At 52.3% G+C, this 63,427-nt stretch overlaps 1 protein-coding gene across 1 annotated transcript; it reads right to left on the bottom strand.

The window, feature by feature from the left end:
• Positions 1 to 38,199: 38,199 nt before the first annotated feature.
• Positions 38,200 to 45,392, bottom strand: RPL3 (ribosomal protein L3). Its single transcript, XM_079715356.1, has 10 exons — positions 45,377 to 45,392; positions 43,688 to 43,880; positions 42,710 to 42,878; positions 42,000 to 42,135; positions 40,764 to 40,950; positions 40,098 to 40,258; positions 39,456 to 39,557; positions 38,948 to 39,043; positions 38,487 to 38,606; positions 38,200 to 38,298 (listed from the first exon to the last, which is right to left on the bottom strand). Exons 1-10 carry the CDS (start codon positions 45,377 to 45,379, stop codon positions 38,254 to 38,256), a joined length of 1,212 nt encoding a protein of 403 aa, XP_079571482.1. The 5' UTR covers positions 45,380 to 45,392; the 3' UTR covers positions 38,200 to 38,253.
• Between the last annotated feature and the right edge of the window lie 18,035 nt (positions 45,393 to 63,427).

Below are 63,427 nucleotides of genomic sequence, written 5' to 3' on the forward strand. Positions count from 1 at the left end.
GCTATGGCTCCTGTGGAAAGCACTGGACACGTGTTAACCATCGGGTTACTTAGACCATAATTAGGTCTGAGGTCCTTGATCTGCGTCTAACGGGACGTGACAGGTTTGTTGGACACATCTACTATGTGTCAGAGTAGGAGGCTGGGAGTGTCCAGGACTGAGGTTCTGAGGTCTCTCGTGGCACCAAGGATGGGGTGACTGTCACTCCTGGCTGGAAATGTGGTATGCATCACTCATATGTGCGGGCTGTGCATACACAGGCGCTCTTTTTCGTGTACACACTGCCTGCCCGAAAGCAGCCTCTGCCCCCTTCCCTACACCGCTGGACCCTCTGAGGGGTCAAATGTGAAAGCGGGCACTGAGGGAAACTGAGGGTAATCCCATCATGCAGACTGAGCTTCCAGAGACTTGCTGGGACATGTCCCCCCCAAACCACCCATCCTACCGCACACTCTCCCAGGGAATGATGGACCGGAAATGAGGTCGCAGGCCACACATGGGAGGTTCCAGGGACCCCAGCCAGTAAGGGGCTGCCTCTCAGACTCCTGTGTCCCTGCCCCTGAGGGCCAGGGTGAGATGGCCTCATGTGAACAGAGAGAGTTTAGGAATCTTAGTGACCTCTGTGTCCAGAGCCTGTGGCATAGGGGAAGCTGAGGCCACTAAGGCTGAGTGACTTGCCCAAGGTCACACAGCAGTGGGGACAGAGCTGGGATCAGAACCCAGAATTCCAAGCCCCTAGCCTTGCTCCGCCTCCACACACTGATGCATTTCTGGAAATTACCCCAGTTTTACTTTCCAAAATGAGTCAGGAACATCTGTACCTCAGGGGCCAAAAATACTCCCAAGGACTCCCTAACAAAGATGCTCTCATCTTCCTGAGGTGTCTGAAAGCAGAACTGGCCTTCCCAGGTGCTGATAATAACGATGCCATCACGTTCATTTGGCCAGAGTTCCGGAAGTCCTTAGAAAGCCACGTTCTTGTGCTGTTCTTGCTACTGTAAAGTAGGGAACCAGGCCCCATTTGCCAGGGGACACCACTGAAGCCCAAAGGGGTGGAGTGATTTGCCAGGGTCACACAGCCCTGGTTCTGAACTCGGGTTGCCAACCCCAAGCCCAGAACCTTCTCTGACTCCCTGGAGGTGAGTTTGACCTTCCCTCTCAGATATCTCAGCAGATCTTAGACTGCATAGACTCCCACTCCCAAATTCAAATTCTTTTTCATTTTTAATGTCTTTACTATAAAAGCAACAATACATGTTCACTTACGAAAATCTGAAAAATGCACAAAAGTCAAAATAAGGAAGAAAAATCACCACTCACAGCCCCACCACCCAGGACAATCATTGTTAAGGTTTGATGTATTTCCTTCCATAGTTTTTTGTTTGGGACCTTTTTTTAAACCTGGCTGAGATCATACTGTATATTAAAAGAAAAAAAACAAAACGGTGGTATCCTGCCTTTTTGACTTGCCATTATATCACGGGCACTTTTCTGGTTATTTCACTCCCTATAACCACATTTCTTTTTCCTCTTCTCTGAATCTCATTTTTATTGGCTGCCTAATATTTTGTCAAGTGGAAGTTCCATAGTTTATTTAGCCATTCCCTTATTGTCGGACATCTCAGTTATTTCCAGTTTTTCGATGTTATAAATAATATATTTTGGTAGATCATTGTACATAAAGCTTTCCTTTTTCCATATTTAGGGATATCTCCTTGGCTGGAATGGAATTACTGGGTCAGTGAGTCATATAGGTTTCTGGCACACTTGGTCAAATTGCTTTTCAAAGGCCCTGAGCCACGCCCATTCTACAGGTGAGCAAAGAGAGGCCCCAAGAGGTGATGTGAACTGTCCACAGTCACTCAGCCAGTCAGTGATGCCTGCAGTTCTTCCTCAGTACCTCACCTACCTCCTCCTCCATCACACGTTCCTTTAATCATTCACTCATTCATTCATTCATTCAACAGAAAAAGTACACCTGCTTTATGCCAGGCACAGGTCTAGGTCCTGGAGATACTGTAGTGAGCAAAACAGACAAAACCCCTGCCTTCAAGACGTTTCCATCCCAAAGGCACAAAGGGAAGGAGGGAACAGGAAGCCTGCCTTGGCATTTGGCTCTATGCAAATCAAAGTGCTCATTTGCATCTCAGAGTCCAGAGTCGGAACAGAGAAGGCAGAGGGTGACATCTGGCAGCCCTGAGGGCAGAATCCAGCCCAGTTTTCCTTGACCCCAAACTGTTTTTTAAAATTTGGCCTTCCATTAAAAATCGAGAGATTTCTTGGATTTCTGGCACCTGCTGAATACTCTGCAACCCAGACCCTGCCCCCAGCCACGCCAAACCCGGCCACCTCGGCCCACACTGGGCTCGGCTCCTCTGTTGTGCTTCCTGCGCACACTCAGTGCACGGGCCTTTTGTGATGTGAGCTGGGCTGGAGGGACTCGGTCATAAGAACAATAGCATGGGCTTCCCTGGTGGTGCAGTGGTTGAGAGTCTGCCTGCCGATGCAGGGGACACGGGTTCGTGCCCCGGTCCGGGAAGAACCCACATGCCGCGGAGTGGCTGGGCCCGTGAGCCATGGCCGCTGAGCCTGCGCGTCCGGAGCCTGTGCTCCACAACGGGAGAGGCCACAGCAATGAGAGGCCCGCGTACCGCAAAAAAAAAAAAAAAAAAAAAAAAAAAGAACAATAGCAATAGTAACACTGAGACAAGTAACAAGGAGGCAAAGTCACAAGGGCAGGTGACAGAGCTGCAAGTGAGAGGCAAGATTTGAATGGGGCAGTTGGGCTCCTGAGTCCAGACTCTCAACTACATCCAGCTGACAGTTTAGTGCAGAAGCTGTCAGGCACCCGAAGGGCCCCCAGGCGGACAGACAGCCCTGCCTTGGCCAGAGGAAGCTCAGAGGGGTCCCCAGGGCCAAGAAGCAGCGCTGAGAAAATGGGCCTAGGATGGGAACTGAAATGTCAGGTTGGAGATTTCCTATTTCTTTGAACCTGGGGTTCCCTCTGCCCAAAATGACCTTTTCCCCTTTCCTTTGCCTGCTTAATGCTTATTCTTGCTCAGCTGAGATGCCACCTCCTCCAGGAAGCCCTCCCTGACCCAGGGAGGAGTTTGCAGCTGGTTCCTGAACCCTAGGCCAGCCCAAAGCGGGCACAAGGCCTGGCAGGGTGGGAGAGACTGGAGCACCAGCAGCATCCGGGTTCTCAAGTTCCCACAACTCCCCTCCCGCAGCCCCTGCAATTCTCACCCTTCAACTGCCAACCCCTGATCCAGCTCCTCAATACAGGTTAGGAGAGAAAGGAAGAGTGAGCAGTGACTGCAGGACAGTGGGTGTGGCTGGTGGCCTCAGGGTCTGAGTCATGTGTGCATATCCCAGATTTACTCTCCCTGGCTGGTTGACCTTGGGCATTCCTTAATCTCTCTGTGCCTCAGTTTCCTCAATGCTTTTTTTTTTTTTGGCCACCTCGAGCGGTATATGGGATATTAGTTTCCCCACCAGGGATTGAACCCACAGCCCACGGCAGTGAAAGTGCCGAGTCCTAACCACTGGACCGCTAGGGAGTTCCCTCCTCACTTCTAAAACACACTGTAAAGGAGTGCTTAGCTCCCAGTCACTGTGAGACTTAACTGGAAAAGACCTGATGTGGATGCCCCAATAAGTGCTCACTCGTGCTGTTATGAATGAACAGGGAACCTGCACCCACGGAGTCAGAGGCTCACAGAACGCCGGGGGCTTACAGCGCCTCAGTCCCTCTCTCCCATTTTACTGTTGAGGAAACTGAGCTCAGAGAGGGAGGAGGTTAAGCCTTAAACAAGTGCCTCTTACCCCCCACCCCACCCCAGATGCTGTCACCAGCTGCCCTTGCTCCTGGGTCCACCCACCTTGAAAATGTTTCTGATAATGGATTCAGTGACCTGGGGCCCTGCCCTTAAAGGGCCAGTGTGTGTGTCTTCTGCCCTGGGCCCAGCCAGGGCCTGCTCCCTGAGCGTTCACCTCTCTGGGAAGGAACTCTTCCCCCCAGAGACTGCCTCCCCTGGCCATCAAGGGAGGGGGTTGCTTCCTGGCCTGAACAATGGGGCCGGGATGTCCCTCAGCCTCTGGCATGCAGGGGCGTGGGGATATTTAATGAGGATGCCATTCCCATTCAGGGAGCACAGGGAATGTGGAGATGGGGGCAGGAGAGGGGGCTTCAGGCCCCAGTTGGACGCAGCAGCATCTTTGGGAAACACTCCCCAGCCTTGTCCTTGTGACTTGAGCAAGGGGTTCCATCTCACTGGGCCTCAGTTTCCTCACCTGTAAAATGGAGAATGACAAAGGCATCTACCCCATAGGGTAGTTGTGAAATTAACAAAATCCTTAACATAAAGGGCATAACACCACCGACCAGGTGGAGCCAGAATTCACACACAAGGTGAAGTCAGGCAGTGAGGGCAACAGCTACACACACACACACTCAGCTGTCACCTGCCTGGGGGAGAATCCCACTCTGCCCTTCCAGCTGTGTGGCCTTGGGCAAGTTACTTAACCTTTCTGTGCCTTAGGTGCCTCATCTGTAAAATGGGAATACTAATAGTCCCTCTGCAGAGGACTGTTTGAAATTAACTGAGTTAACGTATGTAAAGGACTTCAAGAACGGTGTTGGGCCCTTTCTAAGCGCTTGTCATTCTGGCCATCATCATCACCTCCTTACCTTCTTATGAGCTTCCTGTGGCATCTGTAACAAATGACCACTCACATGGTGACTTAAAACAACACAAATTTTTCATCTTACACTTTTGGAGATCCAGATGTCGGCAGGGCTGTGTTCCCTTCTGGAGGCTCTAGAGGAGAATCCATTTCTTTGCCTTTTCCAGCTTCTAGAGGCCACCCTCATCCCCTGGCTTATGGCCCTTAAGCCAATAACAGCATCTTCTGATCTCTGCTTCTGCTGTCACATCTCCTCTCTGTGACCCACTTCCCTCCCTCTGTTTTTTTAACTTTTTACTTAGAACTCATTTTAGCTTCACAGAGTTGGAAAGATAATACAGTGAGTTCCCACATACCTTCACCCAGATTCCCCTAATGTTAACATTTATCAAAAGGAAGACCTTAATATTGATACATGTTAAATGCATGTATCATACCTGTAAACTGCAGACTTTATTCAGATGTCACCAGCTTTACCACCAGTATCCTTCCCCTGTTCCAGAATCCATCCAGGATCCCATGTGACATTTTTCACCTTCATCCCTACCATCTGTGATGTTCCTCGGTCTTTCCTGACCTTGACACTTTTGAGGAGTGCTGCTTGAGTATTTTGTCCCTCCATTTGTTTTTTTTAAAAACAGCTTTATGGGCTTCCCTGGTGGTGCAGTGGTTGGGAGTCCGCCTGCCGATGCAAGGGACGCAGGTCCATGCCCCGCTCCGGGAAGATCCCACATGCCACGGAGCGGCTGGGCCCATGAGCCATGGCCGCTGGGCCTGTGCGTCCGGAGCCTGTGCTCCGCAACGGGAGAGGCCACAACAGTGAGAGGCCCGTGTACCGCAAAAAAACCAACCAACCAACCAACAAACAAAAAACAGCTTTATTGGGAATTTCCTGGTGGTCCAGGGGTTAGGACTCGGCGCTTTCACTGCCGTGGCCCCAGGTTCAATCCCTGATGGAGAGCAAAGATCCAGCAAGCCGTGCAGCGCGGCCAGAAAATATAAATTAAAAATATAAAGACAAAAACAGCTTTACTGAGATGTAATTCACATACCATACAATTCAACCATTTAAAGTATACAATTCCATGACTTGGGGTTTATTACATTATTTTTTTTAATATTTATTTATTTTTTGGCTGCATCGGGTCTTAGTTACGGCACACGGGATCTTTCGTTGCGGTGCATGGGCTTCTGTCTAGCTGCGGTGTGCAGGCTCAGTAGTTGCAGTGCACGGGCTCCAGAGCGTATAGGCTCTGTAGTTGCAGCACGCAGGCTCTCTAGTTGTGGCGCACGGGCTTAGTTGCCCCGCAGCACGTGGGATCCTAGTTCCCTGACCAGGGATCAAACAGGCATGCCCTGCATTGCAAGGTGGATTCTCAATCACTGGACTACCAGGGAAGTCCCGTAAGCAGTTCAGCTGTTTCCCTCTGATAAAGACCCTTGTGATTACATTGGACCTTGCTGGATGATCCAGGCTAAGCTCCCATCTCAAGATCACATCTGCAAAATCTCTTTTGCCCTGTAAGGCAAATGTCCAGGGATCAGGACTTGGACATCATCATGGGGGTGGGGGGAGAAGCTGTGGCTCTGTCTGCCACGCCTCCCTTGGAGCCATCAGCCACCCCACACAGGCAATTACCTGTCCGCCCCCTGGCCCTGCGCTCTTGCATGCAGGGTCTGGTCGGCCTTGCTCACTGTCATGTCCCCAGGACCTGGAACGAGGCCTGGGAAACCTGAATTGCTACATTCACCAGCACTCACAACAGCCTGAGCAGAGGAAATGGCCATTTTTGTCAAAAATGGTCAAATAGAAATTTCCGTCTGGTCACTCTAGTTTGTGCTGGCAAACTAGGCACAGAGGACCTTGCTTCCACCTCACTGTCTGTGCAGAACGAGGCATTCCCAGACCCATTTTACAGATGATCAGGTGGTACATTAGCCCCCAGGTGTCTCTGCCGCCAGGCTCCTCACCCTGACACTGCAGGCTGGGAGCCACAGGGGACTTCCAGGTTGCTAAAATCCTGAAATACACTCAAATTCACCGGTAACCAGTCTCGACTCCAGGCCTCTAGATGCCCCCACGCAGCTCAGACCTCCATCCCCGCCCACCGAGCCCCAGCACGTCCTCATGAGCTGGTAACTAGTGGGTCTCGCCTGGCCCAGAAGGGTGTCCTCGGACCTGCTCCCCCGGTCACCTGATTAGCCACTGCCTGGGCCGCACTCGGTGTGAACGCTTTTCTATCTCTCCCCTGCTCTGGCACATAGTAGGTGCTCAAGGAGCGTGAAAACCCTCTCAGCCCTTTACTCCCTGCCCAGTGCTCAGTTCACTCAGCCTCACTTCTGGCCCCCTACCATGGCCTCCGTGCTGCTGGGGAGCCCCCCCAGTTCCCAGGGGACCGCTGGGTGTGAGGGGGGCTGAACAAGAGGGCTTTGAGGCAGCCCTATCTCCGGAGGGAAGTCGAGGAGATAACACAGCTTCTCACTTTCCCAGCCTGTCTCAGACCAGAGATAACCCGGGGGAGATGGGGTGCCCAGAGCCCTACTAGCAACGGGGCCACCCACCCGCCCCCTGGGTCTCCCACATTCCCACTATCACAGACTCCGGGCTGAAATCTGAGGAGCCACTCGGAAGAACTGCCTGAGACAGGCAGATGATAAGCCAGCCCGAGCTGGTGGGGAGGGGGACAAGTCTCCAGTGTCCCCTGGAAAATGACCCATAGGCTGCAGCCACCCTTCCCAAAGCCTGGTTCCACCCATACCTCCACCAGAGAGCCAACCCTGACCTGCCACATGCTCTCCAGAGCTGCCCTGAGACACAGCCCGGCCAACGGCCCTGCAAAAGCACCGGATCCAGTCCTCTGGCTGACCAGTGAAGAAGCTGAAACCAGAGAGGTTGGGAGGCTGGCCCGAGTCACACAGTATCTTGACAGTGGAGCAAGGGCTTAAACCCAGATCCCTTAGTTGCTGCAAGTTCCTCTTCAGCACACCAGCCGTGGAAGGCCAGCGCCCAGGGTGGGCTGAATGTCTGATGAATGAATGAATGAATGAATGAATGGGTCAATCTGCTCAGTTTCTTACCAGAGGAGCGCCTCTCAGCCTAGTTTGCTCACCAGCCTGACCCCAGCTCAGCACCCTTTTGAGCTTCCTGACTCACCCACACACCCAGGTGGAAGCAGCAGGTGGACGGCGGAGAGGAGGCGCTCACCCAGGGACAAGTGTGCTGCTTCCCGTACACCAGCAGCCCAGGCACTGCCTGCCTGCTCTCTGCCCATCACCAGGCTGAGCAAGGCTTTCCCTGCAGGACCAGAACCTCCCAGCATTTGGGGCCCAGGAGTGCAGGCTGGCCCAAGACACAGAGCAGAGACCCCGGCCCCCAGCCGGCCCTGGCAGGCCAGTGACTAGAGAGTGAGCCCCCCTGGGGGTCTGGAAGCCCCCCATCTTGCTTTCAATGAATTCACTTATAACACCAAATCTGATGCTCACAGCAGAATAAATGTTAGATGGGAAAACAAATTCAATGAATTCACTTATAGCACCAAATCCGATGCTCACAGCAGAATAAATGTTAGATGGGGAAACTGAGGCCGGAGCAGATATCTTGTCCAAGGTCACAGAATGAGACAGAGGAAGACAGAAATAGGACTCAGGGGTCATTTCTTTGAGCCTGCAGCCCCGGGGGGGCTCCATTTTTTTTCTTTCTTTTATTTGTTTGTTTGTTTATTTATTGGCCGTGCCATGCTACTTGCAGGATCTTAGTTCCTCCACCAGGGACTGAACCTGGGCCCCCAGCAGTGCAAGCGTGGAGTCCTAACAACTGGACCTCCAGGGAATCCCCCAGGGGCTCCTCATGCCTCCTTGTCCCCCCATCGCCTATGCCCTCCACTCCCATAAGTTTGTGATGCACAAGGTCCTCCTCCCCAGATTCTGTGCCCCAGTGTGGTGGGCCGAAGCTCGCCAGCCCTGTCCCCACCATCTCTCATGATGTCCTTTGAACCTCAGTTTTCTCCAAACCTCAATTTTCTCCTCTGCCATCAGGGGAGCTGATAATAGTACAAATTTCACGATGTTTTTGTGAGGATTAAATGAGATGCTGCCATTTGAATAGACATTTCTCCAAAAAATGTATGTGAATAAGCACATGAAAAGATGATCATGATTAGTGGTTAAGGAAATAAAAATTAAAACATCACTCCTACAAGGATGGCTATAATCAAAGGCAGACGGAAAAAAGTGTTGATGAGGCTGTAGAGAAATTGAAGTCTTCCTACATTGCTGGTGGGAATGTAGAATGATTCAGCCACTTTAGAAACAGTTGAACAGTCCCTCAGAATGTTAAGCAGAGTTACCATATGAGCCAACAATTCCCCACCAAGAGAAATGAAAACAGATGTCCACATAAAGACTCGCACAGGAATGTTGGTAGCAGCATTCTTCCTAATAGCAAAAAAGTGGAAACAAACCGAATGTCCATCCATGAATGAATGGATAAACCAAAAGTAACATATCCATGCAATGGAATATTATTCAGCCATAAAAAAGAATGAAGTATTGGGCTTCTCTGGTGGCACAGTGGGTAAGAGTCCGCCTGCCAATGCAGGAGACACGGGTTCGATCCCTGGTCCGGGAAGATCCCACATGCCGCGGAGCAACTGGGCCCATGCGCCACAACTGCTGAGCCTGTGCCCTGGAGCCTTTGAGCCACAACTACTGAAGCCCGCGCGCCTAGAGCCCGTGCTCCGCAACAACAGAAGCCACCGCAATGAGAACCCGCGCACAGCAACGAAGACCCAACGCAGCCATAAATAAATAAATAAATTTATAAAAAAAAAAAAGAAAAAAGAATGAAGTATTGATACATGCTACAACATTACGCTAAGTGAGAGAAGTCAGTCACAAAAGACCACATATTGTGGGCTTCCCTGGTGGCGCAGTGGTTGAGAGTCCGCCTGCCGATGCAGTGGACACGGGTTTGAGCCCCGGTCCGGGAAGATCCCACATGCCACGGAGCGGCTAGGCCCGTGAGCCATGGCCGCTGAGCCTGCGCGTCCGGAGCCTGTGCTCTGCAACAGGAGAGGCCGCAGCAGTGAGAGGCCTGTGTACCGCAGAAAAAAAAAAAAAAAAGACCACATACTGTATGATTCCATTTATGTGAAATGCGCAGAATAGGCAAATCCATAGAGAATAGATGGGTGGTTCCAGAGGTTGGGCCAGGGGTATAGGGAGTGACTGCCGATGGCCATTGGCTTGCTTTATGGGACAATCTAAAATTAGATTACGGTGATGTTTGTGCAACTATGTAAATATACTAAAAACCACTGAACCATACACTTTAAGTGGGTGAACTTTACAGTACGTAAATTATATCTCAATAAAGCTATTTTAACAAATGAGATACTCCAAGCTTGCCTCTCCAGCATCTGGTTAGACTCAGGGGTGGTAGTGGGTAGGATTGGTAGCCTTGTTACTTGCACTATCATCTCTTTTGCTCTTCACAGCCCCGTGAGGTAGGCATTTGGTGGGCATCTGAGAGCAGCGTGCGGGCTAGAGGAGGCAGCCTTTCCAGGGGAGGTGGATTGGGGCACCATTAGCTGCATTTTCATATGCCAGGCTCTGTAGTAGACTTTGGGAGGAGGGAGACAACAAAGGCCCCTAGAGTCTGGCCCTCCCACCCTTCCCCACTCCAGGCCTCTGCTTTCCCATCTGTCAAAAAAGTCTCCATCAGTGGTTTTCAAACTGTGTTCCAAGGCACCCTGTGGCCAAGAAGAGATTTCCACCACCCCTGAGAAAGGATACCCCTGAGGTTCCCCCTGGGACTCCAACCCTGTCCCTGTCTCCCCTTCAGGCCTGGCCCACACCTACAGGATGTGGCTGCCAAACGTAGGTGGGGAAGAGGAAGGCGTGGGGGGTCGTGCGCAGGAATCCACATCCTGGGGACCAGGAGATGGGAACTCCAGGCGCCTGCAGCCTAGCTTCCGGCTCCAACCTAGGGAAAAAGCCTCAGCTGCCGCCTCCCAGGATGCAGCCGCCTGGCTCAGAGCACAAAGCCCATCCCGGACATGGTGCCGGCACTTCCGCTTCCCTTCTGGTAGGGGAGACCCTCTGGAGCCTCTTGTTCAAGGCCCAGGTCCCCAGGCCTGGATTACTCACAGCTCTGGCTACCAAGTCCCAGACAACCCAAGAACCTGGCAAGAGGGTAAAGCTGAGCCTGTGCTGGGCACTGAGGACCATGCCCTTGGGGAATTCACAAAGCCCCCATTATGTTTGCATGACTCTAACCCCAGTGTCAGAGACCCTCGTGTGGATCAGATGGACAGTTAGTGAGCGAAGCAGAATGGCGGGTCCTACGGCTGAGTGGAGCTCCCTTGCCCTGTCCCAAGGGCGCTGCTGCTACTTGGCTGTAGGCAGCTGTTGCCAGCCATTTTGTTTTTTAAGAGAAGCCAGAAATCTGGATTTTGATGTGAAATCTGCAGATTTGGGGAAAATTGGGAGAGCAAAACACATCCATAAACAGAGACAGCCTGTGGCCCACCAGTTAGTGATGCTACCTCATTGACGGAAGCAACCACCACCTTACAGGTGATGAAACTGAGGCTGAGGGAGAGGAAGCAAGACGTGCAAGGCCCCCATGTGGTGCAAAGCAGGGCTCAGGCCAAACCCAGGTCTCCTGTTCCTGACTCGAGGGAGGAGACTTCCATTCCGCTGTACACTTGCTGAAAGAAAGAAGGAAGGAAGGAAGGAAAGAAGAAAGAAAGAAAGAGAGAGAGAGAGAGAGAGAAAGAAAGAGAGAGAGAGAGAGAGAGAAAGAAAGAAAGAAAGAAAGAAAGAAAGAAAGAAAGAAAGAAAGAAAGAAAGAAAGAAAGAAAGAAAGAAAGAAAGAAGAAAGAAGCTTTCATCTGTGGTCTGGTTAAACAAACAAGGGAACACCTGCAGGCCAGCCATAGAAAAGAACGAGGAAGCTCTGCAGGGACTGATAGGGGCCACTCTCCAAGGTGAGAAAGAGAGAGAGAGAGCTCTGCCATTTATGAGTATGTGTTTAAGGTGGAGAAAGAATATAAACATTTCTTTGCGTGTGTCTGCCTAGGCCATCCCTGGGAGAAGACTGGAGAAATGGACTAGGGGATGGGGTCGGAGATTTTCACTCCACACCCTTTGATGTATTTTTCCCCTCTTTGGTGTATTTTGATTGTTGGACCTGTGAGCAACAATCTTCAACAAGTGTATTGTTTTTGGTTTGTTTTCATTGCCCCCTCTTCTTCCCCTCGTGTCAGTCTCTGAGCCTGGGACATGAAGGGGGATTTGCAGGTGTCCTGGGGTCTGGGGCCAGCTCCCTGGGAGCTAGAGAGGGTCGGGGAGGGGAGCTACCCCCATGAGGCCTGCTATGTGCCAAGGTCCTGTGCACTCGAGCCATTCAGTCCTCACAACTCTGGGAGGTGAGGCAGTTATGACCCCATTTTACAGATGAGGAAACCGAACCACATGACCAGACGTTATGGAAGCTGGCTCAGAATTCAGGGCCCAGGTTCCCAGGGTGTCCCTGCTCCTCCCTAGGGCTTTCCCTTTCTCCGCTGAAGATCCACAGCCTGAGGTCTGTCATGGCCCAGCCCAGGCCCCAGGCTCCTTCTTCAGACTCCTTCCTGAGAGAGTTAGTAGGGCAGTTCCTGGCCCCCTAGCCACACCCTCACGCTCCTGCCCTCAAGCTGGGCTCAGAGCAGCTAGTTTCCTTCCGGAATGGCTCAACCCCAGGTCTGGAGACCATCTGGGTTCCAGCCAGAAGCATTTCCACCCCTGAACCTCCGGTCCAGCTGGGGGCTACACGGCCCCCAATGGAGCCTGTGTCTGGGATCCCCCAGTACATCCTGCCCAGGATAGGATTTGCAGGCAGGATACCTCAAGAATTCATGATGTCCCTTAGACAAGACACAGGATTGCCAGGAGATTAGCGCCCCATTGATTCCTCTGATAAAGAGACCAGAGAGGTTAGGCCATTTAGCCTAAAGTCACACAGCACATGGGGACTTTGGGCCAGTCACATCCTAGCCAGGTCTTGGCTTCCTACCCTGTAGAGGAGGATAGAATGACACCTCTGTGATGGGGAAGAAGTGAGGGTCCACATGTGAACACAGAGATGGAAAAGATATGTTTCCCTGCCCTTAGAAGCTCAGGTTCCAGAGACAAATAAACAGGTTTGACTTCGAGAAAGGGAACCTGAGCCCAGAGGACACCCCAGGCCAGCCTGGGAGCCAGCGAGGACTTCCTGAGGAAGGGGCGTATGGAAGGCCCGGGGACAGTGCAGTTAAACTGGGAAGCGTCCTTCTGCGGGGTGGGTGTAAGCCCTCAGGAGGCCAAGAGGATGACCAGACCAGGGCAGGAAGCCCCCAAGTGGGGCTTTCTGGGCGGAAGTGGAGGTGGGGTTCCTCAAGGTGGAGAATGAGGTCAGGGCTTGGCCGGTGCCAGCAGGTGATTCCTTCTGGCCAGTTCCTGCCCTGTCCAGGGAGGCCAGCCCACCCCCAGGGCCTTCCCCACTACCAGCAAGTAGTCAGGCCTGGGCTGCCCCATGCCCCCTGTGCTGACTCATGTCCGTCCAGTTGGCCCTGGCTGGAGGGAGGGGGCGGACCCCACTCCACGCTTGACCTTATCAGGCCTTGCTTGTGTCCAGCCGCCTGGACGTGGGCAGGGCCTCGGCACCTCCCCACCCCCTCCCTGGCCTGGCTGAGCAGGGCCTGCATGAGCTCATGGGAGCCCGAGGCAGGGACGGGCAGGCAGGGCAGTGGCCCAAGAAGGGAGGAGGGCAGTAGACTGGCTAGGGTACCCTGTGGGGCTGCCCGTCAGCCCCCTGCCTGCTGGGACAGGGTTGGGCACGGGCTATTTTTAGTTCCCAAATGAGGAACGGAGAGACCCGGATGTAGCAGCTGCTATAGGGAGGATTGTCACTGCCACAACCTGCCCCGGGAGCACGCGCATGCACGCGCATGCACACACACACGGACACACCCATACACTCAGCACTCATGTAAATCCATGAGCACATGCATACAAACATGCTCATGCACAGAGGTGTGCACACAGGATGCGCTCACACACATGCACAGAGACACACCCACGTAAAACTACAGACATGCGTACACGTATCCTCATGTGCACAGGTCTGCCAAAATGCACAGAGGCCTGCACTCAAGACCCACCCAAGTGCACGCTCGGGGTGCACAGGCTGGCTGAGGCTCACACAGCTGTGCAAGCACCCCCAGGACCCCCACCTGTGTGCACACATACCTTGTCCTCGCTTGGGACACCTCAACCCTTTGCCGGCCCATCTAGGCCATGACCACACAGTGGGACCCACATAGTGGCAGGGGGAAAATAGGGGGCTGTAGGTGCACAAAGGAGGTAGCATCTCAGCCTGGGGTGGTCAGGGAAGGCTTCCTGGAGGAGGAGGCTCCTAAAGGAATGATCAGTGAAGGATCTGCCTGTTTTAATGAAGTCTGGAGAGGGTAATTTTCTAGTGCCTATGCAAATAACAGCAACAGTCAGCAGCCATAGCAGCTGCCAGGTGCCATGGCTCACACTATGCCAGCCCCTCCACCCCTCATCTCATTCCACCCTCTCAGTGCCTCGCGGGACAAGTGCTATTATAACCACTATTTGCAGAGGAAGAAAGAGGCCGAGAGAGGTCTTGGCATATGGCTGGTGGGACTCACCCCAAAGCCCATGTTCAGGCACTGGTGGTGACTTTCTTGGCCATCAGGGTGTCCAGTTATCTATCGCCGTGTAACAAGTGACCCCAAAAGTTGGTGGCTTAAAATAAGAGCAAGCATTTGTTTTGCTCACAGATCTGCAAGTTAAGCAGAGCTCAGCGGGGAAGGCACATCTTTGCTCCAGATGGCATCAGCTGGGGCAACTCGACTGGGGGCTAGAGGACCCATTGGCTCTGTTGGGGTAGAGGCTGGGGGCCTCTGTTCCCCTCAATGTGGCCTTTCCATTGAGCTCTTGGGCTTCCTCACAGCATGGTGCCTGAGTTCTAAGAGTGAGCATCCTGGGAGATGGACTGTGGAAGCTGCTGTTTCTTACAGCCTGGGTCTGACACAGCATCGCTTCCACCATTTTGCCCAAGCATCCACAGAGCCCAGATTCAAGGGAAGGGGACACAGACCTCCACCCCTCTGTAAGAAGACTGTCAAATAGCAGGGGGCAGGAAATATTCTAAAACCACCAAAGTAAAGATGGAGGTGGCCCCAAAGCAGGCAACCTCCGTCTAGCCCAGATGCCCCTGTCCTGCTCCAAACCTCAGCCCTCCAGCCAGGGCTAGCAGATCAGTCCTAGAGCAGGTGGGGCCGTTTCCTCCATCCTCACCCTGCCCTCTCCATTCATGTCTCCTTTCGTGCCATGAACAGAGGGACCATTGTGTGTGGCTACAGAGGCCCAGCTGGCCTGGCACCTTGGCTGGAACGGGGCAGCCTCAGTGGGGCAGAGGAGCTGGATGCCCAGGTTGGGGAGGCGCCTCCCTCCTGCCAGAGCTCCCCCAGGGCCCCGCAGGGTTCCCCCAGTTCTAGCTACTCTGCTTTCTCCTTGCCCACCCCAGGGGGACACAGGGTTTGGGAGTGGTTGCTCCTGGGTCACCCCAAGTGAGACTCCAGTATAGATGTCCTTTCCAAGGACCCCTCTCCCTATGCCCTAAAATTTCATGATTCTGGGGTTGGAAGTATTCAACACTATAAACCCCAAAAGTCTATTTCCATGCTTGTCTCCTTCTCATGAATCTAAGTTTCTAATACATTTCGACTCAGTTTGATAAAACCAATTGAATTGTAAACGAGCTCACACTCTGACCCAGTAATTCTCCTTCTAAGGAATCTTCTGTGCTCCAGAAATCCTCAGGCATATGCAAAAGAGACAGTGCAAAGATGTTCATAGTAGCGTTGCATATCATCGAGAAAAGCTGGAAAATACCTGCACGTCCATCCACGAGAGCCTGTTAAATAAGGGATATAGAGTCACACGGCGGACTACCTGCAACCACTAGAAAGGATGAAGTCGCTGTAGGAGTAAAAACCTGGAGCCCTCTCCCAGCTACAGTGGGCAGGGAGTGATAGCCATTTACAGAACATTACGTGCAGTGCATACCTATTTAAGTTTGAAGGACTTCCCTGGTGGCGCAGTGGTTAAGAATCCACCTGCCAATGCAGGGGATACGGGTGTGAGCCCTGGTCCGGGAAGATTCCACATGCCGCGGAGCAACTAAGCCCGTGCGCCACAACTACTGAGCCTGTGCTCTAGAGCCCGTGAGCCACAACTACTGAGCCCGTGTGCCACAACTACTGAAGCCCGCGCACCTAGAGCCCGTGCTACGCAACAAGAGAAGCCACCACAATGAGAAGCCCGCGCACCGCAACGCAGAGTAGCCCCCGTTCGTCACAACTAGAGAAAGCACGCACGCAGCAACGAAGACCCAACGCAGCCAAAAAGAAAGAAAGAAATAAATTAATTCTTAAAAGTTTGAAAAGCACAGTCTCTTGTATACAAGAGAGTTCTGTGTGGGGGAACAGAGAGAAGCCGTGGAGGGCCGGACAGGGGACTGGGAAGGGCCCTGCAATTGGAGTGTGTGTTGGTTTCCTGGGGCTGCTCTAACAAACAACCACAAACTGGGTGGCTAAAAGCAACAGACATCTATTCTCATAGTTCTGAAGGCCAGAAGTTGGAAGCTAGGTGTCATCAGAGCCAGGCTCCCTCTGAAGGCTTAGGGGAGAACCCTTCTCAGCCTCTTACAGATTCCGGTGGCTCCTGCCACCCTGGGCTTGTGACAGCATCCCTCCTGCCTCTGCTCCGTCTCACTCAGTCTCTCTGCTTCCTGCCTCCGTGTTTCCGTTTTCAAATCCTTCTCCTTTCTCTTATAAGGACATTGTCCTTGGATTTAGGACCCACCCAATTCCAGGATGATCTTATTTAGAAATCCTTATTTTAATTACATCTGCCGAAAGAAAACAAAAAAAACCTTATTCCAAATAAGGTCACAGTTTGAGATTCTGGGTAGACATGAATTTGGGGGACACTATTCAACCCACTCAGGGGGACAGGTGAATGTGCTTTCCTATAATGAAGGTGTGTTTATGGACTTAGATTTTATGTGTGTTATTTCATTTTAATTTAAAAAATTCTAAAATCCCAAAAGACCAGATGTCTTCCAACATCTCCTGTCTCCCAGGGCCAGTATCTCAGGTTTCCTGGGAGGCCCAGTCCCCCCAGCAATGAGGTAAAAATGGTCACCGTGGACAGGACTGTGCTCTCCCACATCGGCCCCGGCTGACCAGGCTGGCAGTCGCCGGGGGTCCTCAGACCTCCAGATCACTAGCCTCCCGTGTTACTGGAGAGATGGCCACTGGTGTTCACAGCCCAGGACCTCCCGAGGGGATGAGCTGAGCACCCAGGGTGTGGTGGTGGCAGGGAGGGGAGTGGTGGGCTGGGGGCTCCACATGGCACAAACGACCCACTCACCCATTAAAAGTCTCCCCAGGGTCATGGGCATTCATTGATCCTAACCCCTCATTTTATACATGGGGAAACTGAGGCTGGAAAAGAAGAAAGGATTTGGCCAAGGTCATCTCCTGAACTAGAAGCCATGTGTCCCGTCCCACTGCTTCTCAGCAAGGACCTGCCCCCAACTCTCCATGCCCACCAGCTGCAGCCCCCAGTGTTTCCACTGGAGATTCATTCTTCCCAGTTGATCCTGTGAGGCAAGCAGGACAGTAAGGTAGGTGAGGGAATCCGAAGCTCAGACCAGTGAGGGGCAGAGGGGGTCAGAACCAGCTGGGCCCGTCCTGTCCGGTCAGCAGACACTGACCACAGGGCCCTTGGAGCCAGCGCGGAGCTGGGCGCCAACGACACCCATCACCCAGTGCGCACCGGGGCTCAAACAGACCCACACAACAGAGGCCGGAAGGAGGCCCCAGCAGCCCTCTTCGCCCTGCCTGGCCTCGTGGTCTGTCCTCCTTCCTCTGACAGACCCTGCCCTGCCCCTTGCCCTGTCCCCTGCCGACTGCAGGCTGTGTGATGGCCAGGGCCCAGGACAGAGCAGGGTTTGCCAACAGTAGCGACAGTAACACCCCTACCTGTGTCTGGGACTCTGGCGGGCCCTGCCTGTGTGTCCCCCTGCTTACACTGGGGGCTGGGGTGCAGGGGCCGAGGAGAGGGCTCCCCAGTCACAGGCTCCCGGTGCGCTTGACCGAGCCCCTCTGAGTCTCGGTAGTTAATTAACCATCAGGCTGTTTAAAAGTTAACGACAGGGCCTCCCTGGTGGCGCAGTGGTTGAGAGTCCGCCTGCCGATGCAGGGGATGCGGGTTCGTGCCCCGGTCTGGGAGGATCCCATGTGCCGCGGAGCGGCTGGGCCCGTGAGCCATGGCTGCTGAGCCTGCGCGTCCGGGGCCTGTGCTCCGCAGCGGGAGAGGCCACAGCGGTGAGAGGCCCGCATACCACAAAAAAAAAAAAAAAAAAAAAAAAAAAAAAAAAAAAAAAAAAAAGTTAACGACAGCAGAACGGGGTTGGGGGGAAAGGCTTAACCCGTGATGGGGGCACGGAGGAGGAGCTCACCCCTTCCCAGGAGACCCCTGGACCCTGTGACGCAGGTGGGGATGTGAAGGAGGCTGGCTCTGTACCCCCACCCCTCCCAGCCTCCCCTGGTCTCTAAGGAAGGTGGGCTGTACTCACATGGAGGGCTGGGGGTGTAAGATGGGGCAAGAGGTTTCCTCCAAGGACAAGAGTTCCGGGCCTAGGGAATTCCCTGGCGGGCCAGTGGTTAAGACTCCGCACTTCCACTGCAGGAGCGTGGGTTCAACCCCTGGTAGGGGAGCTAAGATCCCGCATGCCGCACGGTGCGGCCAAAAAAAAAAAAAAGAATCCCCGGCTTAGGTCAGACCTCCACCCACAAGCACTTACCTGGGCAGTGTGACCTTAGGCAAGTCACCCCCCTGACCAGCCTCAGTTTCCTCATCTGCAAAACGAGGGCACGAACAGCAGGTTGGTTTGCAGATTCTCTGAGATGATGTGTGCCAAGTGGATGTCACGAGCTGGGCGCCTAGTAGGTGCTCACGACGTCCTCCTGGGGACCCAGACACCCTAAGGCCTGGCACTGAGTCTCTCCACCCCCCACGGCAGGGTCACTCTCTTCATAACAGTCAAGTTCGATTCCAGCCCCCAGGGAAGAGAAAGTGTCCCTTCCTCCAGGGCCAGGTGGGGAAGGTGAATCAGATCCCTCACCTGGGCTGATTCACACCTGTGCGGGCAGGGAGGAGACAGGCAGACAGACAGACAGGGACATATTCCTTCCTTCCGCTGGTGCAGCCACATCCACGGTCCTAAACTGACTGGTTCTGGCCTGCCCACGCTGCAAGGGGGAATTCTCGATGACCCCCGCAGAGGGGATGGTGTATTCCCGAGGCCCGGAGAGGGGCAGGGCTGCCTCCCTCACGCAGTACACCGGAGGCAACACCACGGGCAGGGGGCGGCACTCCACCCTCTTTCTTCTATCTCCCCCTGCACTGTTAGGTAACAGAGCCCCGCCCTGCCCGCCAGCCCAGCCAGCCGCCTCCTCTCCCTCCAAAGGTGCCCAGGAGGCCGGTGAGTGAGGTGTGGGTGACTCAGGGGTGGGAAAGGCCCATGAAGTCATCCAGCAGCCCCGGCCACCTGCGGAGTTCAGGAGCCTGTCTGGCCCCTGGACTCACCGGCCAGGGAGTTCCCCTGGGAGGGGGCTGTCTGCACCCCAGCTCTGTCCCGCATCCCAGCTGCAGGATGGAGACGGCCCTGACTACAAGCTTCTTCGCCCACCCAGCCTCTTTTCTTCACAGCCCCGCCAGGGAGAAGAGAGAAAAAGGCTCCTCAAACGGGCCCAGGGCCCGGGGCTGTGCCGGAGAGTCAGGGAACATGACTCCGATTCCTTTTATTACTTGCTGGGCATTCCACCTGAGCATTCTAAGCTTTTAGTACTGTGATCATCGGAAAAGCTAAATAGAGTGTTACCTGGGGCCAAAGTCCCAGACACTGGAGTAAGAGAGATGTGGGTTTAAATCCTGGCATGCCGTGGCCACAAGGCTTGGAGTCATTCATAGACCCTCTCTGGGCCTCAGTTTTCTCATCTGTAAAATGGGAGTCTTGAAGCTACCTGGCCTGGTGGCTGGGAGGATAAAACGAGTGGACGTGTCAGAGTCCTGGCAAGAAACAGACATCAGGGATTTTAGAAGAAATCCTGGGGAAGGAACCACTCTGAGCTGTGGGCTGATGAGGTGTGAAGCACATGGAGAGAGACATCCAAGGAGCTGTGAGCATCCCCAGAGCCGAGGAGGGGCAAGGAGGCATAAGGGTCTGCAAGCCAATGAGAGGGGAGGCAGGGCAGAAGGCCACACACAGAGGAGCTCCGGTGTGGTGGGCCCAGCGGGGACCAAGGAGGGAGCAGGGGACAAATACACCCTCTTCCCTCCTCCCACCCTCCCATCCGCCCATGCCTCCCACTGGATGAAACACACTGGAAGCTGCTGAGAACCCACTGCCCCAAGAACCCACTGGATGGGGCAGCCGACGGGCAAGCCGAGATGAGCAGAGAGAGGGCCTGGGGGCAACAAGTAGAGAATAATCCAAATAATGTGAACATGGCTTCAGTCAGCAAATGTTTACTGAGCACAGCCATGGCCAGGCTTAGTTCTGGGCCTGGGGGACACAGTGGTGACCAAGACAGACCAAGTCCCCACTCCACGGAGGGGAGTGAGGCAGAGTAAGCGAGGTGATTGGACCACAGGAGATGTTTTAACCCAAGGAAGTCCCTACAGGGCAGCCAGAGACCATCAGCACAGATGGGGAAATGAGGCCTGGAGGGAGGCAAGGGCTTGCCCAAGGTCACCCAGCAAGTCAGTGGCACAGGGAAGCTCCCCGCCACGCCCCACCATTCTTCCAAGGCCCAGGAGGTTGCTCCAGGGATTCCCAGGCTGCCAGCGCCTCGCCTGGCCTTCTGCTCCCTCTGGTCATTCTGGGCCCTAAACCGAGTGTAGCAGGGTGGGCACAGCCAGTGAGGGAACCCCCACTGGGGAGTGGGCCGTGTAGGGAGCAACGTGCTTGCATTCCCAGACAGGACAGCACATTCCTGCTAAGGAGCCACTGTGCCACCCACCTTGCCCTGCCTGCTCCCCGGCGCACAGAGCCATTGTCTGCCTGCCACAGACATTTTGAGCAGCCGCTGCCCCTAGCCTCCAACACCGCCCCACGCCCGCCGGTTGCCAGATGAGGCTCCACAAGCCGGAGCACCCCTGTCCTGGTCCCGGGCCCCAAAGGGTAGCCACACAATCTGTCTTGGAACCAAGCAAGGATCAGAGAGGGGAGATGACTTGCCCCAAGTCACAGAGGCCAAAATCCAAATCCCTGGACCCCCAGTTAATGACTCTTCCTTAAGAATTCCTCCCCTGGGACTTCCCTGGTGGCACAGTGGTTAAGAATCCACCTGCCAGTGCAGGGGACACAGGTTCGAGCCCTGGTCCAGGAAGATCCCACATGCCGCGGAGCAACTAAGCCCGTGGACCACAACTACTGAGCCTGTGCTCTAGAGCCCATGAGCCACAACTACTGAGACCACATGCCACAACTACTGAAGCCCACGTGCCTACAGCCCATGCTCCACAACAAGAGAAGCCACTGCAAATGAGAAGCCCCTGCACCGCAATGACACTTGCCACACCTAGAGAAAAGCCCGCGCGCAGCAACAAAGATCCAACGCAGCCAAATAAATAAATAAATTTTTAAAAAAAATGAATTCCTCCCTTTCTTAACCCCTGCACTGCTGGGCTACTGGACAGAGCAGCTCACAGCTCCTCCCATGGGCCAGGCCTGTGCTAGCTCTTGACAACCCCGGCTCACCTCACCCTGCCAGAGTGTGAATATCCCCATTTTATAGTCCAGGAAGCCGACGCAGGGAGGAAGGAGCTTGCCAAGGCCATCCACTGAGGAGTACCCGAGATGAGGTCTAGCCCAGGTCGTGAGTCCCAGCCCACGCTCTCCTCCTGCAGGAATAGCTCCGAGCCCCATCCAGGGGTAAAGTGTTCACACAAATCTTCACGGTGAGAATGTGTGCCTGTTACACAAAGGAAGGGCAGCCTATCAGAGATTGTTCACTCATCTGTCACATGTGTTCCCAGCCCACGTCCCAGGCAAGGCGCAGCTGGGAGCTGGGATGCAGAGTGAGGACTCAGGGCAGTCCTGGCCCTGGGGGAGATGGGAGCCCCTTCGAGAGAAAACAATGGATGCAGGGCTTCCCTGGTGGCGCGGTGGTTAAGAATCCGCCTGCCAATACAGGGGACATGGGTTCGAGCCCTCTTCCGGGAAGATCCCACATGCTGCAGAGCAACTAAGCCCGTGAGCCACAACTACTGAATCTGCTCTCTGGAGCCCACGAGCCACATCTACTGAAGCCTGCGCACCTAGAGCCCGTGCTGCGCAACAAGAGAAGCCGCCGCAACGAGAAGTCCGCGCACCGCGATGAAGAGTAGCCTCCACTCACCGCAACTAGAGAAAGCCTGCGTGCAGCAACGAAGACCCAACGCAGCCAAAAGTAAAAATAAATAAATTTATAAAAAGAAAACAATAGATGCAGATGCGGGGGTCAGATAATAAATGTTCTATGGGCAGTAGGACTACCCTGTCTAAAATATCAACCCCTAGGGACTTCCCTGGTGGTCCAGTGGTTAAGACTCCAAGCTTCCACTGCAGGGGGCACAGGTTCGATCCCTGGTTTGGGAACTAAGATCCTGCATGCCTCACGGCATGGCCAAAAGGAAAAATCAACCCCTAAGATGACAACCTCCAATCCCCCTCCCCTGCTTTCTATTTTTCCTCAGCAGTCACAACGACCTCTTCTAACCCCTGCAGGGTAGATCAGGACACATGTCCTTATTTCCCTCCTAAGAGGCTTTGCATGCGCTATCCTCCCGGGACCCCTCACAGAAGCCTCCAGGCCCCTTTCCTCACTTCCTTCAGGGCTCATCTCCCTGACCCTGCGTCCATGGCTTCCTAGCTCTTCCCTTTCTGATTTATCACACATTTTCTTGTCTTTCTTGTTTAATGGCTGCCCACCCCTGCTAGATTAGAGGGTGTATGAGACTTGGGCTTTTACCTCCCACTGTATGAAGCAAAATCAAAACTGACAATTAGATTTTTTTTTTTTTTTTAATTTACTTTTTTGCAGTACGCAGGCCTCTCACTGTTGTGGCCTCTCCCGCTGCGGAGCACAGGCTCCGGACGCGCAGGCTCAGCGGCCATGGCTCACGGGCCCAGCCGCTCTGCGGCATGTGGGATCCTCCCAGACCGGGGCACGAACCCGTGTCCCCTGCATCGGCAGGTGGACTCTCAACCACTGCGCCACCAGGGAAGCCCGACAATTAGATTTTTGAGCTCAACATACCCTCAAAACCGGCTCCAAGATCAAGACACAGGTCACTTCCGGCCCCCAGAAGCATCCTTCTTCTCCCTCTGGTCAGTATCCAGTCCCTGCCCGAGCGGAACCATCCGCCTGCTCTTGACCTTCGCACACGTGGAGCCACAGCGTGTGCTCCTTCCACGCCCTGGCTTTTTGCCCGCCGACTGAGATTCATCCATATAGCTGTCTGTGGGCAGTAAGGGGGACCGGTGGGTTTTAGCTTAAGCAGCTGGGTGGACAATGGTGCCATTTACTGAGCTGGAGATGGCCGTGGAGGGGCAGGTTTGGGGGTCCCAAGCTCTGTTTCGGGCCATGGGAGTAGAAGAGGCAGCCCGGCATGGGACTGGGTCAGACAACATCGGCTCATCGATGCCGTTAAAGCCTGAGAGGAGGGACTGTGCGAGTTGGCCCTGCTACTGAGGGAATCATCTCTTTCTGCCACACATTCAGGGCCACCTGCTCTGGGTCAGGCCTTCCTAACCGCTCCCCACTGGGAGGCCCCTGAAGGACCCAGTTTGGAAACTAACTCCTATTTCAGGAGAGGATTTGGGGCCCAGCAAGGGAGAGTGGCTCAACCAAGATCACACAGCTGGTTAGGGTTCAGCCGGAACTCCTTGCTCTGCCCTGAAGACCCCTGCCCAACCTTCTACATGTGCCAGATCGACTGGGAGCAGCCCGACTGGCACCCAGGTGAGGGTCTAGCCCACAGTGAGGGTCTGGGTTACCTGGGAGGTATTCAGAGTAGCAGAGTAACCCATGAAGGCTCCCTGTAGGAAGCAGGCCTGGTGCTGGGCCAGAGGAGCCGGGGGCAGTGTAACCCTCACCTGAGGTCATGTCTCCCCAGCACTGACATTGCAGCTCCGGGCCACACAGCTGGAGGACTAGGCAAGCCGAGGCGGAGCCAGGTAGGCGGCTGGAAATAGGTCACCAGCCCCAAGGCCAACCGCCTCCAGCAGCCAAAGGCCCCTGGAAGATGACTGGTTCCCGTGTGCCTTGGATGCCAGAGTGAGAAGCCATCAGGGTGGGGAAGGTGCCCATTGCTGATGGTCCAAGTGCCTCATTTTACAGATAGGGAAACTGAGGCCTGGAGAGGGCAGCACCTCCCCCCAAGCTTACATAGCTGGTGAGGGGCAGATCCTGGGAGGAACCCAGCCCTCCGAGTGTGTTCCCCGGGACACTATGCCCATCCGAGGGCCACGGTCCCCAGTGCCCTGTCGGGTTAGGATGGTAAGGGAGGCATGAGGGATGGAGGAGGGCTGGGTTCAGGAGAGGGACCTGGAGGCTGCAAGGCCAGGCGGTGCAGGCTCCCAGGAACTCACAATCTGCTGGGGGGTGGGGGTTGAGGGAGTACAACTCAGATTGTATCTGCATTTATCATCTGTCCTCACACAGGATGTAAGCCCCCGGTGGGCAGAGTTTCATTCACGGCTGGAGTCCAGCACCTAGTGCAATGCCTGGCACATAGTAGGTGCTCAATAAATACTTGAATCAATGACTGAATCCATAGAAGGGCAGAGCAGGACTCTAAAACTGTCCTCCTCTGTACACATGATGGCATTGAAGACCAGGGATGGGGGAGGTGGTCAGAACCCACTCACCATTCTTCTCCTCCCCGCCATCAGCCTGCCCTGCTTTGGGCGTCCCCAGACCAAGGCCCCTCCCAACTCAGTCCTGACTTCCAGCCTGTTCCTTGCCTCTTCCCACAGCTCTTCCTTCCCCAGGGGCTTTCTGGGAGCAAGAGGGAGGAATTCCTGGCCACAAGTCAGGGGAGGTGCCCCGGCAGGCGGAAGGCAGTGAGCACATGCCAGGGACCGCTCCAAATTCCAGCTCCCACGAGCCTCTGGGAGCGAGCCAAGCGGGGCCACGTGGGGGAGGCAGGGACGCCCTCCCTACAGGAGCCAGGAGGGCACAGGGGAGCCTGGAGAAGGGCCAGGGGGCTGCAGGAGCAGACGGTCAGAGTGAACGTGGTCAGGGTCCCACAGGAGGATAGCTCACAGCCTCCAATACCCTGATGGGAAGACTGAGGCTCCCTGGCATCAAACTCTGAGGTTCTGACCCAGGATGCTCTGGGGCAGGGGGTGGGGGAGATAGTCTATGACCAGACGCCAAGCGTCTGGGGGAGAAGCTGGATAACATGAGACCCTGTGGAAAGATCCGTGGACCGGCAGCAGGAAGTTGTGGGTGAAGGGCTCTTGGACTGCCCCTGTCCTCAGTGGGTCCAGGAAAGCCCTCCCTCCCTGGCTGCGCCCAAAGTCCCCACTTGTTCATGGGGGCGGGGAGGTGCCCTCGGTGGGCCCAGCACTCTCAGCCACTGTGAGTTCCGCGGGCAACGGGGCGTCCCAGGGAGGGAAGGGGGTGGCAGAGTTTGTGGAAGACTCTTAGCCTGGCCTCTTCTGGGTCCCCCTCGCAGTCCCGGGTCAGGGCCAGGTGCCATGAACTCAGACAGTGGCCCCTGCCCATCTGTCAGCACCAGAGCTGCCGCCAACACACACACCAGCACACCCGGCCTGCTACGGCACCACCCCACCCCACCCCCAGTGGCTCCTCCTGGCCCACCCCCGGCTCCTGTGGCATCCTCAACACAAGATGTGGCATCAGACCTACAGGCAACTGGATCCAGACTTCCAGGACCACAGCATCTTGGAACTAGAAAATTCTAGAACCACGGGTTCTTACAATCAGAAAATTCCAGGACCATCAAATATCGGAACATTTTCATTCCACCCCCCCGCCCCCAACAAGGCTCTTAGAACCAAATAATTTCAGAGGTGCAGCGTCTTGCAACCGAAGATCAGAACCACAGAAACTTGGATTTCCATGGTTTGGAGTTCTGGGAGCAAGGGCTCTTAGAAGCAGAAAATTCCCAAACAACAATCTCATTATCCCAGAGGACACGAGCCCTGGGTTCTTCCCACCACCCAGACTAACAGACATCCAGGAACCAGCCAGGCCTTGGTGGGGTCGTTCCACAGTCCCCTGCCTCGGGGAGGTCTCTCTGCTCCCGGAACAGCAAAGGCAGGAAGGGAGATGGGGAAGAGAGGGGGCGCTTCTGAGCAAACCGAAGGAGAGAGGGTCTCTCCTCCAGGCCCTGGGCGGCTTCCTTTGCCGAGAGAAGCAGAAGAGAAAGAAAGCCCTTGATGCCACAGGTTTGGGCGGCGGGTATGTGGTCACAGGGGGTGGCAGGATCTACCCCCTCCCTGGCTGCAGGAGCTTGGAATTTTCTCCTGGCAGGAAGGGCCCACCCTCCTAGGAATGGAAAACAATCCTTGGCATCTGGCCCCCGAGGCATACAAGATTTTTGACAATCAAGCATTATTATCCTCCCTGCCTCACCCCAGCCCAGTGCAGAGGGGAAACCGAGGCAGGTGGGGTCTCTGTCTAAACCAAGAACCTGAATCTGTCCCTGGCAGATTCCACCCGTCCGCTTTCCTGACCGTGGAATGTCAGAGCTGAGACAGCCACGGGGGAGAGGCCTGGGTCAGGCCTGGCAGGGCATGTGGGATCTGAGACCAGAGAGGGCAGCCATTTACCCAAAGTCACCCAACACGGTGCAGCAGAGTCCCTTATTCCTTCCACTAAGGCTCACTTCTAGGGCCTCCTCCTCCAGGAAGTCTTCCCAGATCATGTTCCCCTGGGCCTCTTTGCCCCTGGAGACTTTACTGTTCCACCAAGCAGAGTGCTCTTAATTACTCAGGCTTTGTTTTCTAAGTATTTTGTACAAAAATGTCTCATCTTCCCAACCTATGCTGTGATGGTGTCTCCCCACTGGCCTGGAACCAGAAGCCTTGAGCTGAGGCCTCCATGCCCCCACTCAAACACCTCCATGGCTCCCCACTGCCCAGGGACAAAGTCTAAGGCAGCCTGGCACTCAGTTAGAGCTTTGTGGCTACACTCCAGCCTCATCCCTTGATCCCACCAGGCATGGGTATCACTGAGTTCCAGGCAGCCCCGCCAGGCCATCTCTCTGCAGCCCACTCCCCTCCCCGCTCCGTCCCCAGCCAGAGCATCCTCATCTCTAAGGCTTCAGCAAGGCCACCTGCCTGGGGCCAGTGCCTCCTCTGCGCCACCTTGGGTTTCCCCTCTGCAGCCTCACTGCACTGCCTGTGGCAGCCTCTGCCCAGACACCCACTCCCCGAGGCTGGGGAGGCTGGGCTGGGACTCACCCAGTCTGGGTCTTAGACCGACACCAATAGTGAGTCTTTACTGAGGGCCCGCCGCTGGTCTCGGCCCCTCACATACCTTTGCTCATCAAATCCCAGCAAAAGCCATAGAAATAGATTCTGGTCTGATCATGCCCATTTTTCAGATGATGAGACCAAGGCACAGTGTGCCTGAATTGCTTCCTCAGAGTCACACAGTCAGTGGCAGAGCTGGGATAGGTGCCCTGAAAGCCCAGCTCCAGAGCCCACGTGCTGTCCCGTTAGGTTGCATTGTCCAGGGAGAGGGAAGTACAGAAGTGCTGGGCCCACAACACTGGGGAGTCTCGGGGCATCCTGGAGCCAGAGACCACATAGCTCGACCACCTAAAGCTCCGAGAGGGCATGGCCCTTGTTTCAGGATCCCCTCGGCCCACATAATTATACACAGAGAGACACACACAGATAGTCACACATACTCACACAGACTTGGACGCAAGCCCCCGGCCCCTGGGACCGGCTGCAGGAAGTCCTCAGCTGCCCAAGCCTTTTTCACTTCAGCTTTTCCTAAATTTGCTTTGAGGAAGTTGCTGCTGCCTTGGAGTTCTCCCCTCTCTCTCACGCACTCCAGACCACATCCCTTCCCACCCTGACTTCTCTGGAAGCTGGGAGAACAGAGAGTGGAGAAAACAAACAGTAAACATGATGAATAATTCCATTCTACAGATGGTGGCAGGGAATAGGCAGTGGAGGAGAGAAAGTTGAGCCCAGAGGGGCATCAGGAGTGCTGGGGGAGCAGGTTGCAGGGCAGTTAGGGTGATCTCCTCACTGAGAAAGCAGCATTTCTGCAGATTTCTGGGCGAGGGGCATTCCAGGAAGAGGGGAGAGCCAGTGCAAAGGTCCTGAGGCAGGAGTGAACCCGCCATGTTAGAGGAACAGAGAGGAAGCCAGTGTGGCTGTGGATGAGTATGAGTGAGGGATGGGACGTTGGGGAGGTGAAGGGCCTGGCCTACTGTGGTGGCCTGGGCTTTTCCTCTGGTGACTGGGCATCTGATAGGAGCTATGCAGGGTTTGGAGCAGAGGAGAGATGTTGTGTGTGTGTGTGTGTGTGTGTGTGTGTGTACATGTAACAGGGCTACCCTGGTGGCACAGTGGTCAAGAATCTGCCCACCAGTGCAGGGGACACGGGTTCGATCCCTGGTCCGGGAAGATCCCACATGCTTTGGAGCAACTAAGCCCGTGTGCCACAACTACTGAGTCTGCGTTCTAGAGCCCACAAGCCACAACTACTGAGCCCACGTGCAGCAACTACTGAAGTCTGTGCGACTAGAGCCCGTGCTCTGCAACAAGAGAAGCCTCCACAATGAGAAGCCTGCGCACCACAACCAAGAGTAGCCCTCGCTCGCCTCAACTAGAGAAAGCCTGCACGCAGCAACAAAGACCCAACACAACCAAAAATAAATAAAATAAATTTTAAAAAATTAAAAAAAAATACATGTAACATAAAATATACCAACTTAACCTTTTTGGGGTTTTTTGGCCGCACCGCGCTGGATGTGGGATCTTATTTCCCCAACCGGGAATCCAGCCCTCCTCCCCTGCAGTAGAACTGTGGAGTCTTAACCACTGGACCACCAGGGAAGTCCAACTTAACTGTTTTGGGTGTTTTTTTTTGCGGTACGCAGGCCTCTCACTGTTGTGGTCTCTCCTGCTGTGGAGCACAGGCTCCAGACGTGCAGGCCCAGCGGCCATGGCTCACGGGCCCAGCCGCCCCGCGGCACATGGGATCCTCCTGGACCAGGGCACAAACCCGCGTCCCCTGCATCGGCAGGTGGACTCGCAACCACTGCGCCACCAGGGAAGCCCCCAACTTAACCATTTTAAAGTACACAGTTCAGTGGTATGAAATACATTCACCTTGTCATGCAGCCATCACCACCATCCATCCCTGTCACTCATCTTGTAAAACTGAAACTCCATATGGAGGGATGCAACCTGACTTGAGTTCTAACAGGGTCACTCTGGTTGCTGGGTGGAGACTAGACAAGGGCACCCAGACAGAGGCAGGGGAACCAGACAGAAGGCAAGAGGCGGGAGCCCTGTTTTCCACCAGGGCCACGCTTCCTTGACCACCTGGATGACCTTGGGCAAATCACTTCACTCATTCTGAAGTTTGTTTATTCACACCTTCAGTCAATTAGTCTTTCAACAAATATTTATTGAACACCTACTACGTGCTCGGCACCGCGCTGGGTGCAGAGGGCACAAAATGAGCAGAGCAAACCCAGCCCCTGACTCGAGGAGGTGCCATCTGGCTGGGAAGATGGACAAGGAGAAAAGGCAGCAAAAATAATAATACGGTGATAGTCCTGGTGGGGGTGGTGAGGGAGGAGCTGAGAGTAGAGACAGCGAGCATCAGAGGGAAAAGCATTCCCAGCAGGGGGAACAGCCTAGGCAGACGCTCTCAGGGATCAGCCTCCTGCTTCTAGGAAAGGCTTCCTCTCCTTTCCCTCCTTTAGATAAAAGAGGCCCAGAGGAGCCTGGGGGTCAAGCCCAGATTCCTCTTCTGTGAAATGGGGGTCCTCGTCGTACCTGCCAGCCCTTGATGTGAGGAGTAAATGAGCCAATGCACGGACAGGCCAAGAAGCCAACTGCCCCACTCCCACCCACCCCACCCTGGTGTGGAGAGGCAGGTCCCCTGTGATGAGGTGTGATGGAGGGTCTCAGGGAAGACCTCCCACAACCCACCCCAAATCTCTCCTCAATTTGCTTCCTGCTGTGCCTGAAATCTCTCCATTACAAACTCATTCCTTTGAACTGTGCTTTCCCACCCTTCCAGAACCATCCATTCCTATTCAGGTTAGCCCTGGGCTGGGTGTTGCTCAGCCTTCACAGTTCAGGTCAAGCCTCCCTCTTTCAGGAAGGCTTCCCCGATTGCTGCTGCCCATGGAATTCTCTCTCTTTCCCTCCTTTCCTTCCTCTCTCCCTTCACTCTGCACTGGCCTTTGGCATTCACAGTCCCAGCCTCGGAGCTGAAAGGGCCCTGAGAAATTGTCCAACCCAGACCTCCCTGAGCCCCCATGCTTCAGATGAGGAAACTGAGGCCCATATACTGTGTCCTCAGGACAGCTGGGATGAGGGCCAGGCCAACAGCACAGATCAGACTTATTTGTTTTTAAATGAAATGTAAAATATTTCACACGTACCAAAGGAACTGTGGAGGCCACTGTCACGTGCAGGGTCCCTCAGGGAGTTTTACGTGCAGCTGGGGCTTCTTCATCTGCCTGCCGAGAGGCACTCCCCAGGCTGCGGGAACCACTCTCCCATAGCAGCTCTCAGATCATTGCTTCCAGGTTTGTGCTATTGATCAGGTTTTAAAGATAAAAGCAAAGCTATGAAGCTCACTCTGAGGGCCAAACTAAACATATCTGTGGGCTGATTTGGCCCTTGGGCTGCCAAATTCCACTTCTGTGGGCTCTGTGGACCTTGGTGACAGACCAGTCAGCACCATGTGCTGGCTGTGTGAGCCTCGGCGAGTCAGCTGCCTTCTCTGAGCCCTGGTTTTGCCATCTGTGAAATGGAAGTAAAATACTGCCTCTTCAGGGGGCTGTCCGCACATTCAGTATTTACTGATGGAGAGTGTGTGCTGGACATTGAGTGAAGACTATAGGGCAGGGGCACATCCCATACAGGACCCCACTGAATCCTCCCTCCGGCCTCCGAGGGCTGTCGTGGTGCTGGGAAGAGACTGAGCCAGGATCCAGCCCTACTCAACACACGGGTCACCGCAGCAGACCCAGGAGGCCTGGGCAGAATGACTCTGGTGGTCCCACATGACCGAGGCACAGCAGCTTGTGACGAGCTGGTAGGTAGACTAGGGCTAAATTGCGACGCGTCTTGAATGCCACACCAAGGGTGCCTGATGCGTAGGAGGTGCTTAATACATGTTTTCATTATATGAATGAATGAATGTGCAGTGGGGAGCCATGGAAAGCTCTTGAGCAGGGGAGGGCCCTGACTTTGATGGGATGTATCTGTGGAGTGCTTAGGTTAGTGGCTGGCCCTGAGGAAGCAAGAGGACATGGTGTCTCAATGGGCCTTGGTGTTGCCGTGCTGGTGAGTTCACAGGACATGGGCTGATGGACACGGTGTGGCTGTGTCAGTGTGGAGGTGTGTTCATGGGCACTGGTGTGTGAATGGGAGCTGCTGCCCCCTTCTGCTTGGGCTCCCTGCCTATAAAACAGGGGTGAGGACTTCCTGGTGGTGCACTGGTTAAGAATCCGCCTGCCAACGCAGGGGACAAGGGTTCAAGCCCTGGTCCGGGAAGATCCCACATGCCGCGGAGCAACTAAGCCCGTGTGCCACAACTACTGAAGCCCGTGTGCCACAACTACTGAAGCCCGCGTGCCTAGAGGTCGTGCTCCGCAACAAGAGAAGCCACCGCAATGAGAAGCCCAGGAAGAGCCCACATGCCGTGGAGCAACTAAGCCCACGAGCCACAACTACTGAGCCTGCGCGTGGAGCTCGTGCTCCACAAGAGAAGCCACCGCAATGAGAAGACTGCGCACCGCAACGAAGAGTAGCCCCCGCTCGCCACAACTGGAGAAATCCGCACACAGCAATGAAAACCCAATGCAGCCAAAAATAAATAAATAAATAACGGGTGATAAAAATAAACAAATAAATAAATACATTTATTTTTTTAAAAAAACGGGTGATAATAATGCTCCTCTCCTGTCGGGGTGTACTACAAGAGTGGACGAGGCACATCCCTGCCTGGCCCGGTGCCCGGAGGGTGGGTAATCTTCACATCAGGACCATTGCCTGGGTCCTTGTGGTGCCCCAGGCTGGGCAACCAGGCTCTGAGGAGTGGCTGCCGTGGGGTGGGGACCCACTGGAGCAGCCCACGGGGGATGAGGTGATGGCCAGTGAGGATGGGGAAGTCGGCGAGTCGGCTATCTTTAGCTCCTTCCCTCATGGCCCTTTTCCTCTGCCTGGCGGCGTGGGGTGGGGGCGGGCAGCGGCCGGGAGGGGCTACTTCTCCATAGTCACATGAGGCCCGGTGGCCCAGAGGCCAGCTGTGGGGCTGGGGCAGGAGGAGGTGGGGCCGGCTGTGGTACCTGGCTCCCCCACCCCGACCTGTCTGCTGGCAGCCCTGAGGGTAGCGTCCCCTGGTGCCCCCATCTCTCAAGCAAGCAGGGGCCCAGGGTGCGCGCCTACAAGAGGTGGCGGGCGAAGGAACATTGGTGCCACGGTGGCTGCTGGGATGAGGTGTCCCTCCTGCTCCTCACCGGGAGCCTCCAGGCCCCCACTCGGTGAGGGCAGTGCTGTGCAGTGGTTAGCACTGAGCTGCTGGTGCCTGGATTTGACTCTCTGCTTCAGCACTCCTGAGTGAGAGGCCGTTGCTTGGTCTCTCCATGCCTCCGTGTCCTCATTGTGAAAACAGGAGTGTCAACAGGAACCTGGACTCACGACTCACAGGGCTGTCATGATCACTCAGTGAGACACAGCACCTAAGATGCCTGGCAGAGTATATTCTAGCTCTCTGACCTGGGAGGATTCTCTGAATCTCTCTGGGCCCCCATTTTCCCCATCTGTGAAATGGGAATAGTGATTGCAAGGATTAAATAAGATAGCTTTGAAAGGGTCCAACACAATGCTTGGCACACAGTAGGTCCTCAACAAATAAGCACCCTTGGGGACTTTCCTGGCAGTCCTGTGGTTAAGACTCCATACTTCCACTGCAGGTGGCATGGGTTCAATCCCTGGTTGGGGAGCTAAGATCATGCACGCTGCACATGCGGCCAAAAAAACCGAAACCAAATAAGCACCCGACTCTCTCCCTTGAGCCAAAATATGCTTTCCTGGCCCCTAGTACCATAGGTTCAGGGTGAAGTAATGCCCGGGCTCAAATCCCAGCCCTGCCAGTTATACACTGTGTGCCCTTGGGCAAGTGGCTCACTCTCTCTGAGCCTCAGTTTCTTGTTTATAAAATGGGGTAATAATAGAAGCTGCCTCAAGGGGTGATCCTGAGTATTGAGTTTATATATATAAAGTACTTAGGACAGTACCCAATAGGTATAAGGTATTCACAATTACTACTACCTGTCAGCCTGGGCACCATCCTCCAGAGGCATTCAAAGTCAACATGAGCGCTTGTTATTAAGGGCCAGGGGCAGGTGAAGTTGGGCCTTGGGCAGCATTGTGAGTCCAGGGGGCCGATGGATGCCAAGGACACAAGTCATTCAGACATTTAATAGTTCTGATGTATTAATAGGCCCTGGAAGTTTCCTGGATGCCACCTCTCTCATTCCTGGGCTCATGGATGTTGCTTTCTTGCCTCCAAGAGGTCGGGTCAGGTCCCTCTCCTCTCAGGGGTCCAGACCAGGCTTCAGAGCCTCTGCTGAAAGGACAGGGAGAGTTATTTGGGCTCCTGGGAGCAGGCCAGGAGTCCGGACCCCAGGAGGCACACGATGTTGGTGAGGTCGGCAGGCCCCGAGTGCCAGCCCAAGTGCCAGAACGTTGCATGAAGGGCAGGGGCACCACAGAAGCTTCAGGCAAGTAGCTTCCTGCCAAGAGCCGATGGGAGGAGGGTGAGGCCGCTGGAAGCCAGGGCTGGGCCCCTCCTGGGGTGGGGGACAGGGCTGGAGGGTTTGGGGGATGAGGACTGAGGGGCGAACACGCAGCCCCCACTGGCAAGGCTATCAGTGAGGATGGGGGGAGAGCACTTTGGGGTGAGCCCTCGAGGTGGCAGCAGGCTGTCCACCCCTCTATCCCCCAAGGCCATCCCCAGGTAAGCTCCACGAAGTCACTGGCTCTGCCTTTTACGGCAATGGTGGCTCCTGCCACCTCCCTGTTCCCACATGCTCAGAAATTCCCAGGAGGATTTTTTTTGTTTTTTGTTTTGTTTTGTTTTTCAGGAGGAATGTAATGAGCCTCCTTGTTCCGTCACCACAGGATCCCAGAGAGGTCTGTCTGGGGATTCTGGTGACAGGAAGCACACACCGCCAGGCACTTGGAGATGCACTCTCTGTGACACACACAAACAAGGTCTACAGGAGGCCCAGACCACTGCCCAGCCCACCACAGGCCCACGGAAATGCCTGGGGACCCCCTCGTGGGACACCCAGACGTACACAAGCATGGGCGACTCCCAAAGACCCTGGGAACAATATTTACTGAGCACCTACTATATGCCAGGTCCTGGCTATGGAGGTGGGGCTGGGGGGAGCCGGTCCCACCTTTGTGGAACTCACTCAGCTGCCTCCCTCGGGAGTTCAGATCTGAGCCCCAAAGCCTCATTCCCACTTCAGGGCCTTTGTGCCTACCGTTCCCTCTGCGTGGGGTGTTCTCCCCTTAGAGCTCCACCAGGCTGGATCCTTTACACCCTCAGGTCTCAGAATGGACTCCTCTGCACCATCACTCGGCATCCCGATGTCCTCTCTTATTTCTTCACAGCATTCATCACTTTTTTTCTAAGTGCATTTAGGGGAATTCCCTGGCGGTCAGTGGTTAGGACTCCGTGCTTTCACCGCCGTGGACCCGGGTTCAATCCCTGGTCAGGGAACCAATATCCCGCAAGCCATGCAGCGTGGGCAAAAAAAAATCTTTTTTTTTTTTTTTTTTGCCGTACGCGGGCCTCTCACTGTCGTGGCCTCTCCCGTTGCGGAGCACGGGCTCCGGACGCGCAGGCTCAGCGGCCATGGCTCACGGGCCCAGCCGCTCCGCGACATGTGGGATCCTCCCGGACCGGGGCACGAACCCTTATCCCCTGCATCGGCAGGCGGACTCTCAACCACTGCGCCACCAGGGAAGCCTTTTCTTTTTAATTAAAAAATTAAAGTGCATTTATATGAAAGTAACTTTCTTAATGTCCATAATACAGATGCACTTTCACAATCCAATATACAACTCAAAAAGTTTTACAGCCCCAAACTTATATTTACTAAGTTTCCAATTTGAATGAAGTCTAAAATATACAAATCAGGGCCCTGACCATACAAAAGGATAATATTCAAAGAAAGCTCAGTTCAGAATCATTCTTTGGATCCACAGCAGCTTTTGTAGTAATTAGATTTAACAGTAATATAATTCTAATGAATAAAGTTAAATCAGGGATCTCTAAATTCTGGCCCACATCTATCACCAATGACTCAGATGTTTCTTTCTAATGAATTAACCATTTCATGCATAAAGTTCTGAAATGGCCAACAGACCATAGAAATTTCTTTCGCTCCTGCTTAAAACCAAAAGCTTCAGCAAACTGCTGGCCTTAATTCAGGGCGAAAGCGTTATCACTTGTATTACCCAAATATTATCTTAGCAGACCAATGCTTTTTTTACTTCTTTAGGCCACAGGGCATGTGGGACCTTCAGGGATTGAACCCACACCCCCTGCAGTGGAAGAGCAGTCTTAACCACTGGACTGCCAGGGAAGTGCCTCATCACTTCTGAAACTGTCTTGTTTGCCTGTGTCTCCTGTCTGCCCTCCCCAACTAGAATAAAAGCTCCTTGAGAGATGGAGCTTTGAGTTCAGCACCGCTTCCCCAGCACCTGGAGGAGTGTTCTGTCCACCGCGGGCGCTCAGGTTTCTTGAGAATTAAGCTGATCCCACACACGTGGCTGAGCTTTCCGCTGCCCCCAGGAAGCCCAATTACTCGTCCTGACCAGTTCCAGGCATTCTGTGCACACGCTGGGGCTGTCTTCCACACTGGGTCCCATAACCACCACCTCTGAGGTGGCCAGTCACCAGCCAGATGAGGTTGAGGCTCAGATCTGTGATCTTGGGCGTGACTCAAAGCACTCACTGGCCAGGGGCAGGGCAGAAACGAGGCTGGGGACGTGGGGATGGTCAACAGATAAGGGCTCAGCCCTTGTCAAGCACGCCTGCCCCTGAAAAGGCTCTTTGTGCACGTCACATGTGTGGGGACATGAGCGTGTGCTCTACCTGTGCTGTTGGAGGCACGTGTGCATACCCTCAGCCTGTTCTCTGGACCCACGTCCCGAGTCATCCTGGCCATACCTACAACTGGGCAGAGTCCCGAAAGGGAGTGAGGCCCAGCCAGGACGTCTCAAACCAGCTGGGTTTGTACCTGGGCTGGGTGGGCAGCTGGGTTCCAGGGCTGGTCTAAGGGTCTGGGGAGGCCCACAGGCTGAGGCCAAGGGCAACCGGGATGAGTGAGGGGATGAGGTGGGGCCACTGCCCAGCTCAGCACCCTCCCCAGGATATGACTGGACAGAAGCTCGCGCAGTGGAAAGAACCCAAAGACCAGGAGCCCAGCTCCCACGCCTGGCTCTGCCACAGGTGCCTGGTGGCCTTGGGGCAAGTCCTGAACCCCTCTGGCTATGGGCTTGACTCCCAGGATTATGGAGCATCTGAAGAGACCCCGATTGGGGAAGGGATGCTGCACCCCCCCGCAAAGCCCAGAGAGGTCCTCCTGCAGGGCTGCCCCAACTGGGTGCTGCCCACTCTCGCCCCCTGGTGGCTCCAGGCTGAAATGCAGCTCTGGCCAGTCTAGGCCTTGATCCTGAGCCGACGGGTGCTGCATGGGGTGGCAAATTGGCCCAGAAGTTGGCTTTGAGGCCCACTGCCCCACACAGAGCTCAGAAGGGACTCCAGAAAAGTGGGCAGACAGACGTTGGGGAGTGGTCCCACGCCAAGGACTCTGGATCAGCCCCTCCAGACCTCAGCCAGCCTCTGCCTCAGGGCCCACGTGTAATTCCTGCAACCTCCTCTGTGCCTTGACTGGACATCTTAGGGCCTCACGCGAGTCATGGGGATACCATGCTCATTGGGAACCAGAGGTTCAACTCGGCCACCTCCGGCCATCTTGAGACAGTACCGTAAGTATGGGACCTCCGTCTATGCCCAGCTATCACTATCCCTTTCGAAGAGGAAACTAAGGCTCAGAAGATGCCAGAACCCAGGTGATTAATTGGTGGGCAACCAGCCATCTGCCAGAAGACTGGGCAGGGCCGTTGGCGCTGCTGCAGTTGTGCTCTCTGCCCTCCGCTTAGGTGAGGCTGAGAGAAACACACCACACGGGCAGATGTGACGTGGGCAGCAGCTGCAGCTGGAAGGATAAGCGGGGGCATCTTGTACACCTGGAATGCCAGGGGCTGGACTGGGGTTCAGTCACCCCACCAAAGGGTGGGCCAGACCTCACAGGCCTGGATGCTGGGCTCTAGCAGCCAAGCTCTTAGCAGCCTACGTGATGCAGGTACACAACATGGTCAGCACAGGTGACACCAGCACTACACGGGGGGCTGAGCCAAGTTACCAAAGCAGACCTCGACCAGAGTGGAAATTGGGGTTCAATGACCTCACCAGCCAGGTGAGCCTGGTCAAGGCACTCAAACTCTGCCAGTCCACATTCTCACCTGTTTTAATGAAGTCCTTGTTAACCACCAGGACTTTCCTCAAAGCAAACATTCTGTGTGTTCCTGAGTCCCAGGTGCCATTCAGGGCTTCTACATGACACCCTCTCCCATGGCCAGAACTTTGCCACTGGCTACAGAAGAACCTCCACAAGCCCTAACTGGTACCCCTCCTGCATGGATTAGTGACTAAATTAGGTTATCTGTATACTCGGCAGAGAGCCAGGGTCTGCCCTGTCATGCCCATGGGCAACAGCAACACCAGATCCTCACTGCCTCCTTCCAAGCTGTACAGACACAACTTCTACAGCAGAGACCCAGCTTCCTGGCCCTGTGACATTTCACACAGAGCTCACCCCCCAGGCTGGCCGTACAGTGCAGGGCAGACCAGGCGGCTGGCTCTCGCCTCCCGCTTCACCTAGTCTGCTCCAAGCATGGGGCCTGGCAAGCGGTAGGGGAAAGAGGCAACCCAAGAGGTTGTGGGGACAGCATGCCTCTGGGAGCATGAGGGCCGAGGGAGGCAGCCAGGATGGGGAAGGTGAAGTACAGGCAGACGGATGTCACTGGAAAATAACTTTATTGAGATTCTACCAGCCATATAATCTGTTCTGACATTAGGCCCCTTCTTCCTTTGCAATTCGGTCCTTCTTAAGTGGTCCCTGTGGAGAGAAATGCAGCAGGCAAGGTCAGAGATAGAAGGCAGTTAAGAATAACCACCCGCACAGCCCGGGGCACACACAGGCACAAGGCGGCCCCTCTGCACCAGCACCAGATGCGCAGGCTGCCAGGCGACAGCAGCTGAAAGCCAAGCCCCCCCCAGCCTGAGGGCAGCGAGCGAGGTGCTCACCATGAAAGCTTTCTTCTCCTCCACAGTCTGGAAGCGGCCGTGGCCAAATTTGGAGGTGGTGTCAATAAACTTGAGGTCAATCTTCTCCAGGGCCCGCCGTTTGGTCTGCACCAGCAAGGACTGTGGACCAAGAGGGCAAGGGTACAGAGCCAAGCTTTTCTCTGTACCATCTTTGTTCACAGGTCCCTCATCTTCAGAGGGCAGAGGTCAACTCCATCTAAATCAGTCCTGGAATCAGGACACCCACCTACCCCAACCACCACCATCCAGCCACTACCAAGGGGCTTCCTCCTGCCACCAGGCGGATGAGAATACACTTAAGAACAGAAGCAAACAGCTGGGCCAGACCAGACACGGAATTCCCTCCTCCCGGGCCTTCAAAGTCAGGAGCAGCAGCATCCCTCCCCGCCTTCCCTCCAACCCCCCTGAACAAAGCTCAGCCTCCCCTCCTGCAGCCTCACCTTGCGAAGGGTGAGCACTCGCTTCTTGGTTCCCACCACGCAGCCTTTGAGCATGACAAAGTCGTTGGTCACTTCACCGTAGTGGACAAAGCCACCCTGGGAAGGAGCAAGGCCATCAAAGGTCAGCACAGATCAAGCATGGGGCTGGAGACAGGACTGACCACGCACACGACACCCCCCGCCCCCGCAGGTCCTGGTGGTCCCACCACCTGACCAGAGCTGTTCTCAGAAGGAAGGCAGCAAGGAATACTTCCGCAGTCTGACTCGGGCGCCGCACCCAGCGCTCATTCCAGGGCCTCATCACTGAACAGCTGGGCCTGCCACCCCACTCCTCACCAGCCAGTCTGCCCCCCACCAATGACAAAGGGTGGACAGACAGCTGGATGCTGTGCAGGGGTCCAGTTAACTGGCTGTAAAAATGGCCCCAGCCCCATAGGGGAGGCCTGGAACCGGAAACCCCCCCAGACCAGATATCTGAGGCTTTGCATGGACAGCTCCCATTACTCACCAGAGGGTTGATGCTCTTGTCAGACAGATCGTAATCAGTAGAGGCATTGTTCTTGATCAGTTTGCCATCCTTGATGAGGTAGCCCTGGCCAATCTTGTAGATCTGAAGGAGGAAATGAGCATAAATACTTGAGAACAAGAAAACTGGGTGGGGAGACAGCTGAGGCCTCTGGAGCTGGCTGGAGGCAAGGACAGGCATTAGGGACAAATGATCCATCTTGGGGGTGGGCTAGCCTACAAAGGGCTCTGGGAAAGCAGCTATGACCTCGGCCCTAGTGAGGGGGCGTCCCAGGCTCGGAGAAAAGAAAAGGTGGCTGGGCCTGAACTGAAAACAATGCCAACCAGTGAGACAATGGATGAGGCCTCTCCAAACACCATGGGAACAGGAGAGGGTAGACAAAGCTTATATCCTCAGCCCCGCCAAGGGTCAGCTGCACCAGAACCACCTTCAAGGACAGCACTTTACTATCATGACACCCAAGAGTCAGAACTGTGCCACTGGACATGAGCAACCAAGTCCACGGGATGCGCCACCACAAATGGACCGATGGTGACAGGGACTGGAACCCCCAATTCCCAATATTGGGACCACCCTGCCCCTCCTAGGGTTAAAGTCTCCACAGGACCCCCTCGGGCACCTCACCTTCTTGTTGATCTCGGTGCGGTGATGGTAGCCTTTCTGCCCGGCCCGAGCCACAGAGAAGGCCACTCGTGCAGGATGCCACGCCCCAATACAGGCAACCTTGCGCAGCCCTCGGTGGGTCTTACGGGGCAGCTTCTTGGTGTGCCAACGGCTGGTGACCCCTGGAATAGACACATGCTATTACTGGGGTGCCTGGCACCCATGCCATTGGCCCTTTCCTGCTATGAATGCCTAACTTGAGTTTGTGGTACTGTGTCCACAGAACATGCAATGCAACACATGACTGCCATGTCCTCTCCCTTCTTGTATCTCCATCCAAGCTTGAATACCAGCTGAGACATAACCCTTGAATTACAATCAGCAAACAAGAACAGGCCTTGGAGAATCAGCCCTACTAGGACATCATGCTCATTTGGGAGCATTCAGGAAGCCTCCCAGTGCGTTCTGCAGTGTGCTCAAAGCGTATGTATACCACCGCTGGTCCCACTTGCTATCCCAGCCACCTGACCACAGCACTGTCCTCAGAAGGAAGGCAGCTAGGAATACTTCCGCAGTCTGACTCGGGCGCTGTGCCAGCGCTCATTCCAGGGCCTCATCACAGAACAGCTGGACCTGACACCCCTCTCCCAGGTTAACCACAGCAATGTGGGCCACTGCAAAGCTCACCTTTGTAGCCTTTGCCCTTGGTCACCCCAATGACATCAATCATCTCATCCTGCCCAAACACTTGGTTCACAGGGACCTGCTGCTCTAGCCTCTCTCGGGCCCAGTCCAGTTTTTCGGCCACAGTGCCTCCGTTCACCTGGATCTCCATGAGGTGGGCCTTCTTCTGGCGTAGAGGAAGCAGGCGCATCTAAAAGGAACAGATGCTTCAAGGTGAAAGGAACTCAGGCTGGGCACAACAGGCAACAGTTTTGCTTTCCAGTGTTATGACTCCCCACTGGGTACCATTTCCCTTTCAATTCTGGTGCCTGAATCAGGTCAGAATAAGCTGATCCTTGACAGACACACCAGGCCCACATTAAGAGAGGCTGATTTAACCAGATCCTGGGACCAACCAGCCCAATGTTCCTGATCACTGTCCCTTTGGCCAGTTCCTTTGGGGTACCTGCCCTGGTTTACCCTGGCCATCTACCTTGCTCTATTAACTATCAGTAAGCCACTTATTTTGGGAGCAGGATAACACTGCGAGAGTACAAGCTGTGATTAAGGAATGAATCTGACCAGATTTTAAAGCTGTCCAGTGTTATCCTACTGACCCGTCTTCAGTAATGGACACACACCACAAATCTACGGTAATCTGGTCACCACTAACCTCACAGGGCTACTGATCACTTAGGAATCATGGGTACACCCAGGATAATCGCCCAGACTGACAGCAAAGGTGGCACCCATTCCTACCCAGAGAACCAAGAGCTAATTCAGCTCACATGTCAGGTTTTAAGTGCAAATAGCCAGCATCTCAACACTATTTTCAGTTAGGCGCTAGACAATGTTAGTTATGACTCACCGGTTCCTTCAACCAGTTCTCCTAAAATGGGATATGGTTTTCCCTAATTAAGAACCATCGGGGACACAGTGCCCTCTGCTGGCAACAAAAAAACCCAACCCTATGTGAGGAGGCCTGGATGCCTTCTCAAACAGACAACTGTCCTTAATATGGCCCCAGGAACCCAGGCCTCAAGGCAGGGCACTGGCTGGACTGTGTTGCTTTTAACAACCCCTTCCTCCACCAGGAAAGAAGTGTAAGAACCTCAAAGTCTTACCATCCCTAAGATCCTGAGGCTTGACACAAAACCAGTGTGAGCTGAGGATCAACTCAGAAGATAACTGAACCCCCCAAAAGCCACAGGTGGTCATGCAGGTCATCACCTCCACAGACAAGAAGCAGTGGGCGCTCACCTGGGTGTGGGCAATGACACGGATGACCTGGCAGTACTTCTTCATGCTGCTGAAGTCCCTCTCCAGCTGCTTCTTGCCGTCTACATCCTGCCACTTCTTACAGTATTTGGTGAAGGCCTTCTTCTTAGATTTATGCCTTCAGAAGCAGAGCAGAGTTGGGGAGGGGGCCAGGTGCCAGCCTTCATCACCCCTCCAAGGGGCGAGCGGAAGGCACACGGGCACCGTGTGGGGACAGGGCTCATTGCCGGCTTCTAAGGAGCCTTTTCCACCGGCAAGCGGAGCCTGGATGGAGCTCATCGGGCAGAGCCGAGCGGAGCTGAGCAGAGGTCCACAGATTAATGATGCAAGTCACGTACGTTCAGACACACAAGTTCTTGCTCCAGGTTACCCGTTCACTAGACCACACACCGGGGGTGGTGGGGTCTGGGGGGCATCACTGCTATCCCTCAGCTTCTAAGTAGACTCAACACTTGCCAGCAACTCAGGAAATACTGAACTGACTCAAGGTAGCACCCACTAAGGTGAACATTGAAGGAAATGTCTCAAGATGCTGCTCCCAGCACAGCAAAGAATTGTTCTGCTCTGTTATGCAACTAAACCTGACACCAGAGCAGCTCCTCCCACCCCAGCTATGGAGCTGAGGCCCTGCGCGGCACACTGCCCCTCCTGGCCAGCCTAACCCAGGGCGAGGGTGGCATCGGCTCCCTTACCAGTTCTTATAGAAGCGCCTTTTGCATTCATCACTGATATGTTCAGCAAAGATGGTCTTAAAGGTCCGGAGGCCTCGAGGTGTTTCCACGTAGCCCACAATGCCCACAATGACCATGGGCGGCGTCTCCACGATGGTCACAGCCTCCACAACTTCCTTCTTGTTCACCTCTGCAGAGGAAGCAGGCAGTTAGACCTGAGCGGGCTGCCTCAAGTACCCGGCAGGAGGGCTGTCTTTTGGGAAAATGTCGCGTACCCTTCCAGGCCAGCAAAGCAAGTTGCTTCAGATGACAGGAAGGTTTGTGGGGAAGTCTGCATTGCAGCCCAAACTCCCTCACTGCTGAATGCTCAGTCTGTGTGCATTGACCTTTCCAGCACAAAACTATCTGGACCCTACGCAGCCAAGTAACAGCCTGGTTTCGGTGCTGGTTTATCATAACCATCTCCAGAGACAAACTCCTTACTACCTAGAAAATACAAGAGCACTAAGTATAGTGAGGTAGTAATTCCTCAGCACAGACCATTTTAACTGTCTATTTACTGTGTTTCAATCACCAGCACCGTGTGTTCTACTTAGTGCCTTTTCTACTTCGAACTTCACAACCCAGGCACATGGGTAGTATTCAGGCGTTCAGGTGAGACTCATAGTTCAGTGCTGCCCCTAAAATGTGAGTGGAGTCTCTATTTAACCCTCAGTGGTTGCCACCTCCCATGTTAGCATACTTCTCTGTGCTGCAGCTCTTGACCAATTTCCTCATCACGCTCCCCGACACCATTACATCCCTCTGCCTAAATCAAGCAGTGCCAGCCACCTGAAGCCTGGAAGCATTAATCGATCCTAAAATATATTTCCACTGTGATATCCAGAGGGTCTGTTGATCTCTCCAAAGCCTGCTCTCCTGAGAGCTTTTGGCCCCATCTAGTCAGTTCCCACCAACTCCTACCCTCCCATCAGCTGGGAAGATGCAGCATGTACTTACTGGACCCTGGCCTATCGACCTCCCTCACAATGTGGGTCATGCCAGCCTTGTAGCCGAGGAAGGCTGTGAGGTGCACGGGCTTGCAAGAGTCATCCTTGGGGAAGCTCTTCACCTTCCCGCGGTGCCGGCTGCTGCGCTTCCGAGGCAGAAAGCCCAGGGACCCATGCCTGGGAGCGGAGAACTTCCTGTGAGACTAGGAGAAAATTATTGATCAACGTTACCACCTTCTAAGTAGCTCACGCCTCTTCATCCCCAGAGGCCTAGGTTCTAAGATTCCCACGCCAGCAACCCAGGTAACAGGCTTACGTGCTGGATTTACCTTTTTCGGGATCACACATCTAAAAGGCATTATTCAGCCAAATGAGTTGAACATTTATCTCAAACCCTCACTTGTTATTTAAACAAGATGAACCATCCACCTTTTCCTCTAAAGAGGACAAAGGCACACCAGGTAATGGCATTAAAAATCGGTTAACAGGCAGCCTTATGTGCGAGTCAGTTAAGATTCTGACCACGCACGTATATACAATGGAATGTTACTCAGCCATAAGAAGGAACGAAATTGAGTTATTTGTGATGAGGTGGATGGACCTAGAGTCTGTCATACAGAATGAAGTCAGAAAAAGAAAAATACCGTATGCCAACACACGTATATGGAATCTAAAAGGACAGTACTGATGAACCTAGTGGCAGGGCAGGAATAATGACGCAGACGTAGAGAACGGACTTGAGGACACAGGGGTGGGGAGAAGCTGGGACGAAGTGAGAGAGTAGCATTGACATATACACACTACCAAATGCAAAATGGACGGCTAGTGGGAAGCTGCTGCATAGCACAGGGAGATCAGCTCAGTGCTTTGTGACGACCTAGGATGGGATAGGGAGGGCGGGAGGGAGACGCAAGAGGGAGACAATATGGGGATATATGTATACATACAGATGATTCACGTTGTTGTGCGGCAGAAACTAACACAACATTGTAAAGCAATTGTACTCCAATAAAGATTAAAAAAAGAAAAACATTCTGTCCACAATAGGGACTCCTGGTCAAACGGCTGGGTGGCAGACAATGGTAGTAAAGGTTCCTCATGCTCCCAACGGGAGCTAACTGGCAAGTGGAGGCCACTAGAACTCGACAGAACCAAATCAGAACATGACAATCAGCACACAGTCTCTGTCCGCCCGTCAGTAAATTCATCATCTCTGGTTTCTGAAAACTCTAGAGGCCCAAGGAGTTGTACCAACCGTCCCAGACGTTTCAGAATGAGAATTCAACAACCCATACACAAAGCCTCCCCTGCCGCCTGCGGCCTGGATTTCTGCACCTCCCACTTTCACAACAGTGCCATACGCTGCCACCCAAGGTCCTCCTGGCGAAAGTGCTCATGACTCGGATCTCGAGTGCTGAGGCCGAGATCTAGGAATAATCCATGGCTTGAAGATTGTCGGGCCCGGGCTCCCCAACCCAGCTCCCGTGGCAAGGCCTCTCGCCAGCCGACCGGCAGGCCCAAAGGCAACCTCAGGCCTCGGACATTTTCAGAAAATAGACCCGACTGCGGATTCTGCTGAGTGCCCCATGCTCCTAGAGCAGAACCGCGGCGCCGGGTGAGGCGAGATGGCGGGGATGTGCCGCGGATTCACTCATGCCGCCGCGGCAGACAACTAGAAGTCCGCCATAACGAGCCTTACCATCCTGCCGTCGGATGCTGCCGGTAGAGATCGTTCGACTCTCGGCGCGCTATATATAAATCCCAGTCTGGCTCCGCCCCTTCCGGCGTGAGAGCGCGCGCCCGCGGCAGACGTCGGGTCGGGGGGCGGGTACTGGGTGCCGTTTCCACGCAAGCTCGTCCTCGCCTTGCTTACGTTCCGACCGGGACGTCAGTTTCGTAGGCGGGACTTAGAGGCTCTACGGCGAGCGGCTGAGTTCAAACTTAGTGAAAAGCCTCGGACTCGGAGGCATAGAGTTGTCCTGAGGCGTTGGGCAGCAGCCAAATTTGATGAAACGGCTGTTACGGTGAAGGAAAATGGCAACGTCGGTTCTTTTCATATGAAATGCAGGTTTCATATGAAACCTCTGGAATTCAGTAACCCTGTTGGGGCTTCAGTTCCAAGGCGCTTTCCCACGTGGTATCCCGCTTCCGTCCCACGCAGCGTTGTTGCCATTTTGCAGGCACATAGAAAAGGGACGACTCGCACCGTTTCCACCAGCTCGAAGTTGGAGAGGAAAGACAGGAACCCTGGTTTCCTGGCTCCCAACCCAGAGCCGCTTCCCGGTACCAGCTTGCCTTTAATGCTTCCTGATTTCGGGCCCCCCTCCCTCAAGCCCCATCTCGGCTACTCCTCCGAGAATCTGGCTGTGGGGGCCCGTGCTTGGTTCTGAAGGTCTTAGGCAACGGAACCACCTCACCGTCTAGGGTCATGGGTCCAGCTGCCCGGCCTCACGGACCCTGGCCCTCCCTGCTTCCCAGACTCTGCATGAATGGCCCTTGCTGATGTCTGCTTGGGCTCGGGGTCACCTAAGTTCTAGGAGGCTGCTAGTGGCTCTCCCTGCCGCCAGGCTTGCCGTTCCAAATCTTTCTGAGAATCAAATCTCTTCTTGTTACTTCCCATGCCCCTCCCCACGCCCACCCCCAACCCTCGTTTTTTTCTGTGGATTAAGCCTTAACTTGTGAGCCTGCCAGCCAAGAATCTGCCCTAACTAGCTACTCCAGCCTCTTCGCTGCAGGCGAATACACACTTTTTCATAGATCACCACCTTCCACATCCATCCTACGCCAGTCCTGTTCTTGGATTCTGGGCCTGACCATTGCTCACACAATTGTTAAAAAAATTCTCTCATATAACCCTCACGCCATCCCCCAGTGGCAGTGCTGATAGTCCTCAGCCCCTTATTGGCAGTCTTTGGGGCCAGATATGTATCCAAATTCAGCATTCTTCCTGTTTTAGATAATACCGTGCAATATGGTGCACATACTGTATATTATGTAATCATCCCTAAGCTGTTGAATGAAACACATTAATTCTGCTAAGAAACGTGAATATTCACATGGAGTGGGATAAGTATAAATAGCCTCACAGTTAAAGGCTAACTTAGCTACCTAAAAAATTCAGGTTAGTTTGGTTTTTGCCACCAAATGACTTAAGAAGTTTTTTCATAATGCCATTTACAGCAACATGGATTGACCTAGAGATTATCATACTGAGTGAAGTAAGTCAGAAAGAGAAAGACCAATACCGTGTGATATCACATATGTGGAATCTAAAATATGATACAATTGAACTTATTTACAAAACAGAAACGGACTCACAGACATAGAAAACAAACTTACGGTTACCAAAGAGGAAAGGGGGAGGGGTGGATTTGGCGTTTGGGATTAGCAGATACAAACTACTATACATAAAATAGATAAACAAGGTGCTACTGTATAGCACAGGGAACTATATTCAGTATCCTGTAATAAACCGTAATGAAAATGAATATGAAAAAGATATAACTGAATCATTTTGCTATACACCAGAAACTGACACAACATTGTAAATCAACTATACTTCAATTAAAAAAACGTTTTTTCATTTCAGAATTGCAGACAAGGAATTATGGCCCATATGACACAGAAAACTAAGTTCAGGCCAAGAGGAAATAATTTGGCAAAAGTCAAGCAATTAATAAAGGACAGAGCTCAAGTCTGACTGAGTCTAGGTTGGGTTTTCATGACATCAGACTCAGGGTTCAGTAGCCCTTTCACTGGAAAAGGAGCTCTGGGGTCCTGAGTCATTCATTCACTCAATAAGAAATTCTTCCTAAAGGCCTGCTCTGTGCCAGGTACTGCACCAGTCTGTGGGAATTTGTAAGAGAACAAGACAGCTACCATTGCAGACCAAATAAGACTGTTTAAAATTGTGATGAGGGTTGACAAAGATTTAACAAACAATGTTACCAAAGGTCCTGGACAAACCATTCCCCCTAAAAGGAATTCCCTCTTTCCAGTCAGAGAAAAGAGAGTATCAACAGACCTGCACAGTCCTGCCGGTTGTGCACATAGCTCACTGGGTTATTGCCTTGGGCCTCAGTTTCCCCATCTGTCAAATGAGGGATTCATTCATTCACTCAGCAAGTGTGTACTGAGCCTACTCTGCCTAAGAATGACATTAAAGGACCAACTAAAGGTGAAAATAAGGTAGAAGGGCTTTCACTACTCCATGGAAGCTGTCAAGTGGGTGACCTGGAAAAGGACACTGAGGGTAGACATGAAGGAGCAGAATCAGGAGATATTTAGGATAGCAGGATCCGGAGACTGTTTGTATGAGTCATTGTGGGTGGGGGCAGGGAGAGGAAGCAGAGATGACAGGAGTCAGGATATCCGTTTTGGAATATTGGATAGATAACGTTACTTTTAGAAAGGATAGATTAATTTATATATGTAGGTTTGGATTCAGTTATGGGGTTAACTGTATCTTTCCTTCTTCCAAGAACATGTCTAAGACTACACAGCAAGGTGTATGCAAATCAACAAGAAAAAAATAAGAGACTTCCCTGGTGGCACAGTGGTTAGCAATCCGCCTGCCAATGCAGAGGACACTGGTTTGATCCCTGGTCTGGGAAGATCCCACATGCCGAGGAGCAACGAAGCCCGTGTGCCACAACTACTGAGTCTGCGCTCTAAAGCCTGCGAGCCACAACTACTGAAGCCCACGCGCCGAGAGCCCGTGCTCCGCAACAAGAGAAGCCACCGCAATGAGAAGCCCGCGCACCGCAACGAAGAGTAGCCCCCGCTTGCTGCAGCTAGAGAAATTCCACGCGCAGCAATGAAAACCCAACGCAGCCAAAAATTTTTTTTTAATTAAAAAAATTATTTAAAAAGGAAAAGTCTACTTAAAAGAAAAAAAAAAGTAAGGACGTGAGTGAAGGGAAATAAAATGAAGCCAGAGAGGGATTGATGCCGAAAGCTCAGCCTCTCTGTACACCCATGACGAATCGAATCTCGGAGACAGTTTTGGTTGAAACAGAAAAGAATAGCTTTATTGCTTTGCCAGGCAAAGGGGGACACAGAGGGCTCCTGCCCTCGAAAACTATGTGTCCCAACTCAGGGTGGGGTTCTTAGTTGCTGCACGTGGGATCATCGTTGTGACGGGCGTGTGGGATCTAGTTCCCTGACCAGGGATCAGAGCCGGGCCCCCTGCATTGGGAGGGCGGAGTCTTAACGGCTGGACCACCAGGAAGTCCCTGGTCCCTTTAATCTTGCCTCAGGTGGTTTCTTGGCTGCTCCTCCCTTGATTAGCAACTGTTCGAATCTGCCCTTTGGAACTCAGGGAAGGTCAGGAAGGATGGAGTCTTGCCTACAAGAAATGGGGGGACAAAAAGGCCTCCGTGCCCGGGAGCCCCACAGGGCCCTGCTCGGTTTCACGATCACACCCAAAAAAAACATTATAGAACTCTTGTTTGTGCTAGAGTAGTCCTCCCACTAGGTTTCAAGCCTCTGTCCAGCTAAATAAGAAAGATAAATATGATTAGTAACATGATTCACAATATCCACATGATAAAAACAAACCAGTGGCCAAAGGAATCCACTGTGCCTAAAATAAGGCTTGAAAGAAATTTCTCTGGGGAGATGGGGTTCTCCTAAACGGGCCAAAGTGGGATGCAGCTAATGACACCCTGAATATCACCCCTCAGTGAACACACAATTGTGGAGCATATTTGATGCGGACCAGTGAAATCAGGGTGACTCACCAAGCCCATCTGTGTGAGCTCTTTACAAAAGGCCAAAACAGGGCTTCCCTGGTGGCGCAGTGGTTGAGAGTCTGCCTGCCGATGCAGGGGACACGGGTTCGTGCTCCGGTCCGGGAGGATCCCACATGCCGCGGAGTGGCTGGGCCCGTGAGCCATGGCCGCTGAGCCTGCGCGTCCAGAGCCCGTGCTCCGCAACGGGAGAGGCCGCAACAGTGAGAGGCCCGCGTACCGCAAAAAAAAAAAAAAAACGGCCAAAACAAGGGGGTTGGGTTACTGGATCCCGAATTGCTGGTTTAATCCAAAGATAAAATCCAGAGTCTGGAAAGAAATGGATTAACTTTGTTTACAAATGGTCCCCCATCGATACTGTTTTTCAAAACGGAACTTCTAGTAAAGAATGGAAAAGGGTCCAAGGTTTTGCTCACATCCCTGAAGGGCAGATGTTCTCTGCTGCCAGGTAAAACCAGAGACATGGACTAAACTCGGCAGAAGTTAGGGGGGCTTGAGGAGCAGAATGGGGAAGCATGGGGGAATTCCCCGGTGGTCCAGCGGTTAGGAGTTGGAGCTTTCACTGCCGGGGCATATGAAAGCACCAAGTTCATCCCAGGTACAATCCCTTTTCAGGAACTAGGATTTTGCAAGCCACATGGTGTGGCCAAAAAAAAAAAAAAGAAAAGAAAAGAATGGGAAGCACGAGGGCAAGAGAGGAACTGAGTGATGCAGTTTTGTCATGAGGGCATTTCAATGTCCATCTCTCTTGCTGGACGGGAAGCTTTGTGGTGGCAGAGATTGCAGGTCCTAGCCCAGAGAAGGCTCTGGCTCACATTTGGCAGATGTGGGCATGAACTAGAACATCACAGTTTCCAAGGCTGCCTCCCTTGCCCATTGAAACAATAATGCCCCCTCTTTTTTTTTAATTTATTTAATTTAATTTATTTTATATTTGGCTGCGTTGGGTCTTCGTTGCTGCGTGCGGGCTTTCTCTAGTTGTGGTGAGCAGGGGCTACTCTTCCTCGTGGTGTGCGGGCTTCTCATTGCAGTGGCTTCTCTTGTTGCGGAGCACGGTCTCTAGGTGCACGGGCTTCAGTAGTTGTGGCACGCGAGCTCAGTAGTTGTGGCTCGTGGCTCTAGAGCGCAGGCTCAGTAGTTGTGGTCCACGGGCTTAGTTGCTCCGCGGCATGTGGGATCTTCCCGGACCAGGGCTCGAACCCGTGTCCCCTGCATTGGCAGGCGGGTTCTTAACCACTGCACCACCAGGGAAGCCCAGCTCCCTCTTTTGACAAGAGCTCACATCCTGATCTTTTGTGCTGTCATTGATTGTTGCAAAGCCACCTGGCTCAGATGACAGGGCATTTGGGTCAGAGGCTCAGTTAATATGAGCTTGTGGCATGAGTACAGCCCCTTGCCTCTGGAGCAGGAGGCTGGGCACAGAGCCTCTGGGTCATGAAGGGCCCCCTCCCTGCTCCTCCACAGCCAGCTGCCAAGGGGATGACCCTCAGAAAGGGAGTCTGCTGGCCAGAGGCGCCTGGCAGCTTCTGCTCCTGTGTGGGCTGGGCCTGGTGAAATTCTATGGAGCCCTGCTGGGGCTGCAGGCAACCATGGCAAACACGGCTTCTCACTGCCTTTCTATCTCCATGCTGGGCCTCTGCGTCCTGTGCGGCAGGAGTCTGCAGGTGACTGGGGGGCTCGTCCTGGCCTGGAAGCTGTGCGTTGATGTACTGCTGCCCATCCAGCAGGCCTTGTGGCAGCTGCTGACTGTCGTGCAGGGCTAGGGCCTTCAACTGCTCACCACCCTGATGCACGGAGCTTGCCACTGCGTCCTGTGGCTCCAGCGGCACTTGCGGCGGGAGACCCCCGTAGCCCTGCTCTCTGTGGCCCAGTGGGCCTACTATAGCCTGGTCGACTTCCACCACGAGAACTGCAAGGTCTTGGAGTTGCTGCTGCGGGCTGTGCTGCAGCAGGTGGCAGTGTCCCTGCTGCTCCGCTGCCAGGACAGGCTGTGGGTGATCGTGGGACAGGTGGCTCAGGCCCTGCAGGGCAGGGGCCTGCAGTCCCTGGGGTGGGCCGGGCTGTGCGGGGCACCCTCCAAAGACCTGGATGCGGTCACCACCATCCTTCCAGTGACCACCATCCCTTTTAGCCAGCACTTCCCTGGACCTGACCCGGCCACCCTGAGGTGGGTTCACGCCAGCCTCCATCAGCCTGTGCCTAGTGGCTGGGGACAAGGATGCCAGTGAGGGAGAGGGAGGCTGCAGTCTGGGGGCCAGTAAGGTGCCCATTAGCACCAGGTTCCAGAGCAACAGTACAAGCAAGATAGCCTTCAGGTCTCCATCCAAGCAGGCCCTCGCACGACAAGTCAAGGCGACCTGTATTCTCATTGTTCTTCTGTGTATCTACGCCATGTGTCTCTTCGTGCAGATCTTAAAATAAATGACCAAGTGTGAGCCAGCCTCTGGTATGTCCATGACTTGCTTTGTCAAGAAGTGATTGAATGGCATCAGATCTGTCTACCCAAGCCTTTGCTGGGCTGGGGGCAAGGGTGGGTGATAACCAGTATGCAAGCCATATTGCATAGCAGGGCCTGGGCTAGGGGACCTGGTCTCAGCTCTGTCACTTCTATGTGTCCTTGGGGAATTTCCTGGGCCTCAGTTTCCTTTTCTGTAAAATGTGGAGAATAAGCCCCCAGGGAGAAGAGGTATACAAAACTGAGCCATTTGTAAGTTATAGAGTGCTCCTGCCCCCCAGTTATCCTAACAGAGCGTACAAGCCCTCCTTGGAGAACACTTAGATTCTATTAAAGGACATAAAAAGAAGACCCGAATAAAGAGGGACATAATCAATGTACGGGTGAACTGGCCTAATGTCTTAAGAAAGTCAATTGTCTCCAAATTAATCTATAAAGTCATTAGGATTCCAACCAAAATCTCAAGGGGGGGCTTCCCTGGTGGTGCAGTGGTTGAGAGTCCGCCTGCTGATGCAGGGGACACGGGTTCGTGCCCCAGTCCGGGAAGATCCCACGTGCCACGGAGCGGCTGGGCCCATGAGCCATGGCCGCTGAGCCTGCGCGTCCAGAGCCTGTGCTCCGCAACGGGAGAGGCCACAGCAGTGAGAGGCCCGCATACGGCAAAAAAAAAAAAAAAAAGAATCTCAAGGGATTTGAGGGCAAGGGAGAGGACTCATAAAGTGATTCTAAGATGTATATGGAAAATCAAGGTCCTTAAAATTTTAAAGCATTTTAAAAAAAATGGAGCCAAGGTAGGAGACTTGCTCTACCAAATATTAAGACATAGTATGAAATCACAGGAGTAAAAACAATGTGGCAGAAAAAAACAGGCAGATGAATGGAACAGAATGCAGAGCCCAGACATAAGCTGGCTACGAATGGGAACTTGGTACATGGAAAAGGTGACATCACAAACCAGTGGGGAGAGCAGGAACTATATAGCAGATAGAGTTGGAGAAATTGGTTCACTATATGAAAAAATAAATAAATATGCATCTTCTAGTTGGTTGAATGGTGGTCCCCCAAAGATATGTCTATCTAGAACCTGTGAATGTGGCCTTATTTGGGAAAAGGGTCTTTGCAAAGGACACTTTGAGCTAAGGATCTTGAGATTAGATCATCCTGGATTAGGATGGGGGACCCAATGATATGTGTCTTTATAAGAGAAGCTAAAGGGAGGAGAAACACAGAAGAGAAGGCCATGTGAAGCGGGAAGCAGATTAGCCAAGGAATGCCAAGGGTTGCCAATAGCCACCGGAAGCTAGGAGAGAGGCATGAAACAGTTTTTCCTTCAGCCCTTCCAGGAGGAATGAACCCTGCCGACACCTGATTTCAGACTTCCTGTTTCCAGAACTGTGGCAGAGTGAGTTTCTGTTGTTTTAAGCCACCAAGTTTTTGGTGATTTCTTACCGCAGTCATAGGAAACTAATACAGATCCTTACCTTGTATCTCAACTCTATACCTAAGGTCCAAAAATATTTGCGGCAGTATACCAAACCAGAGGTTATTTTAATGTTCTTGAGGCATTTATTATTATTTGGGAAATGATATTAGCTGCCATTTACTGAGGGCAGAACAGTCTTTTATTTCATCGGATCATCCAATCAACCCTTTGAGGAAAGCACTCTTTTATGTCTCCATTTTATAGTTAAGGAAATTGTCCCAAAAGAATTAAGTAACTTCCTGAGATCATACAACAGAGCTCACACCTTCAACCACAAGCCTTCACCTCCTACTCAGGTGTCATGTAGATGGGCTCTGCTGAGTTCCCTGCTAAAGGCCTAGGGCATTTATCCTATGAATGAAATCAGATGCAGGACTTCCCTGGTGGTCCAGTGGTTAAGAATCCACCTTCCAATGCAGAGGACACAGGTTCAATCCCTGGTTGGGGAACTAAGATCCCACATCTCTCAGGGCAACTAAGCCATGTGCCACAACTAGAGAGTCCACACAGCCAAAAATAAAAATAAATAAATATTAAAAAAAGAAAGAAAAGAAATTAGATGCAGTGTCCCCTTGTAGACTTTTGCCTGTGCCATCCCCATTTGTTTGTGGTTCAGCAGATACTCAACCCTCAACCCACTAAGTCCAGGTCACGGTCACCTCCCACCTGGATTGCTAAACCAATCTACAGGTGCATCCTCTTGGTGCCCCTCCTGCCCCTTTAAACCATTCTCCACCCAGTAGCTAGGTAGATATTATACCGAGAATCAGACCATTATTCCACTGATTAAGACCTCCAGTTGCTTTCCATATGAGGCCTCTGGGGACTGCCAGCTGGGTCCCAGCACATCCCTTGGTCCTGGGGTTTCCCCTCACGCTGACCTCCCCCCTTCCACATGCAGCCCTCCCTGCAGCAGAGTCTTTGGACTTGCTTCTCTTCCTGCCCGGAACATGGGCTGACTTCTATTCTTGTTAAAGCATAAATTGTAAAAGATGATATAAATCACGACACTTGTACAGATATAAAATGAACATATGTGAAAGATTTTTATTTAGCTCATTAATTAACGAGGAAACCAGGCAGATGCTGCAAATGATTCAAAGGAGAACACAGAACCACGTAGCTATATGGAGCAAAGAAATGTTGAAATGAATTTACAAATAGACATAAAACTGGCTTTTTCCACTGGCGGGGGGGGTGGGGGGGTGGGAGTGTCCTTCCACTGGACAGGATTTATTTGCATGTGTACAGATAAGGATTATGTGCATTGCTATCCTTTGTCTACAGTGTACAGAGAGGCAAAATAGTTTAAGGGCAAAGAAGAACCTTTAAACTACAAAGAACTGGGCTTCCCTGGTGGCGCAGTGGTTGAGAGTCCGCCTGCCGATGCAGGGGACACGGGTTCGTGCCCCGATCCCGGAAGGTCCCACATGCCGCGGAGCGGCTGGGCCCGCGAGCCATGGCCGCGGAGCCTGTGTGTGTCCGGAGCCTGTGCTCCGCAACGGGAGAGGCCACAGCAGTGAGAGGCCCACGTACAGAAAAAAAAAAAAAAAAAAAAAAAAAAACTACAAAGAACTAGATAATCTCTGAGGCTCCAGCTTATCACTAAAAGGATAGCCAGTGATCTCTTTTGCTTATTCCAAAAATCTTTAAATGTTCCTATACTCTTCACATCTTATCTTGTATGTTATCTCTTCGGGAGCCTTCCTCAGTCACCTGATCTTGTAAACTGGCCTCTCTCCCCTCTTCAGACCTTTTTTTTTTTTAAATTTATTTATTTTTATTTATTTATTTTTGGTTGTGTTAGGTCTTCGTTGCTGCACGTGGGGGGGCTTTCTCTAGTTGCGGCTAGCAGGGGCTACTCTTCTTTGTGGTGCACAGGCTTCTCATTGCGGTGTCTTCTCTTGTTTCGGAGCACAGGTTCTAGGCACACAGGTTCAGTAGTTGTGGCTCACGGGCTCTAGAGCACAGGCTCAGTAGCTGTGGTGCACGGGCTTAGTTGCTTTGCGGCATGTGGGATCTTCCCAGACCAGGGCTCGAACCCTTCTCCCCTGCACTGGCAGGAGGATTCTTAACCACTGTGCCACCAGGGAAGTCCCTAAGTGGATATATAAACCCTTATCTTCCTTTCTCTTTATTTTTTATTTTTTTTTGAAGTATAGTTGATTTACAATGTTGTATTAGTTTCAGGTAGTACAGCAAAGCAATTCAGCTATACATATATATTCTTTTTCAGTTCCTTTCCATTACAGGTTATTACAGATATTGAAGAGAGTTCCCTGTGCTATACAGTATGTCTTCCCTTTACTTTAATTCAGTACTTCTTGAAGCAAATGAGAACAGTGGAATTGTAGCAGGAGGTGGCGGCAGCCCCAGTGGCCACCACTATGGGGATGGATGAATAAGATGTGGGGATGTACACAATGGGATGCTGGACCACATTTGGAATTGCCAAGTTCGATGCTCCTACTATAACGTGGAGACGTCTTAAAACATAATGTGGAGTTGAAAAAGAGAAGAAACAGTAAGATGTATAGCCCAATGCCATTAATACTATTTAAAAACACAAACACAGGGGCTTCCCTGGTGGCGCAGTGGTTGAGAGTCCGCCTGCCGATGCAGGGGATGTGGGTTTGTGCCCAGGTCCGGGAAGATCCCACATGCCGCGGAGCGGCTGGGCCCGTGAGCCATGGCCGCTGAGCCTGCGCGTCCAGAGCCTGTGCTCCGCATCAGGAGAGGCCACAACAGTGAGAGGCCCACGTACTGCAAAAAACCAAAAAACAAAATAAAAATAAAAACACAAACACAAATGTATCCATACTTAATTTACAAGGGGGAACAAGGTAGAAACACAAAGGCCCAGGCCATACCTGTCAGTGAAGCTGGGGCTCTGTGTTCTTTCTTAGCTCTCCCGGGGAGGTTGATGCACTCCAGCATTTGAGAACCTCTCTTTAGAAACTGTTGTGAGGAAGGGCCTGGGAGTGAGGGTCAGTGGAAAAGGCAAGAAATTAGAGGAGACAGGAGAGGGCTTTTGACCCAGTCTGGAGACTGTAATGTGTTGTGAGCTGAGGAGACCAATGAACCCGGCAGTTTGCACTTGAGGTGAACAAAGAACAATAATTATTATTATTACCATGATGACTGTAGGGGAGGAAAAAATTATTTTTCCTTCTACGCTTCTAGGTTCTTGGCTGGGGCTCTATAACATATGACTGATTAACAAGAGAAAAACAAACAGAAGTTTATTAACATTTATATAGTATATACACATGGGAGAAACCCATGAGTAACTCAAAGCAGTGGCTAAACCTTGGGCTTATCTTGCAGCTGCAATAAAGAACCACACGATTGTAGAAGAATGACGGGACAAAGGAAATGGGTTTAAGCATCCAAGGGTGGCAAACTGTGGGGAAGTAAATACATGGGGGGAAACGAATGGAATACAGTTTGTTTTCAGATTCCTCTGGTGCTGTCTCTGGGCTAATAAGAGTCTAGAGTTGTCTCCAGGAAAGGAAAATTTATACCCTAGAAAAGGGGAGGGGAAAGAGAGCTTTTCCTGTACTTGCTACTTAAAAAAAATTTTTTTAGTAGATTTATTTTATTTATTTATTTGTTTATTTATTTTTGGCTGCGTTGAGTCTTCCGTTTCTTTGCGCGGGCTTTCTCTAGTTACCGCGAGCGGGGGCTACTCTTCGTTGCGGTGCGAGGGCTTCTCATTGCGGTGGCTTCTCTTGTTGCCGAGCACGGGCTCTAGGCGCCTGGGCTTCAGTAGTTGTGGTACGTGGGCTTCAGTAACTGTGGCGCGCGAGCTCAGTAGGTGTGGCTCACGGGCTCAGTAGTTGTGGCTCATGGGCTCTAGAGCGCAGGCTCAGTGGTTGTGGAGCACGGGCTTAGTTGCTCCACGGCATGTGGGATCTTCCCGGACCAGGGCTCGAGCCCGTGTCCCCTGCATTGGCAGGAGGATTCTCAACCACTGTGCCACCAGGGAAGCCCCTGTATTTGCTACTTCTTAATTGCCTTCAGCTCAAAAGAATTCTTATGTCAAAGAGGCATATTTGGGGGTGACATTCTGGTTTCCTTCAATGATATTTCTGTACAGTGAAATAGTTTACAGCCTGTTAATCAGAATTAGGTAGATGTATATATAGTGACGTGAGAAGACTTTCAAAACACATCAGGTTAAAAAAAAAAGCAATTCATGGAATAGTGCAAATGCCATAATCCTATTTATTTAAAAATTAGGGACTTCCCTGGTGACACAGTCCACTCAGCTAGGGAAAGTTTGGGCAAACCATTTAGGCTTAAAATCCAAGTAATTGTATAAGTCTTTGCTGTGCACCAAAAAGCTCCTGTAGGACATTACAAAGCTCTTGTTGGGAGCCTTTGAGCAAATCCCTTCCCATCTCTGGAAAATGAGGGGGTTGGACCAGAATCTCTCTTATTTTTTTTTTTTTTTGCGGTACGTGGGCCTCTCACTGTTGTGGCCTCTCCCGTTGCGGAGCGCAGGCTCCGGATTCGCAGGCTCAGCGGCCATGGCTCACGGGCCCAGCCGCTCCGTGGCATGTGGGAACTTCCCAGACCGGGGCACGAACCCGTGTCCCCTGCATCGGCAGGCGGACTCTCAACCACTGCGCCACCAGGGAAGCCCCAGAATCTCTTTAATGGATGGTCCCAGGCCCCTTCCACTTACCTTTAGGATTCTAGATGAGCTGTGTTTCTAATCCAACCAACCAAAATCTACTACTATGTTGTTAAAAAACAAAACACCAGATAACAGCTCTGCTAATAAATACAGAATAAAAATAGAAAAATCACCCCTTTGTAATTCCTAATTGAATCAAGCAAGGATTGTCAAGAGACGTTAAAACCATTGGGTGAAACACAGCTGGGAAACAGGCTAGTCATGCGAAGTATCAGCTACAGATTACTTATTAATAACCAAGGAAAAGTGCACTTCAACATCAGGCAGACTGATGGTCACACTTTAAGCCAGCAGCACATAGTAGGACAACCTGGCATCATGTCCCTCCCAGTGGGGTGCACGGTGAAGTGCATGACATCATATGTGAACTACTAAGGTCCAAACGTTTCACATAGGTGTCATCATGAGGAAACAGACAAATCGTGCCTCTCTGGCCTTCACTTTCCCCCGGCCCCTTCTCAAGCTCTCCCCTTCAGCTCCTCTAAATTTATTGCAACTCCCACAGATGGGGTTTGCAGTGTATGTAGAGGTGACACTTATGACAAGTACAACATAGAGCAGGGAGGGTAAAGGGACTTCTATGATGGCGAGATTTTTACAACCTACTTGTATCAGTTGAAGTTCTCCAGAGAAACAGAACCAACAGAACCAATAAAAATATATGTATGATTTATTTTAAGGAATTAGTTCATGTGATCATGGGGGCTGGCAAGTCTGAAATTTGTAGGGCTGGCCAGCAGCCTGGAAACTCAGAAAGGGTTTGATGTTGTAATCTGGAGTCTGAATTCCTTCCACTCTGGGAAGCCTTCAGGCCTTTACCTGATGAGATGAAGCCCACCCATGTTATTGAGGATAATCTCCTTTACTTAGTCAAATGATTATATATTAATTACATCTACAAAATACTACTTGCACAGCAACAACTAGACTAATGTTTGACCAAACAACAGGGCACTCTAGCCATCAGTAAACTATACCAAGGCATTTAATCACTCTGATCATCCACCTCACTAATTCATTCTTCAGCTGTATCCATGTTGTGTTCTTCATTTCAACATTTATATTTTTCATTCAGTACTTCAAGGGACTTCCCTGGTCACTTAGTGGTTAGGATTCTGTGCCTTCACTGCCGTAGCCCAGGTTCAATCCTGGTCAGGGAACTGAGATCCCACAAGCCATGCAGTGTGGCCAAAAAATAAAATAAAATGAAATCCTTCTGCTGGATTCACTTTGATTATTTCTTTTCCTCATTTATATCATTAATATCATCCCTTAGCTCTGTGTCAGGTCTATTTTATATTCTTGGTTTGTTTTTCCAGTAGCCCGGCTTCAAATGGTATATGTCCTGCAGGTTTACTGTGTTTATTTTCAGGAACTTGTCCTACTCAGACATTTAGTTATTTAAGCCTCTGAGCCCCACCCTCCCCCACAAGGATTTCAACTATTCAATCTGGTAATGTGTATTGGGAAAAGAAAAAGGGCAGTTTCGGGCTTCCCAGGTGGCGCAGTGGTTGAGAATCCACCTGCCAATTCAGGGGACACGGGTTCGATCCCTGGCCCGGGAAGATCCCACATGCCGCGGAGCAACTAAGCCCATGAGCCACAACTACTGAGCCCATGAACCACAACTACTGAGCCCGCGTGCTGCAACTACTGAAGCCTGTGCGCCTAGAGCCCGTGCTCCACAATGAGAGAAGACACTGCAATGAGAAGCCCGTGCACCGCAACGAAGAGTAGCCCCCACTCGCCCAGGAAATTGAAGTAGAGGGGAGGGTGAGCCCTGGGGCAGAGAGCTCCAGGCTCCACAAGACAGCCAAGCACCCCCTCTTGCTGACACTACCTCCCACTTTACCATGGTTTTACCTGAAAACGTTTAGGGTGAAGGGGCTTTGGGAGGAGGCCGTCTCCCAGCTGTCATCCCTGAGCTGCTGATTTGGAGGGGGGGTGCGTAAGTGACTCCTGCGGCCAGTCCACACCTGTTTTCACAACTGCCAAACCCGCTGGGGCTTTTGATTTGCACTGATGGTACTTGCAACCAGCATGTGGAATTAACTTGTGTGAATGATGTGAGGTAGGAACCCAACCTCATTTTCCCCCCCATATGGATAGCCATTCTTCCCAGCTACTACTTACTTACTGAATGGCCCATCCTTCTGTTTGCAGGGTCACTTCTGCTGTATAACACACTTCTATATGTTCACTGTTCTATTTCTGGGCTCTGTATTCTGTTCCATTGTTCTTTCTGTCTACCACCTTACTTTAGCTTTATAATAAACCTTTACAGCTGCCCTACCTGTCCAATAGGGCTTGCCCTTCTTCCTCAGACTGTTTTACCAATTCTTGGTCCTTTGTTTTTCCATAAAAATTTTAGAATCAGCATATCAAGTTCCACTAAAAAGCTTATTGATATTTGAATTGGAATTGCACTGACTCTGTAGATCAATTTGGGAAGAATTGAGATCTTTATAATATTGAGTATTCATACCTGATTATCTTGGAATACATCTCCATTTTCTTAGGTCTTCTTTACAGTAAGTCCCCTACATACGAATGAGGTCCGATCCGAGAGTGTGTTTGTAAGTCCAATTTGTTCGTAAGTCCAACAAAGCTAGCCTAGGCACCCAACTAACACAATTGACTATATAGTATTGTACTATAATAGGTTTATAATACTTTTCGCACAAATAATACATAAAAACAAAACATAAAGAAAACAATTTTAATCTTACAGTACAGTACCTTGAAAAGTACAGTGGTACCGTACAACAGCTGGCACACAGGGGCACATTCGCATCTTTGAAAGTTCACAACTTGAAGGTTTGTATGTAGGGGTTACTGTGTTAGGGCTTAGGTTTTATTTTTATTTTAAAAAATTTATTTATTTATTTACTTATTTTGGCTGTGCTGGGTCTTAGTCGCGGCACGTGGGATCTTCGTTGTAGCACGCGGGACCTTTTAGTTGTGGCATGTGGACTTCTTAGTTGCGGCACGCATACACGATCTAGTTCCCCAACCAGGGGATCGAGCCTGGGCCCCCTGCATTGGGAGCACAGAGTCTTACCCACTGGACCACCAGGGAAGTCCCCACACGCCCCCTTTTAAAATTACCCCTAGATTTTTTTAAAGTGCATTATAAATGGCTCCCTTTTAAATTTTACATTTTCTAACTATTGGCTGTGGAAATATAAAAATACAATTGCTTTTGGTATTTTGATTTTCTAGTGAGCATACTTACTAAACTCTAATTAATTCTAATAATTTGACTGTACATTCTTTAGAGTTTTCTATGTATAGCAATGATATCACCTGGAACTAATGAATATTTCTTTCTAATCTTTGTACCTTAATATGGTTTTTCCTTGTCTTACCGTGCTGGCTATGATCTCTAGAGCAATGTTGAATATAGTGATGGCTGGTATTCTTGTTTTTTCTCTAATTTTTAAAAGGAATGCTTTTAATGCTTCATCTATTAAGTATACTCATCCTGGGGCTTCCCTGGTGGCTCAGTGGTTAAGAATCCACCTGCCAATGCAGGGGACACGGGGTTGATCCCTGGTCCGGGAAGATCCCACATGCCGCGGAGCAACTAAGCCCATGTACCACAACTGCTGAGCCTGTGCTCTAGAGCCTGCAAGCCACAACTACTGAGCCCGAGTGCCACAACTAATGAAGCCCACGTGCCTAGAGCCCATGCTCTGCAACAAGAGAAGCCACAACAATGAGAAGCACGCGCACCACAAGGAAAAGTAGCCTCCACTCGCTGCAACTAGAGAAAGCCTGCGCGTAGCAATGAAGACCCAACGCAGCCAAAAAAAAAAAAATTTTTTTTTTTTAACTTTAAAAAAAGTATACTCATCTTATGGGCTTACCTGGTGGCGCAGTGGTTGAGAGTTCGCCTGCCGATGCAGGGGACATGGGTTCGTGCCCCACTCCGGGAAGATCCCACATGCCACGGAGCGGCTGGGCCCGTGAGCCATGGCCGCTGGGCCTGCGCATCCGGAGCCTGTGCTCCGCAGCGGGAGAGGCCACAACAGTGAGAGGCCCACGTACCGCAAAAAAAAAAAAAAAAAAAAAAAAGTATACTCATCCTATAGGACTTTTGTAGATAATCTTAAGTTAAGGATGTTGTATTTTTAGTTCGGTAAGAGATTTTATATTGAACGGGTATTGATTTTATTGAATAGTTTTAATGTATCTATTGAGATGATCATGTAGTTTTCTACCTTTTAATCTGTTTATATGAAAAATTACATTTACTGATTCCCTAAAAATGAACCAAGTTTGCATTCCTAGGATAAAACCAACTTGCTCATGATGTATTATCATTTTATGCATTGCAGGATTAGGTTTGCTAATATTTTCTCAGCACTCTTTGCAATGATATTCATGAATGAGATTGCCCTGAGCTTTTCCTTTCTAGTACTATCTTTCTCTGATTTTGATGTCAAAGTATTCTAACTTCATAGAATAAAATAAGTATACCCACTTTTTTTTTTTTTTTTTTTTTTTTGCGGTACGCGGGCCTCTCACCGCTGCGGCCTCTCCTGTTGCGGAGCACAGGCTCCAGACGCGCAGGCTCAGCGGCCATGGCTCACGGACCCAGCCGCTCCGCGGCATGTGGGATCCTCCCGGACTGGGGCATGAACCCGTGTCCCCTGCATCGGCAGGCGGACCCTCAACCACTGCACCACCAGGGAAGTCCAAGTATATCCACTTTTTCACTCTAAAAGAATTTGTGTGAAAATGAAATCATCTTTTTTGGGTGATTGTTAAAATTCACTCAGAATTATCTGGGCCTTGTATTTTACTTGTAACCAGATTTTTTAGCCACTGTTTCAGCTTCTTTAATGGTTATAGGACTACATAGATTTTTCTATGTCTTGTTGAATCAGTTTTGGTAAGCTATATTTTTCTATAAATACCTAGGCAGTTGTCCATTTTTCTTTTTTTTTTTTTTTTTGTGCTACGCGGGCCTCTCACTGTTGTGGCCTCTCCCGTTGCGGAGCACAGGCTCCGGATGCGCAGGCTCAGCAGCCATGGCTCACGGACCCAGCCGCTCCGCGGCATATGGGATCCTCCCAGACCGGGGCACGAACCCGTATCCCCTGCATCGGCAGGCGGACTCTCAACCACTGCGCCACCAGGGAGGTCCCCATTTTTCTTTATATTCAAATTTTATTGGCATGAAGTTCACAATATTCTCTTGCTATATTGGTATTATTATTTTAAATCTCTGCAGCTCTCACAATGATGTGTTAGGGCTCTTTCCTATGGACATATTAGGGATGCCTTGTTTGGGGATGCAGTGGGAGGCTTGCTTCAGCATTCGGTGGCAAGCTAAATCTTTGTCCTCCCTTCCT

This window comes from Hyperoodon ampullatus (assembly GCF_949752795.1).
Source record: "Hyperoodon ampullatus genome assembly, chromosome: 11".
NCBI lineage: Eukaryota > Metazoa > Chordata > Mammalia > Artiodactyla > Ziphiidae > Hyperoodon > Hyperoodon ampullatus.

What these genes read in the sequence shown, in the direction of transcription:
- RPL3 (XM_079715356.1), bottom strand. An exon ending in GGTCGATAGGCCAGGGTCCA is followed by an intron (nt 42,879 to 43,687) that starts GTAAGTACATGC and finishes CTTCCTCTGCAG; the next exon opens with AGGTGAACAAGAAGGAAGTT. An exon ending in GCACCGAGATCAACAAGAAG is followed by an intron (nt 39,558 to 40,097) that starts GTGAGGTGCCCG and finishes TTCCTCCTTCAG; the next exon opens with ATCTACAAGATTGGCCAGGG.